This window comes from Equus asinus, chromosome 6 (genome assembly GCF_041296235.1).
Source record: "Equus asinus isolate D_3611 breed Donkey chromosome 6, EquAss-T2T_v2, whole genome shotgun sequence".
Lineage (NCBI taxonomy): Eukaryota > Metazoa > Chordata > Mammalia > Perissodactyla > Equidae > Equus > Equus asinus.
In genome coordinates this window covers 94,686,600-94,750,355 of record NC_091795.1, presented here as the reverse complement: position 1 = coordinate 94,750,355, position 63,756 = coordinate 94,686,600, and the positions used below count along the sequence as shown (strand labels likewise).

At 46.3% G+C, this 63,756-nt stretch overlaps 1 protein-coding gene across 4 annotated transcripts; it reads left to right on the top strand.

Annotated features, from left to right (window-relative positions):
- The first annotated feature begins 3,611 nt into the window (after positions 1–3,611).
- On the top strand, positions 3,612–53,759 carry GRHL1 (grainyhead like transcription factor 1). 4 transcript variants are annotated; one of them, XM_044771938.2, is made up of 16 exons: positions 3,612–3,797; positions 7,207–7,393; positions 9,843–9,913; positions 11,852–12,242; positions 13,492–13,568; positions 14,990–15,146; positions 15,335–15,446; positions 16,410–16,504; positions 34,511–34,669; positions 41,529–41,580; positions 42,943–43,082; positions 44,412–44,449; positions 47,255–47,346; positions 47,706–47,791; positions 50,860–50,924; positions 52,075–53,759. In XM_044771938.2, exons 1-16 carry the CDS (start codon positions 3,778–3,780, stop codon positions 52,187–52,189), a joined length of 1,857 nt encoding a protein of 618 aa, XP_044627873.1. In that variant the 5' UTR covers positions 3,612–3,777; the 3' UTR covers positions 52,190–53,759. The 4 variants fall into 4 exon arrangements, with proteins under 4 accessions (XP_044627873.1, XP_044627872.1, XP_070368727.1 ...); XM_044771937.2 differs by having other exon boundaries at positions 3,619–3,797; positions 41,529–41,616; XM_070512626.1 differs by lacking the exons at positions 11,852–12,242; positions 13,492–13,568 and having other exon boundaries at positions 3,619–3,797; positions 41,529–41,616.
- The last annotated feature ends 9,997 nt before the right edge of the window (positions 53,760–63,756 follow it).

The following is a 63,756-nucleotide window of genomic DNA, read 5'->3' as shown; positions in this document are numbered from 1 at the left end:
TTTAAGACTTTACTTAGCACAGGTGTATATATATCACTTTGAACACCAAATACCACCTAAAGGTTAATGCCGTTGCCATCCTGAATAACCACAGTCGTCAGTGCTCTGTAATATGCTTACCCTTATGCTAGATGATGGTGGATTCTTTAAATATGAGATATAGTTTCTGTCCCTTAAGCAACTTATAATACAGTGAAGAAAAATGGGGAGGTGGAACATTTAATATTTGTTGAGTTCCAACAGGTCTAGCATTTTTTGAGACAATTTTCACGAGACAAACCAACAAATGGAACCCTTGGTAATAGGAACGATTATCCCATATTCCCCAGTTGAGGAAACTGAGGCTCAGAGGGGAAATAACTTTCCTAGGTTGCAGAGTTGGGAGGCGAGGGTGGAGAGTCCACACTCTCCCTGCCACACCCCATTTCTCCAGAGCGGAAGGCTTTCATCTCACAATGGACACTGGCGGACGGCATGATGGCTCTGGCAAACTGGGTGGGGCAGCACCTTGGGTGTCAGGCAGGGAGGCTCTGCCATCATCTTGCCGCTTCTGTAGATATCCCTCCAACACTATTTCCTCAGGGTGAGGTCCCTGCATGTGATGAGTGCTGCAAATGGCTGGTCAGGTTATGGTTAGGTCACATGGCCAACAAACGAGCCCTTGGAGGAAGTGGACAGGGTCCCGGCCCTCCTAACCTCTAAAGAAGATGGAAACCATATCAGATGTCTTTGTGCCAGGCATTGTGGGAGATTCTTTAAGAATATTATCTTGTTTAACTCCATGAAACTTAATACTGTTTTCCTCATTTTATAGATGAGGAAACCGAGTGGCAGTGAAGTAGATTGCTTAAGGTAAAAATACCGTATGAGGCAGATCCGAGATTTGAATCCAGATCTGATCAACTTACAGTCATTCTCTCAACTCATGCAGAACTGAATTAATGAAGAAGCAGAGCAGCCGTGACGAGCGGTTTAAGGAAGGGACAGCTGAGGCACCGGGGGAGTAAATCAAACGGACTAGAAGCCACACAGCTCCAAAGATTTGCACCGTAGGAAAGGACCCCCCGTGTTATTACTGACTTAATAATTTCTTAAATTAGCTCACTTAAAAAATATAATTTATTTAAACAAGAAGCTAGTGAATATGAAAATAGAACAAGCTCCATGCTCTAGCATTGTACCTGGGGTTAGGGGGCAGAAATTGGAAACGGCAAAAGGGGACAGAAAGAAGTGTCCACGGTGGCTCATTTAGGTCCCAAAGGGCCTGGAGCACAGGCAGCAGGACGACGGCAGGAGCAGAAGAAGGACAGCTGGAGCTGAACAAAGGCTTCAGACGCCTCCATGTTGCTAAATCCTCATCTTACTAGACCTCCTGGCAGCACGTGACCCGGCTGACCACGCCCTTCTCCTTGTCTCACTTCCTTCACTTGGCTTTCCCGCCTCCATTTTCCTCCAACTCAGTGATCTCCTCTTTCCCATCTCCTCTGCTGCATCCTCTTCTTCCCAGCCTCTCGGTGTTGGAGGCTCCATGATCCAGTGTTGGTTCTGTTCTTTCTTACCCCGCCGCTGTGCAGATTCACCCCATCTCCAGGCCTTCAATACCATCTCTGTGCTGATGACCCCCAGATGTCCGTTCAGCCCAGATTTCTCCCTTGGATTCCAGACTCATATCCAACCATCTACCGAAACATCCACTTGGATCTCTACTAAAACTCTTGACCTTATGTCCAAAATGGAACTCCTGACCTCCCCAGACCATCTACGTCAGCAGTGTTCCCCATCTCAACGATGGCAAATCATTTTCAACTGAAAACCTTGTAGCTGTCCTTGCCTCTCTTTTTCTCACACTCTATAAGCAATTTTTAGTAAATCCTCTTGGTTCTACCCTCAGAATAGATCCAGAATTTGACCACTTCTCACCACTCCACTCTGCCACCCCAGGCCAAGCTGCCATTATCTTTGACCTGGTCTCCCTGCCTCCACATTTGACCCCTACCCCCCAGCAGCCATATTATTGTATGCTATGAATGAGATCACTGTCAGGGCCTTCGCCAAACCCCCCAATGCTTCTCCATCTCACCCCGTAAAACCCAAAGTCCATACAAAGGCCTGTGTCTCCCCTGGCCTCCTGCTTTGTCCTCCTCCAGCCACACTGGCGTCCTGCTGTTCACTGTCCCCACCTTCTGCAAAGCTGCGCCTCTGCCTGAACCATTCCTCCCCAATTCCTTGAAGGCCGCCCCTCCTCAAGTCTTCAAACCCAGACTCCACCCCGTGCTTCTCAGCTTCCTGCTCTGCTTTATTTTCCCCCCACAGAACTTACCTCTTTCTAATATACTATATAATTTACTTACGTTGTGTATTGTCTGTCACTCCAACTAGGATGCTGGAAGAAGGCAGGGAATTTTGTCTGTTCTGTTCACTGCTGTATCCTCAGCATCTAGAACAGAGGCTGGCATATAGTAGATCTCTCAATAAATATTTGTAGAATGAATGAGCAGACCCTGGAGGAGAAGGAAGCTTCAGCTCAGGAAGGACAATTTGGGCCAGGGGTAGGGGTGGAAATGAACAGAAGCTGGGTGGTTAAGAGGAGCGAGAGCAATACGGCTGCTGGAAGGAGCGGCAGCGGGGAGGCGCGATCGAGCCTGAGGAAGGAGCCCTGGGGGAGGGGAGTACGGGGAAGGGGTGCGTTGAAGCCCAGATGGGGGTTCTGAGAGGGCTAAGGGGTAGGCAGAGATTAGAAGTGGGAGACTGGTGGGGGTCAGCAGTGAGGTGGGGCCCAGAACGCGGGGGAGGGGGGGAGGAGGCAGGCACTTGGGACAAGGTGGCTCAGGTGACCCATGCGACCACTCTGCAGGTACCACCCTGGCTGTACGAGGGGAGATGAGGTTAGGAGACTGTAGCAGTTGTCCAGTGACTGTCACATAGTGGACAGTACGAGATGGATGAGCAGGAGGGTCTAAAGCCGGACAGCTGTCGTGGGCAAAGCGAGGCGGTAGACATCTGAGCTTTCTCGGGTAAAAGCCAGAGGCCTCCTAAGTAAGTGGACGCGGACTGAGCGGTGAGAGGGCGCACAACGAGGGCGCAGCACTTCGCAGACCCCAGGCGGGAGGGTGCCCGAGGCAGCCGAGCCGCAGACGGCGGGGCGCCCGTGAGGGGTGCGGCCACCGGTTGGGGAGACTCCATCCCTGGAGCAGCGCTGGGCTCGGGTGGGTGGGCGGCAAGGCAAGATCGTCCAGCGCCGAGGGGCGGCGCCAGGGCCCGGCCCGGCCCGCAAGTGGGCGGCCGAGGGCTGCGACCTCGCAGCAGCGCCTGGACTCAGAGCCCGGCGGCCTTCGGGTGGGCGCGCGGAGGCCCGCGCAGGGGCGGCAGGTGCGCGCCGGGAGCCGCGCGGCCACGGCAGTCTGGGCAGGGCGCCGTGCGCGCCACTCGGACGCGGCCACGCGGAGCGCGGCCACGCGGAGCGGCGGACCCCCGCCCGCGCCGCTCGGCCCCGTCGGCCCCGCCCCGGCACCCGTGCGACAGCCAATCAGGGGGCGCCGCCGGCCTCCTGGCCCCGAGGCCCCTCCCCGGACCGGCGGGCCGCCAGCCAATGGGCGGCCGAGGCCGGGTGCCCAGTGCGCGCAGCCCGCGCCGAGCCGGCTCAGAGCGAGAAAAGCGAACCCAACCCGTCGGGGCCGCCGCTCCGGACCCGCTGCCGCCGCCTCCTCCCCCCGGATCGGGTGTACTGTCCCAACCCGAAAGTCCAGTTCTGCGGCCCGGCAGCGGCGAGCGAGCGCGATGACACAGGAGTACGACAAGTGAGTGCGGCGCCGGCGCGAGAGTCCGGCCGTGCGGCCCGGGCCGCCGCTGCCCGCCGGGCCGGCCGCACCTGCTGCGAGGCCGGGCGAGGCGAGGGCGGGCGGACCGGCACACGGGAGTGCGAGGCCGGGCAGGTGGAGGGGCGCGGTGCGAGGCCAGGCGGCCGGAGATGGGGGCCCGAGGCCAAGCCAGGCAAGGGCGGCCGGGGGCGCGGGTCCGAGGCCGGGCGTGCGGGGTCCGCGCGCCCCGCCGTCCACTTGCGACTCCGCTGCGGCCTTTGCGGTCCAGCACTCCCCCCCGCCTTTGTTCCACCGAAGCCCCCTGGGGAGGCCCTTATCTTGGGAACTGGACTCCGGAGAGGAGTCCTCCCCTCTCCTGGCCTGAGCATCCTGGACGGGGGACCATCGCACGGGCGCGCGATCTCGGCGGCCCGGGTGCGCGGAGGCGGTTTCGGGCCGCCCCGCCTCGAGAGCCGCGCTCCGACGCGCGGGCACCCCGGTGCCCCCCTCCCGGGTCGCTTGTGCTCTGTGGGGCCGATGGAGCTCTTTGGGACGCGCTCTGCGTCTGAAAAGGTAGACTTCTCCAGGTAATCTCTTGTCGCACAACCGTGTCATTCGGCCGGCCTGCTGGGACTTCCGAAAGAAATTTAGGGAAAAGTTGACGTGCTCTCGTGTCCTGGCATTTTCTTTTCTCTGGTTGGCTGTGTGAGTGAGAAAATTGTTGTAGGAGTTATTTTGCCACTTGCATCATTGATGGTAATTACAGATTACTGTAATTAAAATGCTCAGAAAATATGAAGAGGTTGAAACTTGGAAATCAGGGTGATAAACTTAGAAAGTACTGTACCAACTATGCTTTTTGGAGTTTGCGATTAAAGAAATATTTTGGCAATGTAAACTTTAGGGGACACCGGGCGAGGGATATTTCTGTGTTTTCTTTGCACCTTTTCTGTAAATATAAAATTGTTCCAAAATAAAAAAATTTATTAAAAAAATAAGTAAATCGCACTAAACCAATCAGTATATTTCAGATCAGTAAATCCAGGGCGAATGCCCCTCCCCCCCAGTTTTATGATTATCTGCTAAGGATCATTTTGTTTAAGTGCTCTTTTTCTGGATGAGAATGTTAGATATTATGTCTGGCATATCTTACGTGGAATTATCTTGTGGTGTAGAATATGCAGTTATCGCTTGAAATGTATTTCAAAAGTCACCGAGAGATCCTTGATGAAGGGTTAAGACTCAGCGCAGCCAGTGATGAACCTTTGGGGACTAACAACAGCTTGACTGTCATATGAGGAAGTAGACTCCAGAAAGGCAGCTGGTTTCGTGTTTATTTCTTGACTTAGAGTTTAGATAAGGCAAATTTCCAAAGCTACAATTTTGGCCTTAGGCGCCCTTTGGAAATGTAAGACACCTTCAGAAAGCATTTGCAAAAAATATTTTATTTACTTTCTGTTGCGTATACAAATTTAGGATGGGGGTGGGAGCAGAAGGGAAGCTGAAAAACTAGCATTACGGGAATTGAATGAGCCAAGTGCTGTCATAATCTTCTGGAAGCAGCTATTACACTATTAATAATAGCTTGGCAGTACACCATTAATCACGCCAAGGTACCACTGGTTCTCTGGCTGTTATTCTCTGCTCTTGATGGTGCAGAGAATGCCCCTTGCTATGTTTCCTTATTTTTTTTAAATTTGAGATTTGTATAAACAGTCTTCATTTTTAAACAAACTGTCTGCTTTGAACAACCTATTGAGTTTGTTTTGTGTTAAAAGAGTGCACCACCTTAAGGCTTCTTTTCCTACCAAGTGTAAGCTCCTAGGACATTATGCCTAGAACATGAGTGAAAAATATTGGCTTTGAAATAAGACAGTTTTGAGTAAAGATAAGGTAAGTTGTTGGGCTCCCCCTGCCCCCAAACCCACCCTTTTTCAAAGATGTTCTCCTTTTTCTAAATCTGTATCTGTTTTTAAAAGGCCTGGGTAACTGCCAAACCCTAACCTTTGTTGATTACTTGAAAAGATAATCAGTCTTTCTGCATTCACTTTTAGAGTAGGTAGGTCACCTTTAGGCCATTTACATATTTCATTGGTGTGTTGCAATGAGAACTGATCGTTAAATGTACTTGTTAGTAGTAATTCAGAGTAGTTCTGAACATTTAAATTTTTTCTCCTTAAAAAAAACCTACATCATTTTGCTGGAGTTGGAGTTTCTCTTTATTGACTTATTAAATAATCCCAACTGAACGGTTGTTGAGACTGTTTACATTTCAAGTTTTTGGAATCAGTAGTGTTTGCTTTAATCTTTTAAATTGAATGTTCTGTGAGACTTTACTAAGATCTCCGTTGAGTTTTTGGATTTTTCCCACCAGACTACAGTGTTAAAATGAAACAGTTCTTGCCTAGTGTGGAAAACTAGTAAAGATTTTTAAAAACAGATTTCCCCACCTATTTTCTTAAAAATCTTTTTGTTCAGTGGCTTCATTTATTGTTGTAGATTCTAAGTCTTTATCTCTAAGATAAACGGTTAACTCCCATGCCAGAAAATTATGCCTCCTTATTGACTTACAATCCCCTTTGGCCACATTCCATGCTCAGTCGGCTGGTAATCAGTAGAATATTCTTTCTCGTATACCCCCAAGGATCAAACGAAGTATCCGTTTTTCTGTCCACCTTCTCCTCCTCTCCCCCTTGTTTGTAGGTAGGAAGGTTTTTAAGGCATGGCCTCAGCAGGAGAAAGAGGGGAATAACGTGTAGCAGCATGATGAGCGAACCGTATATGCTCTCTAAGAGGCACAGTGCGGATTGCACACAGTCATGCGTCACTTAACGACCGGGATACGTTCTGAGAAATGCATCGTTAGGCGATTTCATCATTATGTGAACATCAGAGAGTGTGCTTACACACACCTAGATGGTATAGCCTACTACACAGCTAGGCTGTAGGGTACTAATCTTATGGGACCGCTGTCGTGTGTGCAGTCTGACTGAAATGTCTCTGTGTGGCACATGACTGTATGTCTGAAGAGAATGAATGTTCTGTTTTGGCTTACTTTGTCCTTGTGTTTGTTTATGTAAAGTGTTTGAATAGCCTGGCATTTTGTTGGAGTGGTGCTTTTTTTCTTTCTTTTTGCCAAATAGTGTACCCTGGGTTCCACGTGTAGGTTAACTGCAGCTTCCCCGGCTGCCTAAATACCTTTTATCTTACTGGGTGACCCATTGCGCTGCGTTTAAGAGGGTTGTCTTCTGGGCTTGTCTGAATTTACTGTACTAGGGTCACTGATGAAACAATGGAATATTTTATTGTAACATCAAAGAATTGGTTGTTTGGTTCTTTAAACATTGGCTTATGATGCCTTGCAGTAGAAAAGTATGATTTTATATATGTGTTTTTAACTTCTCTGAAGCAAAAGGCCAGTGTTGGTTCTTCAGAATGAAGCCCTGTACCCCCAGCGGCGCTCCTATACTAGTGAGGATGAGGCCTGGAAGTCCTTCCTGGAGAACCCTCTCACTGCTGCCACCAAAGCCATGATGAGCATCAACGGGGATGAAGACAGCGCCGCTGCCCTGGGCTTGCTCTATGACTACTACAAGGTAGGCTTCCTGCTCTTTAAAGCCCTTAACAGCAGGCCGAAATGCACTGGATTCAGCAGCATATAAAACAGTAATTTGCTGGTAGAATGTCATGCAAGTTGCTTCTGTAGGGACTGTAAATAGTTTAATGAGTACTTTGACTGACTGTGCTTCAAAGCTGAAAATCTACAATCATAGAATCAAAGGGTTGTTTTTAAAACGTGTGAAGTAGCCAGCTGTTCTGGCTCTATCTGAAAGGTGAAGCTCCATAAAAGCAGACGGTCCATGTGTCTGACCGAGACTGAACGTTTCCCAAAGGTGGTTCTTAGTGCCATCAGGAGTGGACAGTGTTCGTTTGCCTGGGTTCCAGCTTTTACTCCTGTGCGGTCAGAGTGATTTCCTTTTCTCTAAAGGATAGTACAGAGCCTTTGATTTGATTGTAGGATTCATGAAAAAAAACCCTCGTATTTTCAAGTCTTGGACTTCGTAGTTCTAAGATCAGGATATATTTTGTTGCCTAGTTTCTAGACTTTTGGATTAGTCTTAATTAAGTATAGTCTCTCTGCGTGGGGTTTTACACGGTGTTCACATCTGGAGATGACCAGTGATCTGCGTCATCAGCATTGTCCTGCTAATACTGGCTCCCACTTGCTGATTACCTGTGTTATGCTAGGCATGATACCAGCGTGTGTGTTGTTTCTGATCCCTTTAGAAACCCTGCAAAATATGTGGCGTTATCCCAGTTTTGCAGATGAGAAAAATAAAGTTCTCAGGTCACACGGTAGTGTGTGTGTGGCGGGATCTCAGGCCTGGTCTGGGTGGTCCAGGGTTCCCCTCTTCAGCCGCTACGCTGTCTCCGGGGGTGCGCTTTGCTCGCTCGACTCACTTTGGCATTCTTTTTCCTGACCAATGGCAGATATATGGGGATGGCTCTATATGACAGTTTTCTTTTGCTGTCTTTTTGTTTTTAAAACTTCCAAACCCATAGAAAACTTAACAAGATTGTTAACTCCTGAATACTTTCACCTGTATTCACCAAGTGCCGGCCTTTTGTTACACTGGCACTGTATTCTTTCCTGAATACAAGAAATGCAGAGGGAAGAAAGCAAAGAAGATAATTTGATTATCAAAATTAGGGTGAGACCTAAACAAGAGATTTAATTATTTTCTGTTATGAGACCATGTGTCCAGCTTGTTGTGTTGGCGGGACTGAGGTAAGTTTTTTTCTTTGAAGATGAACAGAAACTTGTATAGAAACTAATGATGCTTGAAGGAACCCTTGCCTGGCAAGTGTACCATGAAGGGTTCCTTTGAAGTGGAACTTAGATCTGTTCTTCTTATGGTTTTGGTTTTTTATTGACTCCATCATTGTAGAAACTATAAGTTCCTAAGTAATTAAGAAGTTTGAAGTTACATATTTTTAACTGAAACTTTTGAGAATGGGAGAAAACTAACAAATTTAGTGCCAGAAAGATGTACTGATGTCCTGACACTCGCTGCAGTGATTGTGTGTGTGTGTGTGTATGTGTCTCCTAGGAAGTATTTGACGTCCTGGGCGGAGATGGTCCTCGTGTCAGTCCTTTAACGGTGACAGTCTTAGTGGTTCTGCAGCTCAGGCTACTGGTGATAGGTGCGGGCTTATTTTTTTTTTTAAATGAACTGACTTATTTCAGTCATTTTTACATAATCACTTTTGTAAAGCTTTAAAAGCACATTGTTAATACATGAAACAATAATTTACTTTGTCTTCAAGGGCAAAATAAGAATGTAGGAATAGAATTCCTACGTCCACAATGAAAACCAGTTTCAAACATCTTAGCGATTTGGGAGTTCCTGTTGGGAATGAGTCTCAGCTGGGTTGATGTCTACAGCACAGCCAGTAATGTTTGCCTGCTGTCACCTCCTTTGCAAAGAAGAGCAGAGTCAAAAAAGGGATAGAACAAACAGTTAGATTTGTCCTTTGTGTAATGGACAGTGTGAATCCCAGAGTATCTAAGAAGTTATCATTTGAAGCCAGCATTTGGATCTTGGAAGAGAACGTTTAACGTGGCTGATCCTTCTGGTTCTGCCTTTGATCTGAAGGGAAGGGTGTCAGAGAAGAGCAGTGAGACAGTTTAAAGAGCCCGGTTGTGTTTTCAGCAGCTTCGTCTCCCTTATGTTATGTAATCCATGGGTAAAACCAGGCCAGAGGTGTTTCTTTTAAAAGATGAAACCCAAACTCAATGACAAAGTAGATTTGTATGCCCTGGGTTTATTTAGCAGCTAAATAATTGTTGTTTTTTACGTATGACCCTGGTGCCCAGATGGTAAGCTCTTGAGGGCAGACGCTGTCTTATTCACCGTGTACCCGCAGACCTGGTGTTTGGTTGGCAGTCAGTAGATCCATGAATGGTTGAACTGACTGAATGGTAAAAGGCTGTATCTCTGCTTCACTAAGAACGAATCCTTGTCCTCTGTGTCAATATCTAAGGTTCCAAGAGAGAGAAGGTCGTCAGCTGCAAAGCCGGATGTTGAGCACCCAGAGCCGGACCACAGCAAAAGGTAATGTTTAATGTACAGCACAAAGCAGCACCCTTGAAAGATGCCACATTTCTGTGAAATAAAACCAGAGTTTGTTTCAATGCACAAGCATTAGTGGGAGAGATAGGTAAGTTGGACTCTTAATATCGCAATTCAGATTTCTTTACTGGTTTGCCTCTTAATATTATGATTCTGTTGCTCTAAGTTACCAGTTTCTTTAGACACAGTTGCGTTTTCTAGAAAACAAAAGCATTAACTTTCTCCTCCTCCAAAGGGATGTTTTAGTCATAATGTAAGTGAAGCACTTGCTCATTTGTCTTTGAGGTTCTCTTAGGAAGAATGTGGCTTAAGGCAATGGTGGGGGTCCAGTGAAAAAATTAAGTACCAATGATCTTGAATAGCCGCTTCAGTAAAACTTAATAAAGTATTTTCACCTGTATTCCAAACTCCTGTGAAGTTATTTTTGAAATATTTTAGGTTAAAACTTTTAGAAAATTAAGTTAAGGCTTGACTTTATAGCCATGAAAAAAAATTTTAAATATACCTTTTAAATTGCCTTGTGTTCTATTAGTAATAAAACATTTTTAAAGAAAGATCACTCAGAATCTTGCTATCCTGACGATTTTTTAGTTTTCCATTGGGTGTGCATGAATGTTTTATGTGGTTGTGGTTGTTTTCATGGATAGGATTCGGTGGTGTGTTTTCTTCTACTTAGTATGTTTCATAAGTATTTTCCATGTTGCTGTTTTAGTCTTTATAATTACCCTTTGGAGAAGAGTTTGTGGCTTTTATTTTTTACTTCTTAATATGGGTCTTTTTACACATAACAAAAGTAGAGCAATAATGTGAGCCCACAGGTATCGTTACCAGCTTCAACAGTTACCAGCGTAATTCCTCCCGTTTGATCTACTCTTCCCTCCTCTCTGACTTTTAAATTAATTAATTTTTTATTTTATTTATTGTTGCTGGAGAATTTTAAAGCAAAACCTAGCTATGCTTAACATTAAGGCTGTATCTAATTTTTTCTATTACAAAGCCTTAATGAACAACTTTCTAGATAGCTTTTTCCTTTTTCTCTTTCTTTAGGATAAATTCCTGGGAGTGAATTTATGGGTCAAGGTTTGAACATTTTATTGATCTTGAAATGTACAAAATTGCCAAATTGCTTTTTTCTTTAAAGGTTACCTGCCTATATGATTTGAGGGGCTTTGAAAATTCATTAATTTTACCCTAGACTAGAAATCATCTTATATTGCCCAAGATATTTATTAAACCAAAAGTAATTTTATGCAAATATATCTCCTGGCATATTGTAGTCATAGGTTTTCTTTTAGTGAAAAAGAAAGACAGATAAGCCTAAGTACTAGGGAAAGTGGGGCCAAGAGTTAATAGCCCATCCTTCTTGAACCCTCGTGTACCAGGCATTGTTAAACACATTTCAGTGTAGCAGCTCATTTCGTCCTCATCACAGCCTCGTGAGGATAGGACCATTGTTCTCCCTGTTTCATAGGAGAGCATGTAGTTACCAGGAGACGAAGTAAGCTGTGGAAGGTTGCACAGACTTTGAGCCAAGGCAGGCTGGCTCTGGAATCTGTGTTTCAACCGCCATCCTGCACTGCACCAGCTAATCCTGCTGTAGCTTCAGGATCCTAGTAAGATACGGTAACTTTATGAGGATTATTGAAAATAAAGCATCGTAGAGGAGAGTTCTGAGTTCTCCATATTTCAAATGAAATTGTACTTAATACTTTGGGATTTTACTTGACCTAGAACTATGAAATCTTTTCTTCTTTCTCTAGTAATTGTTGTCATGCCATTTTCTGTTTATTTGGTTTCTACCAGGTATGTTGTTATTGTTGCACAGAACTCAACAGCCAGTGCTATTAGCGAAATAAAAATTGTCAAAGAACTGTATTGGCATTGAGTTTGAAAACACAGTTTTGTTTTCTTTTCTTAAAGAAACAGCATACCAAATGTGACTGAGCAGTCCCTCCTTTCTGTGGGAGAAAACAGAGTGCAAGTACTGAAAAATGTGCCGTTTAACATCGTGCTTCCCCATGGCAACCAACTGGGCATTGACAAGAGAGGCCATCTCACAGCCCCTGATACAACAGTCACGGTCTCCATAGCAACGATGCCCACCCACTCCATCAAGACAGAAAGCCAGCCCCACAGCTTTGCTGTGGGCATGCCCCCGGCAGTCTATCATCCTGAGCCCACTGAGCGGGTGGTGGTTTTCGACCGGAACCTTAGTACTGACCAGTTCAGCTCCGGTGCTCAACCCCCAAATGCTCAAAGGCGGACTCCAGACTCTACCTTCTCAGAGACCTTCAAGGAAGGCGTTCAGGAGGTACAGGAAATGAAAGCATCTTCCTAGGACGGCTGTGTGTTTGTATAAGTATTGGGTTCCACCTCTTCCTTGTTATGTAAGCTTGAAACTCAGCCTGAAATGAATGGATTAGGAACAAGAGTTTTTTTTTTTTTTTTTTAAAGAGAAAAGGCCCATAGGTATAATTTGTAAACTAAACCTATAAAACCAGAAATTATTATCAAGGGCACATGGCTAATCTTACCAGCAGCTGAGTTAACAATTATGATTTCAGCTAAGTGATTTGCTGGAGAAAGAGAACCCCGTACGTAATCTTCTGTCGACAACGGATATATCCACATAGTCTGTGTTTGGCTTTTGTCCTAGACCAAAACAAACTCCTTGCAACTGATCTTAATATAAAATGATTTATCATGTGTGCGCTTGGTGTTTCTTGGTTGGTAGTATTGTCAGGGAGGCAGGTAGGATCTTGAAGACAGATGCATTCTGCGAAGTTTACACATTAACTCCCAATACTTCTGAGAGTTTTGTGGTGATGAACACGTCACTCAGGTAAAAGTTAGGGACTGAAGATGTTTGAAACTGTGGTTAATGACTCCTGGGGGAAAGGAGCACCTGTCTCTGTGCCTCCAGCCGCGATGTGGACTTGACGCTGTGTCGTCACGTGGTACACTGAGAGGACTGGCTCCTGAAAGTCTTAAGATTTTGGTTACAGATTCTGGAGTTTGAACAGGAGTGGGCTGTGTGGGAAAGATGGGAAAAGGGAATAAGGAAGTACTTTGTGGGAGTACCTACATAGATTGTCTTAATTTAATTGAGTGGCATATAAAATGGATTTTTTTTTAAGGATTGGCACCTGGGCTAACAACTGTTGGCAATCTTTTTTTTTTTTTTTTCCTGCTTTATCTCCCCAAACCCCCCTGTACACAGTTGTATATCTTAGTTGCTGGTCCTTCTGGTTGTGGGATGTGGGACGCCGCCTCAACGTGGCCTGATGAGCGGTGCCATGTCCGAACCCTGGGCTGCCTCAACAGAGCACGCAAACTTAACCACTCGGCCACGGAGCCGGCCCCTAAAATGGATTTTTTTTAATTTTAATTTTCTTTTCCTTTTTTAAGGTTTTCATAGAGTTTAAATGCTTATTTTAAAATAAATATTGAAAGAGTAGTGGGTTGCTGTAAGCCACGTACTTTTATGCTGTAGCAGACGTTGGTCTTTAGTAACCTGATAACCAGTTAAATAGTTGTGGCTTATTACGTTGATGTTTCAGGTTTTCTTCCCCTCGGATCTCAGTCTGCGGATGCCTGGCATGAATTCAGAGGACTATGTTTTTGACAGTGTTTCTGGGTAATAGTTGTCTTTTAATTTGATTCTTAGCTTTTATGACGTTTCTTTTTTGTTAACGATGTTGAAACATCAGAGGTGGCTTTCGTGGGCTCTCACCTGTGTCTGACCACAGTGACTGGTAAAAATGCTTCGCCAGAGGACAGTGGCTTCACTGCACTCAGTTTTGAACTCTGAGCTGTGTTTCCTGTCTCCTTGATTCTCGGTGTTGGTGCTTCTTGCCTTTGGTTTCCTTCTGCGACGGTGGTAGCACGGACTCTAAAGAAGAGGCCAGGGCATTAAATCAGGTCTCTGAGGGCCCTTCTGTCTCCAAAAGTGTATGATTCTGTGAGGATTTAGGAGTAACATCAGGTGGATAAAGGCTTTTATGTTCTAATTAGCTTCACTAATGATAAAATAAATGGTCAGTTTTTTCTGACCTGGCACCCTCTTCTTTTAAACTTCACAAAATTGTTCCTCACCCTGGGAATATGAATATTTTCCAAGTTAGATATGAACATATATAAACAGCTTCAGATTTTTTTAAAAGAGTCTAAAATTTCATTTTGTAATTTTGTTCTATGCATTTTCTATTGTGCTATATTTTGAGATAAAGTTTTATTTAAAAGTCTAGGACTTTATGGGAATTGAGACTTCCCTTAAAGACCTGTCTCAAGGTGCAGAAGTCACAAACTCAAATGCCTTTAGGATCTAGCATGGAGGTTGGCAAACGTTTTCTGTAAAGGAACAGATAGTAAATATTTCAGGCTTTTGAGCCACACAGCCTCTGTTGCAACTACCCAGCTCTGCCCGGCAGCACGAAAGCAGCCATGGGTCACACGTAAACTGAGGGCGTGGCTGTGTACCAATAAAACTTTACTTACAAAGATAGGTGTAATTTGCTGACCCCTGGCGTAGGAAGGTTATGAAGCAACTTTAGGGGGCTATATGTGTGGTTCCCTAAAGTAGTAGGGAATGTAGAGAATTGTGAAGTGCCCACCTAAAGACATTTAAATTACAAGCAAAACCAACACAAAGGTGCTGTGCATACCCAATTGAATTTAATCAGAGCACTGCCAGCCACGTGTTTGCACCCTTTGCTGGGGAAATATCAGATTGGCAGCAGGTCTTGTGAGATTTCCTTCCAGAGTCCTTTTCACTCATTAGTATCTTTAATATCCTAGCTTCCGAGCTTCTAATGTTAGCATTACTTACAGACTTTCTAGTAGGCATTTGGTAGTCCCACATCTGAGAGATTTGAGAATTTCTGGGTTAAGATGATGTTTATCATGGGAAAAGTAGTAAATCCTACTTATAATATGACATGGTCAGTTGGATGTCTGCTATTTGCATCCATCCACTCTGAAGCATTTCAGGATTGAGCTAAAGCATGTAGGAAGCTTCCAAGAGGGTGGATTAGAGATCTGTGACTTTTTGTTCTTTAGGAACAACTTTGAATACACCCTAGAAGCGTCCAAATCGCTCCGACAGAAGCCAGGAGACAACACTATGACCTACCTGAACAAAGGCCAGTTCTACCCCGTAACCCTGAAGGAAGTGAGCAGCAGCGAGGGGATCCACCACCCCATCAGCAAAGTTCGAGTAAGTTCTGCTCGCTTTTCTCTGGGAAAGCTGGTCAGAGCTTACTATTTCCAGGTCTGAAGCAGAGCTAAACGAAGATCTGAAATTGCAGTTTTAGGGCTTGACTGTAAAATCTGACACCTAAATAAGTTTTCCAGAAGATACTCACCCTTTAGTGTGTTTACGTTGTGATGGCTTCTCTTTCGTAGAGTGTGATCATGGTGGTTTTTGCTGAAGACAAAAGCAGAGAAGACCAGTTGAGGCACTGGAAATACTGGCATTCCCGGCAGCACACAGCTAAACAAAGATGCATTGACATAGGTAAGCAGCTCTGAAGCCCGCTTTTATTCCCAGAGGTGCGAGCGTGCAGTTGTCTAAATCCAGCTATTTTTGGCAGTGATGAGCTTCCTGCCGAAAGCATTTGAATTTTTATGCCAGCTACTGATCTGTTCCCCACACTGTCCTTGGCCTCCTGGAATCAGTGCTCTTAACATTACTTCCTTCATAAGGACATGTGCCCCATGCAGTGGCTTTCCGTATGACACTGGGGCCAGAAGCTGTATGGCCAGCTCTCATGAGACTGCCTTGCTTTTTGGTCTGCAAATTTTTTGAGGTGTAATGTCTTCTTTAAGAGCTTCTGATTATTTGGAGATGATAATAAGGTGGAGGAAAAAGACAAATCAATGAGTGAAAGAAAATACTGCTGTCAGGCAGCTGCCTAGCAGTCTTCCCCCGTTACGTGCTGAACTGCATTGCTAGGCTCCTCTGTGCGTAGACCCCGAGAGTCATCGCCGGCAGTGTAGCAGGAGACCTGTGCAAATCCGTATTTACTGAAGGAGCTTTATGAAAACTGCAGATCTTGCTGTGCATATAATTTTCGTGTAAAACCATTAGCTCTATCACAAGATGGCTCTTAATCTTAGTGTTACTTCTTTTCTTTGCCTTTTGTAATGTTCACCTTCTCGTTTTAGAAGAATTAAAAGAACTGAGTTCTAATCTTGGCTCTTGGGACGACTTTTGTGACCTTGGGACAGTTATTTAAACTTTTCAGACCTAAATACCTTAATTTTGACATAAGGGGATAAAATTAAATATACGCAAGCTTGCCTCCATTACAAAAATTCTTTTTCTTCATTTTTTGAACTTCTTTCAACCCAACAAAATGTTAATTTAACTTCTCCAGAGGTGATAATATGAAAATCTGAATCTTACTTTGAACTGCTGTAATCGCATGTTGGAACCAGAAATCACTAATTTCTTTTTGTTTTTTCATCGCTCATATAGCTGACTATAAAGAAAGCTTCAACACCATCAGCAACATTGAGGAGATTGCTTATAATGCCATTTCCTTCACCTGGGACATCAATGACGAAGCAAAGGTAGGTGATGAAGTTCAGGGACTCCTGAATTCTCAGCGATTTGAGGAGAAGTGGGAGGCACTTGATTTGACGACTGATGTTTGTTAAGGAATAAGGGGTATCAACTGGGCTAAGCAGATAGGTTGTAGCCATAAGTCATGAAGTGCGTGAAAATGGGACAGGGCTTCGGGAGAAGTGGCTCTTACCTCCCAGCTTCTTCCTGTTTATCAGAGCCAGCTGGATTCTTTACTTGCTCTCTTTTCATTCTTTCACATTTTCTGAAAGTACAGCTTCTTCCCAGATGTTACAAAACTGTCCTCCTCCCCTTAGCACCCTCTCCTTCCTCCAGAAAGGCAGTTTCGGTTGACGCAGTTGCACCTGCACAGCGCAGGAGAGCCAGCGGGGCGGCCGGCCGCTGCGGGTGGGAGCCTGCCCTGCTCGCTGTCTGCCCTCGAGCCGCGCTCCTTTCACTGGGCTTCATTTCCTCCTTTGCGAAGTGGAGTTAGTCCTGTCTCCTCCCTCCGGCAGGCGTGTTGGAAGGATGTTGAAACAATGCCTATGGAGCCATGGGAGTTCCTGCAGAAAGGCCCTTAAGGACAAGTTACCCTCAGCTTCCTGTCGTTACCTTGTAAACACAGCTCGTTTAAGGTGCTTCTCTCTGGGCTTTCACTGTGAAGAGCTGCCTGCCATTCGGATGGTCACTTGGGTGGTCCTCATTGGAGCTTTCAGTACCTTTTAGGAAAAATGAAGCATACTCTTGAGTCATATGCCCTTCCCACAGCATTCTTCCCTTTTAGGATAATCCTTCTCTTTACCAAATTACTAGAGTTCTGGTATTTTTTTTTCTTTGGATTAGTTTAAAAATGGAAGTTCAGGGAACACAATAGAAACATTAATTTTTGGACAGGTGTTAAAATGAGATGGATCTTTCGTGTTTGTTGTAATGTTAGGAATACTTTTCTCTCTCAAGGACCAGGTACAAAATGATCATCACTTTTCTGGCCTTTTCAACCTCTCTTTTTTATTTATTCAACAGAATTTAGCAATTATGGAAAAAGACTGCATTAGGCGCTAAGTATTGCACAATTTCATTTTTTACTGCATAGGATTGCTTTTAAAAATCATGACTGGATTCTTGAGAACCATGTTGAGTTTGTATCATAATTGCTTTCCTTTCCTTTCGAGGTCGTCATGTCTAAGGCACAAGTGTGTCTGTAAGACTGCGGGGTGCAGTAAACAGGGTCCACCAGTCTATTGGGAAGCTTCAGTTAGTGTAGTTGCATTCTGGTTGTCCTGCCGACCACCTGGATCCTATGCAAATGTCCTGAGGCTGCTTAGTCCAGAGTTTGGTGCTTGATTAAACAAGGAATTCACTACAGAGGAGCTACTAGGAGGAAATGTTTACTTTTCGTTTATATAATTGTCGTTACAGTTATTTTGAAATTAAATATGATAGTACGACTCTGTGTGCTAGCTGCTAACAGCAGCCTATAAGAAGAGCTGGCCCTGTGCCCTCCAGGTGCTTCTGTTCTTAAAGCAAACTTGAGAAATGCTTCCTATTTGCCATTAGGGACTAATTGGGAACTTGTGGAGGAGGTGATTGGGAGCATGAGTCCTGAGTTCACTTTCCTGGCTTACCTGTGGCCTTTGGTCAGCCCCGTAGTTCACTAGCTCAATTTTCCCTCTTTATTCCCCTAGGAAAAGAGAAAGGCTGCAGTGGCCAGTTCTCTTCTCTGTTGGCGTGTCGGCGGGATTAATAAGAGCTTGTCAGAGTGCGTGGAGATCTGGGTGGAAAGGCCCTGCATATGGGCTGGGTGCTTTGTTTGTTTGATGTGTCACTCTTTAGGGTGGGATTAATGAAAGCCAAGATGACAGTAGGGATAATGACTAGTTGTATTCTGAAGGCCTTCAGCATTTTATATTAAGGAGAAATATTGTTGGAGGCGTGTCCCAAGTAGCCTTAACAGCATTGTTAATTGATGTAGGTAAATGCAGTTTCATTTCCCCTTCCAGACCCCCAGCGTGGACTTGGTTTCTAAGCCTTCATCTGCTACTAGGTGGGGTTGTGCCATTTCTTAGTGAGGCTGCTCCCTTTTGAAGCTGATATCAGGCATCAACTTCAAGCCTGTGTTGGAATTAAGTATCTAGATATTTTGTTTTCCCTGCCCAAGTCGATGTTTTCTGTTTTTACACTTAAAGTAATTGATGCCCCGGGGCAGCTGGAGTGAACAAATGTGCATGCAGAATCCTGTGTAGATTTTTTTTTTTACTTCTTTTTCCAAAAGTATTTACCTTCTTTGCCCGCTTTCTTGTTCTAATTTAGGATACATTTGTTGATTCTTAATTCTGGTTCGTTCTCCCCCACAAACAAAAGGGTTTATTGGAGATATGTGGTATTCCCTTCTCCCCCCTGACACTTTTGTTTTTTGAGATATCTAATATGCCCTGTTGGCCATGCCAGGGTGAGTAAGACCAGAATTCTGGCCTGTGTCACCATCTGAATCTTCCCTGTAGCTTCTGCTGCTGGCTTGGGAGGTGGCTATGTTTTCAGGACATACCGGGTTGAATCTTGAATGCCTTGGCTTATGTTTGAAGTTGGGAAAATCCCTGTCCAATCCAGACTCATCTTACACGGTCCCCGTGCACACTCTGTTCATCAGCAGTGTCATACACCTGCTTGACAATGGGAAGTTGAAGAAGTTAGGGAACTTGTGAAAAAGCACTAATTTCAAAGTGTCAGGGGAGAAGGAAGTTGCTTTGAAAGCAGAAATATCTTAGAAACACTCCCCCAAGCAGTGTTCCTCTCTGCTGTGTAGACCCATTTCATTCATTTCTCTTTACTCCACACAAAAGTAGGTTTGTTTGGGCAGTCAGGCATCTTTTAGAGTCGGAAATCTCTGGACAAGTTAAAGTGCAGAATTCATTGTGAAATGTTTACAGATGTTCACATCTCATTGTGAAATAATGTAATCAGATTTCTTCCCTCCTGATGTACAGCTGAGATCAGCTGCTTGAGATAACTTTGGCAGGGAGAAGGAACAGTTACCTTTGAAACATTAAAAGCTGGCGCTCTTGTGAGGTGCTGACTTTAGAATATGTACGATGTGAGGGCCCTGGTCACTTAGGGAAGAGAGGACTAGCAAAGGAGTGGGGAGGGGGGAGGAAGAGAAACACAGACTTGGACTCTATAAAGATTTGATGCAGCGCCAGCTGCGCACCTTTCCCACTGCTGCAGGAATTCCTCACTTTATCCAGCAGGCATCTGAGTGCCTGCTGATGTCCAAGGCGCTGTGCTGGATCCAGGCGAAAACGCTAGTATTATCGTTCAGGTATATGGTGGGTTAAATAGGCTTTTGTGGGATAGCCTGAGATCCTAAATATAACATCATGATTTCTAGGGAAAAGGGTGTTTATACCACTTTACAAATGAACTTTGGAGACACAAATAATTTATAAATTGGGGTTCTCTCTTCTACTTCAGTTTCAGTATTTCCAAAACTGAGTTATTCTGGATAGGCTGCACATCTTGGCCTAGGGTTTAATTTCTTGCTTTAATTGTAAATCTAAGAGTTTACAACAACATTAAGATTTGTTTAGTGATATGAAGTAAGGGCCTCTCAAAGTCTGAAGATCTAAAATAAATAGAGGAAAAAGAAGTTAAGGAGAGAGAATTAACTTCTTTGAATGCTTGTTCTGTGCTAGGCAGTGTGCTCAGGTGCCCCCCTGTGTTCACCCTTAACAAGGCAGTGCTACCTGCTCAGTACCATGAAAAAGTACTTAGTCCTCAGATGAGTATGTGTTTGCTTGTTGGTCATCAAAGTGGGGCCACTTGATGGACAGGAATCTAGACCTTGAAATGGATACGAAGTGTTCTTGACAGGGGAGAATATTTTAAAGTGTCAGAATTCTTCCACTAGAGTAGCATTCTGGACTCACTAGTCTGAACTCCTGTGGAAGAACACTTTTGCTACCGGAAGTCATTTCTGTTGATTGTTGGATAAGTGATGTTAACTACAGAGGAGTGGACATTGTAAAGTAAAAACAGCTGTATTGGAACGGAATGAAAACTGGGCTGGCAAACTCCGGGGAGCCCTGTACGGCCGGGGAACACCGATAGGAAGGGGCATCTGTCGATGGTGTAGCAACGTATTTGATTGTTGCTAGTCAGGCAGTGTGGCAAGTAGGAAAACGGCTACAGTGCAGAGCAAAGCTCAAGATGTCTTTGATTGGCTCTGAGAGCTGTGACCTCCAGGAGTGCTAAGCAGACCTTTTAAAGATGTAAGGAACCCCAGGGATACAAAATATCTAACATGTTTTTTCCAGTAGTGACTTCTAAATCCTTATACTAGAAGGTGGACGGGAGTCAGCTACCATTCACACATTTCATTTTTTAAATATTAACAGCAAAGGCCTTCCCGTCAGACATGCACCAAGTCCTGCTGGAGTAAGCAGTGTCAGAGAAGTTAGATGTGGAGTCTCATTTTATTTTACTGTGTTGTCCATCCATGGCTTAAAACAGCCTGCAGGTGTGGGCGTTTCTCCTGTGGTGCCGCTTGGAACCTGCCTGCTTTTTCTGTCTCCACCAGACCTTGAGAAGGAAGCACTGTGTTTCAGTCTGTGATCGGATTTCTCGAAGACAGATGGAACGGCATCTTTTCCTTGATGGCATGATCTTATCTCCACGGGTGACAGAGCCAATTTCAACACACCTTTTTTCTCTTCGTGGTTCAATTCTCTTACATTTCTTCCTGCAGTGTGGTGCCTTGGCCTGTGGAGAAGGGAAAGGTGCTGTCAGACAGGACAAAATCAGAGCATCTCATTCCCTAGAGGAAAAGTCCTGTCAGTGGGAGCTCTTGGTGCTTTTACTTTTAATTATAATCTCTCAGCTCTAAGAGGGAACTTTAAGGCATTCTGAAGGCTTGTCCTTCCGAGCCAAGTGTTTTATGTGTCATGGAGAGGCTCATGTTACAAAAATAAAGAGGATTAAATAGAATGTGGAGGCCAGCCAGAGCCGAGGTGCTCTACCACGGGGCCTGTGTTTGGATGGAGCATCGGTATCTTTCCCTCTTGTCTCCTTGTCTCAGCAAAAATGCATGGAGTTCCTGGTGAGGGATTATTGAGGCCCGTGGAGCTCGTCCTGCCCGAGGGGTGTAACCTGTTCTGGTAACTGGAACCTAAGACGTTTTGTGTGTGCTTGTGGGATGCAGGTTTATGAGTTTAATAACAGTTGATTGTTTTGTCTAAGCATAATATTTGGAATTCATTGTGAGAGTAATTTCTAATTTGTTTGGACTGAGCGTATGGCTTCATTTATAGGGATTCCGATCTCGTGAGGCATCACTCAAGTGCTCCTTTAAAGTAAGGTGTTGCCACCTTGGGTCACAGTAAGCTGGGGCAGGTTTGGTTCGTTTCACAACTTTAAATTTCCAGTGTGAATGGGAGGGAGGAGGGAGAGAAGTGAGTCAGATCTCTTACTTGCAATTGCAATTAAAGGTAGGCAGGAGATTTAAAAGAAAAGTGTATACTCCCTGGCCTAAATAGCAAAAAGCAGCCAGGAAGCATTGTTGCTTTTAAAACAAAGGACGGGAGACTTTTCCAGCCCGGACAGAGGCAGGCTCCCTCGACGGCACTGGATTCTGCTAGTGTCTGTCCTTAGAACCCAAGGGAAGCTCTCGGTAGCTCTGCAGGCTTCTGAATTCACGTTCATTTGGCTCCAGGGGTTTCCTTTTATGCAGTTTAAAAATGCATATTTATCAAAATAAAAAATAAATTTTTGGGGTGCCAGAAGGGCAGTCACATTCCTTTATAGGGAATGAATAGTCTTTAGAGTTATAGTTTGATCAGAATTGGAAACGACGAGAAATTTTTCTTGGTTGGAAATTTGTGGAGAATGCCTTTAATCAGCTGATACGGAATAAGGTCTTTCCTCGGCGACTGGAAAGTTTGCTTTGAAGAAACCGTCCTCGGGCTGACTGTGGGGGAGGTTTCTCCTTGGCACGCCGTCCTCTGCTGTTTTATAGCGCAGTTTGTTGGCCTTTGGCCTGGAAGCCTTTCACGGAGTGTCCTGTAGTGTCTGGGCAGGAGTTCCGTCCAGATGCCGAATGGAACGCACTGAATCCCGGTGGGACTTCAGGCCGCAGGGAACAATAGCGCGCATTTATCGGAGCGCATGCCCGAGGGGCAGGGCCAAGTGCACCATCTTTCTCATCGGGCAGGGAGACACTTGGCAGCTGAAGAAAGCTCCGGTCTGGTGGTGGAACCTGTGTCTTGTGGAACGGGTTTGAAGCACCGTGTCTGTTTAGCCACCATTTGAGCTGTCGCTTGAATTCGTTTTCCGTTCTTCTTTTGGGGTCAGATTGTCCCCTCCCTCCACCTGCCCTGTCAGGGAACAATAAGCGTCTCTGTAGAACTTTCTCTTCTGACAACTTGTCACCTTAACCCTCCTTCTCGTAGGTCCTTCCTGGAAATTCCACCTAAAGTGGTTTTCTAAATCTGTCATTTCAGCCAGTTTTGCTCCTTGTGAGCTCACTCAGAGAGCTTTGACCCTGACCTGACATTAGTAGTAGTAACTGAATTGACCGGGAATAGAGACTTCAAGGCCTTGGAGTTCCATTTTCTTTTTACATTAGATCTTCTTTATGCAAGACTCCAAATCCTTTATTAAATATAAGCAAATCCTCTACATTAATTACTCATTTAGGGACTTTTTCTTTAGCTTTTTTTAAGGCGGAAAATATCTTCTAATTAGAAATTTGGATTGGAAGTTAGCTTGCCCACCAACTCTCCCCTCACGACCCTTGTGCGTACCTGTCCTATTCTGTACCCAGACCTGCTGGAATGTGGTCTGTGTTTGCCTTGTGTCACACCTGCATCCAGTTCTGCATATTTCAGAACAAATATTCTACTTATTTGAGACAACAGGTGCCAAACCGCTGTATCTGCCATGTGGCCTTAAGTTCACCAGGTCCTGCTTATAGGATATGACAGAGGGAAGATAGTATGCAGGTGCCTCCAGAATGTCTCTCTCTCCGTCTTTGTGTTGGTGACGTTTTCCCTGGCTCTCTGTGGCCTGTGCAGAAACTACAGCTGCCGTGTGGGCGCTGTGGGCAGGCAGCCCTGTGGCAAGAGTACGGGCGATGACTAGGTCCTTGTTTTTCCTCCAGGGAAACGCCCCACGCAGACATGAGAAGATTTCAGGTCAGTGCTCTGCTCTTCCCACATCCCCCTCCTCCCTTCCCCAGCCTTCCAGTTCTTTCTCTTTTTTCTTGATGGCCATCTGATAGTCTGAGGAATAACACAAGTACTAGTTACACATTTGAAGGCATTTAGTTCCTGCTGGTATCATTCCGTGGAGGGGTTTTTTAATCCCCTCGCATCTTCAGAGGGCGGGCAAGTGTGCCTTTCCCAGGACTATCTGACGGGTCGGCAGTGGGACTGGATTCCGCTTCTGAGTCTATGACTCAGTCTCTGATCCCTTCTTGGGCTTAATTAATTGGGAGAACTGCATGGCTGATACAGAACTCAGAGAATCACGGTTGGTCTGGCTTGGGGTTCTTTTCTTTGGTTGGGGGAAGGAATTTTGATTAGGATTAAGTGTCCGCTATACAATGTTCAGTGAACGTTCCTGTCTAATTAGACTTTAGCCAAGAATTGGACCTTAATTTCTTAGTTTAAACTCTTTCCCACTCCATTTGCTTCCACTGACATTTATAACTTGATATAAACATATTGGAAAAATGGTGCTTTTATTCTCTTGAATTAGTGCTGTTGGATTTGAGGTGAGAATAAACTACTTTATTGACCTCACATTCTAATTTCATTTGTCAGGAGGTTTCTAACTAAAAGAGCTACTTAGAAAAGTTTTAGAGTGACCTTTTTGACTGATATGGAAGAGAGTTAAATTAAAATTTGTTCTAGGGTTTCTACTTTCAATTTAGTAGGTCAGTTACATTCTAGGAATGAAATTATAGATATTATATCTGTGTTTGACTAAGTTGGGTTTTAGTACTAGAATAGGTTACAATGAGAAAGGCTCCCGGGGGCAGCTGGCTGGATGTAAGATGGCTGCGGCTGTCTCTCATGGGGCCGTGTCATCAGCTAAATCTTGTGACTTACATGAAGTCAGATAGGAACTTAGCACAGACTCCCTATTTGATGTCGAATATAAGGACCTTTAATTTCATGTGTCATGATCAAAAAAAACAACCTTCTGCTTCAGCCGTCGGAGGTCACTCTTTTCTCTGTTCTGCTTCACGGAAACATCTTTCCATCAGGTGCTCCTTCAGCTTTCTGAGCTTCCTTGCAGCGGTGTGGTTTCGAGAACATTGACTCTGGAGCAGGAGACGTGGCTCCTGGCTTGGTCTTTGTCATCTATTTACTGTGTGCCTTTTACGGTCTGTACCTTCCGAGGCTGAGCCTCAGCCACAACTGGACACTCTCTCTCTTAAGTTAAAAGGTATTGAGAAGCCAGACTCTGAACCATATGATGCTCGTGTTGAAGGTAAATGTTTGTAGGGTACACGACAAGGATAAGTGCATTGCTGGAATGTAAAATATTTTTCACTTACCAACTTTCTGAAGCATTAAGCACTTTTCTTTTTTTTTCTTCCTCCTAACAGATCTTTTCTCTTTCCTTGCTTATGTTTACCAGGCAGTTAGAACTCGAGCTATCTAATTGTGAATCATAATACACAAATGACAATATATAGTAGTGACACACGTAATCGGGCCTGCTCTCAGCTCTGTATGCTGATACTTTCCCAAAGTCTGCTCTGTGTAATCTGATTAGCAAGAGCAAAACACCATACTCCCTAGAAGAGTTTTTTTCCTGTCATTATTGACCAGTTTAACTCATATCTAACATCCTTCCAGGAAATTCTGTGAACAATAATTAATCTCTTCTAACTATGTGAAAGAATTGGCTTAAGAAGTCATGTTGCAAAGACTTTGTTAGCTGTACGTTCATTCACTCATCGAATTATTCATTGTCCTTCTCTATGTACTTTGAAGGAATGAAAAAATGATTCAAGCATAAAGCCTGTCTTCGAAAGAGATTTCACTCTCTATGCAATGATACAGGTCATACGTGAGGTTAAAAAATGCTCCTCAGATTTCCAGGGAAGAAGGGACCCAGAGAAGGCACTGTGGAAGAGAGCACTGGATGCGATTCTTTGAAAGGTTGGACCTGCAGCATAGTTTCGCAAAGGCTGTTCAATTGGACCTTTTTTCTTTTTCCTTATTTTTTCCTGTGCAGAGTAGCTGTTGAGAATTTAAGTGGAAAAGAGGCAGCTGGAACAGTTTAGTCTACAGAGTCTTTGACGTTCGAGGCCAGGCATCGTGTGGTGCAGGAGACAGCAGCTGGGCTTGGCTCCCGCACGCTTGAATCTCAGGAAGTTGTAGACGTCTCACACCTGTCCACGTGACGTGGAGCTACGAGTGAAGTGATGATGTCTTTAATTATCAGATATAAAATTGTTAGGTCCCTGCACTTTCTGTAACAGAAAGATGGTCACTATAGATAATGTCTTAAAGTATAAAAATGAATAGATCAATAGAATATTACTACGTTACGGCTCATTGTGTGGATTTATCTCTGCCCTAGAACTTGACTTAAATCTCTGTGTATGTCAGTCAGCCCCTAAATACCATCATCTTTTCCAGATTAATGGAGGGGGGTATATATATATATGTATGTGTGTAGTCAATTTAAGTATTCATTCAACAAGTTTTTATTTAATGTCCAGTATGTATAAAAAGCTGTTTGGTATTCTGGGGTCTGCAGGGTGACCTCGGAGTTCCAATCTGCTTGCAGGAAAGACGTGAACACAAATAACCTGTGACCTTGGGCAGCAAGTTACATAACCTCTAAGCCTTGGTTTCTTCATCTGGGACGTGGGGTCAGGATACTACCAATTTCAGAGGGGGTTTTGAGGGCCGAAGAGTCAGGTCCGTGGTAAGAATGCTCGGTGTAGCTCAGGTGTCAGAGCAGCGTGTAGTTTTATTGGGCTCGAGTCTAGGGATTTAGGGTCGTTCATTCAGTGAGCATGTATTTCTTATTGGCCAGGCACTGCCAGGGTGTTCTGGGAATGTAAGAGGAGTGAGACATATCCAGTTCTCAGGAGACTCAAAATCTGGTGGGGGAGGTTGCCCCTGTAGTAAGTATGGTGATGGAAAAGCACAAAGGATAGAAGTCTCCTAGAGCAGGAGCAGAGACGTCCCTCGAGGTGACGCCTGAGAGAGTCCTAAAAGGATAGTAAGACCTGGCGGATTCAGAGTCCAGATGGGCCTGTGTCCTTGACGTGTGTGAGTGCAGAGCTGAAAGTCCTGGAGCCTGACACGTGAGGCAGGCTGTCGGGGGAGGCGGCAGGGAGCAGACCCTGAAGGCCCGAGCGTGCCCCAGGAAGGAGCTGGAGCCGCCCCCGGGGGTCTGGACCAGGTATACTCGGGTGGAGTGTCATTGAGGATTTCTAGTCCTGTGTGTTCAGTTCAGTGATAAGACGGCAGAACTGTGAGCGTGCTCTGGATGCCAGTTGTTGCCAGGAGGCTTCAGTGCCGGTGTCCGTTCTGAGGGGTCGGGTCTGAGCCAGGTCAAGGCCAGGTGAGTTCTCGGGTGCTGTGCGGTCAAACATTTTGCATCCATTTGAGTAGAGGAGTATTTCTCAAAGTAGGATCTAGGTATGCATTTAGGGGTTCAGCAACTTTTTTCTCTTTTAGAAAGGATACATATATTATTCACGTTTGAGAAATACTGCTGTAGGTGGTGGAAAATATGGCTGGAAAAATAGACTGACGTCACATAAAGCATCTTGAATGCTAAGGAATTTAGTTTTTGTTACATAGATAGTGGTGAGCTATTGAAGATTTTTGAGGAAGAGCAAGTGGCTGGTTCTGCAGTGATATGTTAGATATATTAGGATTAGGCAATTGCCCAGTGTCAGCGAGGCAGTCTCTCCTCATTTCCTTACCTTATTTGTGGCCATTTTATGTTCAGAGGACCCTCTACCAGAAGTTGGAAGAAGGAAGGGTTAATTTGTGTAAATTTATATTAGCATTTTTTGTCGAGTGTTTTTGTTTATTTTTTGTTTGTTTGGGGTGGGCGCTGTTGTGTGTATTTAAAGTTTTGTGAGGATTTGAAACTTGTCAAATTAAGATTTGAGGTAATACGTAGATTTTTGTATACCCATGGTTCTGCTGTCGCTCATTACCAGCGTTTAATTCAGTACCATTTAGTAATAGCCGTTGGGAGAAATACAAAAACATGTACTAAATCCTGGAAGCAACTTAAAAAGTGAGTAACGCATAATCCCTGCCCTCAAGGGACTTAGAGTTCTTATAATCGCAGTGAGACAGTGACACAGTGTCAGAGGTGGCGTGTCCACGGTGCTCGTTTATTCCTTTCCCTGACCTGGGTGACAAGTGGAGACAGGGCTGTCTAGCTGACGTAGATGCTCATCGTCTGGCCAAAAGGGGCAGGGGGAGGGGAGGAGGAAAAAGCCACTTGTTAGAACTTGACGAGTGGCAGACGGGGTTGTAATTCTATTTGGGTGGATTCGGGAGTGCTTCTCCGAGAAGTTGTATCAGTTGGTACTAGGTCTTTACTGATCAGAGAGATGTCAGTAGAGAATGGAATAACGGTTATTTTAAAATTGAGGGGCAGAGAAAATAAAGATCCCCAAAGTATAAAAATTCCTGCAGAGGAGGAGTGAAACTAGAACGGGAGTTGGGAGCCGCAGTGGAAAGTGGGCTCCTTCCTCAGACTGCGGGGGGCCGCTGGGCTGCGCGCGTCTCTGAGCACTTCAACGCTCAGTCACCCAGACGGCGGCGCGTGCTGAGCTCCTGTGACCTCGCTGACTCAGGGGCACGTACTTCGTTACTCCGTTTTAGTTTAAAAATCACATCCCTTAAAAAGAAAACTTCATCCCTTTAAAGAAACCTAATTAAAATGAAAACTTTATCCAAACTGTCATAAGGGCGGTCCATACTGTTCATTAGTGGGTCTAGAGGTTCACGTTTTGAAATTTTTTTATTCCATTCATTGAGAAAACTGCATTATGAAAGTCGTAAGGAGATTATTTCCATCATTACATGCAAAATTCTACCCAGATCTCTCAGTGGGAAAAAAATTAGGACTATATTATTTGGACGTCAAGTTCTTGTACATGAATAGTTATCGAGTAAGTATTACTGTCACTGTGGTAAATTTTGTAAAAGGAAAAAAAGCCTTTTTGTTAGTTCATGAAAAATATCAACATAGTCGAGTACTTAAGTTAGTCAGTTTTCTCATTTAGCTTCTGACTCAACTACTTATAATTTTTGTAACTTTGATGAATTCCAGGTGCTTTCTTAACACTTTCCTTCTGTGAATTAGGTAGGTGAAAAATATTTTTATGATTTCTCCCCACAAATTAGATGCCCTTGTTAGAGCTCGCATGTCTGACTGCTCTTTAGACGAGACAGTCAGCAGGTTTTCCCGACATGGAGCCTCGGCGTGTGGTTAAAGGCCTGGAAGAGCAGGTGGGCTGGGGGTCTGTACCGTCTGTTCTCAGTTGCTGTCACTTTGCCGGCTGGGAAGTGAACCTCTGATGGCGACCTGTGTTCTGAGCCTTCTGCTTCCTTGGTCTTTCTCCTCTTCTTTTCCCCTTTGAGGAGCAGCGGTGGAGAAAGCAGCCAGCTGTGTGAGCAGCATTGTGTGGCTGCCGTGATGCTTCCTGGAAAAATCACTATAAATTAGTTCAAGATCTGATTTCTTGTTTGTTCTGTTCTTGTAAGCATTTAGAATAAAAAAAAAAAATCTATGCAAGTTAATCCTTTGATAGTGTAAATTACTTTATTTTGTTGTTTTCGTCTCATTTTCAAGCTGAGGTTTGAAAACAAAATTACGTCTTTTGAAAAGTTCTAAGTGCATGAATCCTCAGCCAAGAATGAGGAACTGTCTTAGAAAAATGGGCTGGAAACTTAAAAAGGAATCTTGCAGAGCATCTTCGACCTGTTTAGCAGTTTATTTTTGTGGTTAGTTTTTTCTTTACTAGTGATTTTGGGTGGGAACATGAGTTGCTCATCTTTTGAGACTTATGTTCCTGTTATTTGGATAAAATCAAACTTCTCCTCAAAATCAGTGCAGGGAAGTATGGAAATAGAAAAAAGGTCATCGTTTGAGTTCTTAAAGATCTTTACATCATTCTAGAGAAGAAAGGTCATGTCTCATTCAGCCTACTCTCAGACTTCAGAAATAAGTCTTTTTAAGTGTGTGCGCACTGGCACACGCGTGCACACGCATGTATTTTACAGAAGAGGAGTTAGATGTGCAATAATCCGTCTTACTTTTTACGTCTTTCCCACCCTGTGTAGGAGATATTGGAGTTTTTCTGCACTCACATTGAAGAAAATATTTCTCCGCATGGTGAAAATGGTCTGAACGTTTGTTTTATCCACCTTTGGGTGACTTGGCCTATGGTCCTGCTGGTTTGGGGGGTTACCCATTAGGTAGAACCAATCCAAAGTGTCAACGTCCTGAGGACCAGCACACGCCGGTCTTGTTGCTGCCCCAGGACCCAGAGGCAAGGCCTGCCTCGTGTTCTGCGCCTGCCCTCGCGCCTGTTCTGGGCGCTGCTGATTAAGATTGTCACACTCCTAAACAAAGATTCCTACATGCTGAGCTTCTCCCTCAAGACTTACCGTGGTCCACACTGTGAGTGTGGGTTGTGTTGATCCAGAGCGTGGTTCCATGGGTGAATGACACATTGGCGAGAAGTCCGCACTGGGTGTCTTCTCAGGAAGTCAGTGATGTGGAACATGGAAATAGTGAATTCCAAAAGGGAGATAATGCTCCCTCCTCGTGTACCAGCTGTGATGACGTAGGGATGAATTACTGTCCCGGCGGTTTAGAGAATAGCTCAGATCAGGGCGAGTCAACTGCAGCCCTCGGGCCGGCCGGCCAGCTGCCTGTTCATGTATGAAGTAAAGCTTTATTGAAACACCGGCACACCCGTTTGTTCACTTAGTGTCTGTGGCTGCTTTTGTACTGTTACTGCAGAGCTGGGTAGTTGCATGTGGCCCACAAAGGCTAAAAAGGCCCCTTTACAGAAGAAGTTACCAGACTCCTGGTTTAGAGAAACACATGAGAGAGATTCTGTGTGTCTGCATTGTACTTCCTCTTAACGTTTTTATTCTCTACTGCCTCTGCATGTTCCTTCTTTTGTAGTAACAGGAGTTAAGCATGAACTGTGCTCCAGGCAGCAGGAGCAGAAAGGGCTGGCTGAGTGTCTCTGTCCCCGGGAGCTGGCAGCTCCGTGGGGATGACACCAGATGAGCCTTGCACTGTGGTTCACAGCAACGCTTACTCCTCCCTCTGAATACACTCCATCCGCAGGCGCCAGCCCCTGTGAAGATCAAACGTTACATGAGGAATAAACATAAGAAGTAGAGTTTGATAGGTTTTTCTGGTCCCTATCTTACGAACTATGAGTTCTTGAGGATTTACACAACCTTTTTGAATAGCAAGGTGGAGCACATGCTTTAGTCTTTATCTTTCTGTTGATTAAATGAATATTCTTCTTACTTGATAGGGCTGTACCTCTGTAAAAATTTTTAATTAAAAACATCTGATGAGATGTTAGCTTAGGGCCAATCTTCCTCAAAAAAAAAAAAAAAACCCCACAAAACCTGGGGGGAAACATCTGAAGAGATACATATAAATATGTGTAAGAATATCTGAACTCCTTAAAGAAGGGGAACCATATATTGGGGCTTGTTTTAATAACCTGAGAGTTTTGGAGCCTAAGCAGAACTTTTGTTGATCCAAGTGTGTAGGTTTATAGATTAGTCCCTTGACAGAAGTGGTTTTTATCCCGGCTGATGACTAGAATTACCTGGGGAGCACCTAAGAAAAGTCCTAGTGTCTGGGTCACCCCCTCCGGCCAAGGAGAGCAGAGCCTCTCAGTGTGGCCCTGCTGTCTCCAGGAGGGCCTGACGCCCCCGGGTGATTCTAAGTGGGTCAGGCGGGTGAGGCGCTCAGGTGCCCAGGAGTGCTGGAGCTCCTGGCCCATGCTGTGGGGACCACTGCTTATACGATTCTGAATTTTATATAAGTAGTTAGGATGATTACTTTAAATGGCAGCCTTACATGATAGCTTCTGAAATAATATGATTTGTAAAAAGTTGGTTGATAAGTGCATGACACAAAATCACCGTCACTGGTACATACCGAGTAGGAATACAGGCTTCATCATCTTACGTGTAAGTGTAATCATAGGGCTCTAGAGTTAGCAGTCATCGGGAGATCCTCCAGTCAGCCCTGCAGGTGACAGTGACCCTCGCCCAGGGTCACAGCACTGAGGAGTGAGCCTGAGGCTCGTCGGTCTGCAGACCAGAGCCTTTCCCGCTGCCCACGTCGCCTCCTGCTGGAACAGAACAGAAGGCCTCTTGCCCCCTCGCCAGCCTTTGATTGAGGCTTAAACACAGTGAGCAGGTCCCCTTCAGGGCCCACATGTCCCCGTGACTGTCCTGCTTGTCCTTTCCAGGGACGCTGCTGCAACAGGCCGCGTCAGCGCTGCCCCACTTTTCTCTTGCGGGTCTTGCGCCCTCTGTGCTCGTACCCGGCCCTGGCCCAGCCTGCTCCTAGTGCGCAGCTTGTCTGCTTCTACTGGGGTGTTTGTGTGTTTATCTAGACAAGGTGGTGTTTTAATGCTCAGTCAGGAATGCCGTAAACTTTCTTTGATACATTTAGGCATCTGCCTAGTTTGGAAAGAATTGATTTAAAAAAATAGGAGAATACTGTATATAAGAAAGCAATTGCAGATAATTGTGAGTAACAGTGCAGGTTGTGTCTCCGAAGGCTCTGGGTTTATCCTGATCCTGGGATTTGGCTCCTCTGATTTCTGCTTTGAATAGAAACTTGACACTGGGAAGCGGTGGGGGGTGAGGTTTTAGGTTGGATTACCAGGAAATCCTCTTTAAAGGGAGTATCACTTTGGGTCAGAGACTTGCTGGTTGTTGAGGGTAAAGTGTGCTTTCCCTGCAGCTGCTTTGAGTTGGAGGGTGAGCCGCGTGGCCCAGAGTGAGAGAGAATAGTTCACATTTTCCATTCGGTTGTAAGGTGAAGAATACGATGGTTTGCTTACTTTATGTGCTCAGTTGTTTGCGTGGACTACTGTCTTTCTGTCTGTCTGTCTTTCATCTGTTCCACAGACTGTCTCCTTAACTCAGATTTATGGATTATGGGTGAAGTTTTTTTTAAATATATAGAAAAAGGTATAAAGTCAAAGTGCTAAGTTTCTGTAATGGATTTGAAATTCATATGTGCCTCTTTTGGCCTATATATCTAAGTATTGAAAAAATTAAAGCAATTTGCTTATTTACTGAAAATGGGTTAAATGGAAAGAAGAATCATAGAAGCCAAGATAAGGCAAGCCTCGATCAGGCACTGTGCCAAGTGGGGAATACGGACCCGACCTACACGTCCTTACGGTCCCGTCAGGGGAATAAACTAACAGAAAAATGGCAGGCCGTTCCAGGTGGTGAAGAAAAGCCGGGTGACTCGTCCAGGATAGAAAGTTGATTTGGGACAGAGGTAGCGGGTGCGGAGGGGGAGCCCTGGATCTGAGTCCCAGTCCTGTGCTTTCTGCCTTGGGGACAGTTTAGACCGTCTCTCCGGGCCTCCCCTGTAAAGGAAGGATGATACCGTCTCAGGGTTGAGGTGATGATGAGCCGTCCTGTGAGTAAAGTCAGCGCGCGGCACACGTCCTGCAGCAGTAGGCGCTCGCTGCCGTGGGCTCCACCACACGAGGCCGGTAAGTGGGACAGTCTGAGAAAGCGGGGCTCGAGCTGGCCCTTCAGAGACTGAGAGAGCAGAGAGGAGCGATGGAGGTGCAGGAGGAAGAAGGACAGGGACAGAGGTGAGGCAGGAGCGAACATTTGAAGTGTGCTCTAGGTATGGTAGGTGGAGGGCTAACGAGGGGACGAGAGGAGAGACGACTTATAAATTTGTTAATTTGGACACATTCCGGAATCAGTCTTATTTTGATGTTTTGGTCTTTTCCTACTTAGAAACAGCATGTAGACTACAGCAGAAATAAAAACCCCGTTTCAGCATTTTGCATACCTTCTAGAGAGTGTTCTTTGTCACTGTGGTTGTAAGTTTCTTTGTCCTTATCCTCTCTTCCCACTCCCTGTCTTCTCCTTCATCTTATGTTCTTATAAGTCTTTCCTCCCTTTTCTGACTTAAACTTACCCCTTTCTGGGTCTTGGTTCAGCCAGTGGCACCCACACAACCGTGGTAGATCTCTTCTTGGTTGTTAGGGCCAGGGGGTTGTTGACCCACGAGCTGGAATGAGTCCAGCTTAAAGGCTGAAATATGCCAACTTGTTTTAAAAACTGTAATTCCGGTAATATCCACTATGTGGTGCTCACGTACCAGAAATAAATTCTAAAACCTGTTGAAAGGGAGCTCAAAAACATTGTGACTCTGTGTGGAGAGGTTAAAATCCAGAATCACAAAAATAGGGGCCATTGGAGCATGTTCACCTGCTGCGCAGAGATTCGCCTGGGTTTCTCTGAGTGAGAACCTCCAGCACCGCTTTAATAATGTGCCGCGCTGGTTTCATCAGTTCCCGAATCTCAGGACGTGGGCTACTGCAGGTTTCCTGAGAGGCCGTGCAGACATCAGACAGTGTATGATAAGCTGTGAAACAGCTGCAGAGAGAAGCTGTGCTACTGGTAACATTTGAAAACGACATCAAGACAGACAGCGGACTCTTCCCCTTATGACATGGAAGAAGTATTCTGGAAAGGAAAATCGACAGGGTTCAAAGCAACCGTCTCTTTTTTCACTTTGAAGCCTGCCATTTCTGTGACCAAAGGTAGTTTTAAAGTAAACTCTTTATTATCTCTTTTTAAAAAAGGTTTTTTTAATGAGCAGCTGAGCTCTCATTTAGAGCCTGAGTAATTTCCATGATTTCAGCGTTTTCACAGGCTGTGCTGGGGTTGATCGTCGGTGCCTGATGCTTATGGAACCTTTTCTTCCCTTTGCAGGTTTTCATCTCTGTGAACTGCCTCAGCACAGATTTCTCTTCTCAGAAGGGTGTGAAGGGGTTGCCTCTGAATATTCAGATTGACACCTACAGTTACAACAACCGCAGCAACAAGCCCGTGCATCGGGCCTACTGCCAGATAAAAGTCTTCTGTGACAAGGTGAGGCGTCGGGTTGGATGGGGACCTTGGGGTAAAGCGTGCGAGAGAGGCTCTTCCTCACGGGAAAGGACCAGGGTCTTTTAATATTTGAGTTCAATATGAATGTATTGCCAGTAATATGAATAGCTTATTTTAAATTAGTGATTATTGTTTTAGCCATGCAAAGACACATTATATAGTGGGGAAAAAGAATCTCGTTTTAACTGAAGAATTAGAAGGGTCAGTAAATACCTTCTGTTGGGCGTGTCTGCTGGTCAGGCTGGTGCACCTTGGATGCCCAGTGGGCTGCGCTCAGTCCTGGGCGGCCCCTCAGCGTCCTGGGGTTTGTGGGCGGCGGCCGAGGTGTTGGAGCTCCTCTTGAGCCTTGTGTCTGAGGACTCCGTGTGGAAGACTCTTAGAGGGCTGCCCTTCGACTGGCTCACCCCCCTGCAGGCCCTCGGGTAAGTCGTGAGCCGGCTCGCTGACGCGGGAGGTGAGATCCAGGTTCTGCTCTGCAGCAGCAGGCGGGCAAGGAGAAAGTGAACGCCCAGGGGATTTCGGCGTCATTGCTTTTCTCTGGTATGACTACTTTTTTCCTGGAGAAGAGATGACCTCCTTCGGCAGGTGCAGAGCCAGGGGCTCAGCTGGATTAGATTCAGAGGGCACCGTTGGCGCACTGTGTCTTAAAGATTGGAGACAGCGGTGTCCGTGAGAACTGGGCAGTAGCCGGAGATGAGCGAGTGGTCTGTTGAACTACGATTGAAGAAGACTCTGACTTTGTCCACTCAAAACTATTGGACCATGTTTTTTTGCCAGTTTCCTTTTCATGCTGTTAAAAAACCTCTCAGTTAGTAAGGTTTTTAGAAGGTACTAGGAACCTGGAAGTGTATCTGCCATCAGAGGCCTGGTGTGCTAACTTCTGCACTAGGTACGCAGGGCACAGTCGGGCCCCAGGGGATAAGCGTGAGACCTTCCGAGTTCAGGGAGTTCCTCACCAGCCGGCAGGTCGCGTTTATCGAGCGCCTGCCGCGTGCCTGAGAACGTGCCGAGCCCTGTTAGTTTTCAGTTGTTGCTGTTAACGAATTACCACAAACCGAGTGGCTCAAAGCAACACCCACTTATTGCCTTATGGTTTTGGAGGTCAGAAGTCTGATGTGGGTCCCCGGAGCTGAAATCCAGGTGTTGGAAGGCTCAGCCTTGCTGGAGGCCCTGGCCGAGAATCCCTTTCCGAGCCTTTCCTCCTTCCCGAGGCCGCCCGCGTTCCTTGGCCCGCGGCCCCTTTCATCTTCAAAGCTGGGAGTCTCCCGATGCTGCGTCCTTCTCGGCTCTCCCACCGGCTCCTCTGCTTTTAGGAACGCGTGATCGTGCTGGGCTCACACAGACGATCTGGGACCGTCTCCTTGTTTGAAAGTCAACCGATTAGCAGCCTGAATTCCCCTTTGCTCTGTAAGCTGATGTATCCACAGGTTCTGGGGGTCGGAATGTGGACATCTTTGTGGGGCTGTTAGTCTGCCCTCCACAGTGCTTTCACAGATGCTGCATTTACAAATGACGAGGCACATCTAGTGTGGGGCAGGGATTTCTGACCCTGAGTCAATGACATTTCTTTCCTTCACACCACTTTCCTCTTTTGAACCAAAAGAAAATCTATTGGGATGTCATGTTCTTTTTCTAAAAATCTAGGGAGAAATTATGGCTTTATTGGTTCAACTTAAAAACTTTTTTCATATCTGCTGTTTCTTAAAAATTCTATTTAATAATTTTGCTTGACGTTATTTAGAATTTATAAATAAGTTCCTTTTTTGAATGCTATGAAGGTGTTTATTTTTCACAAGACGTCTGCTAACCTCAGGTCGTAAACCGAGTAGAGGCTCGCTGTGCTGTGTGCTCAGGGCCAGCTGAGAGGCCCTGCGTCGGAAACAGCACTGTGGAAAGGCTCTGATGGGCAGTTCCTGCTTCAAGGCCTTTCGTCGGTGTTGAGTGCTGTCATCTCTTAAAGCAGTGTCTCAAATTATCGATGGTGAGGGACCGTGTTTTTTATTTCTAATCTGTCGTCAGCTTATACTTCCATAAAATACAATAAAAACACAAATGAATTGCTAGAAAAAGGAACTGAAACATAAGGTAATACAAACTACAAGCCCCAGTTTTTTGTTATTTGATTTAACAGATACAAATTTCTTCTGTCTCATTGCTTTCCAAATGCTGCGTCAGTTCCTGATGGATATCTCCTGGGACCATAACAGTTCGTGGACTGATGCTGGTCCGTGGATCACACTTTGAATATTGCTGTATCGGAGGATGTGAGCATGAGTTAGCATGAACTGGAATTTACATATCAGATGGTAAAAACTGTACAAGAAATTTTGAAGAGAAGTAGTAGTATCGATTCATGCTCTTAAACAAATATGGTTTTAATACCAAGCCTTTCGAGCGAGGCTCCTGTATTGGTAGCTGGTTTAGAAATTGAAACACAGGAAAGGTTTCATGAATTGTGCAGTTATTTTCTTAATCAGCGGTGGTACAAAGTTTAGAAACCAGTTCTCTTTCTAGGCAAGTGCGTGCTAATGTATTCTGTGAAGCAGGATTCCTTTTCTTCAAAGTTGCAAGATTGAGTGTGGTTTGGGACAACACACGAGTCCCTCTTCTGGTGTAACCGCTTGCGTGCTCTCTGTGCGTCCCTATCCCATGTGAGGGGAATATGTTATCCACGGTCTTGGACAGCACGTCAGGTGTACAGGCAGCAGTCAGTCACGGTTTTTTCATTACTTGGGTGTGAGTTCTGTACAGTGGTCAAAGAAAATCACACAAAGCTGTGGTTAGAAACTAGGTGTCTGCATCTTGTGGTGCTTTGTGTGGGCTGTCGGATGCCCCCGTACCCTCAGCCTTCAGGGGTATGGCTTTCTTTGTAAGGCCACTGGAAGTATTCCTTACCTGTCTTTCCCTACTGGCTGGAGTAGAGATCTACATGGAGATGAAAGTGTTGGTCTCCTCTCCCATTTTCAGCCCTCATGGCATATAGGAGTGGTAATGAGCATTGTATAATGGCAAGGGACAGGATGAAGTGGCCAGGACAGTGGGTTGGACAGTCTCAGAGCTGTTACGGGTTGATATAAAATCCTTCATGAGAAGAAAATATGTATGTGCGGTGTGTAATTAAGTTTTAAAGTCCTGAGTCCTTCACCCACTAGAAACCTCGTGTGACCTCACGCCCACTCCTGATTCTTGTGCCTCTGGTTGTAACTGCCCTTGTCCCTTATGGTTGATCACTTCTTCTGTTCCAGGTTCGCCCCATGATGCCTCATCTCTGTGGAACATCCACCTGCCTCCTTGATTCTCTCCTTTCTGAGACTTGACTCACCTCTTACTTGGTGCCTGTCGATTAATTTCCCTCTGCTGGCTCTCTAAAACTCTCACATTTTATGAATCTGGTCTACATTTGCAGTGAGAAACCACAAATAAGACATGTTTTGGTTCCTTCAGAGGTATTTGTTGTTTTTCTCTCCTAAGAGGAAGTTGTATCAGTACTTTATTCTGAATTGCTTCACTATGTTGAATGGAATGGTTGTTTATTTCAGAAGCAGCAGCAATCTATCACTTTTTCAGAGAAAACGGGAACAGATGTTGGATCACTAACCAACGGAGATTTGGCAGCTCCTCTTTCTATGAGCTTGTGTATATCTCTGGTCCGTCCTAATAGAGAAAAATTTCAGCGACACTTACTTCCCACAGATAATGTTCTTCTTCGTCAGAGTAGATACTCGTTGTAGCTGTAGCTGGGAACAGATGCTGTGGTTGACCTCCTGGGCCATGGCCTGGTGCGATTGCCCAATATCAGTCTTTTTAGTTGTCGATTGAGAGAAAGAATCACAGCATCCTGAATGTAAAGGGTTCTCCATAACGTCGTAGGACTACCTTCAACATTTCTTGTAGTGTGTGTCTACTGGTGATGAATTCTTTCAACTTTTGAATGTCTGAAAGTCTTTATTTCATCTTCAATTTTGAAATAGGTGTAAAATTGTATTTGACATGCCAGCCCCAAAGTTATGCTCAGTCTGGTTTGGCAGCATGGGTTCACGGGTGTGGATCCTGGGTGCGGACTTACTCCACTCATCAGCCATGCTGTGGAGGCATCCCACCTGCAAAAAGTGGAGGAAGATTGGCACAGATGTTAACTCAGGGCTAATCTTCCTCAAGCAAAAAAAAGAGGAAGATTGGCAATGGATGTTAGCTCAGGGCCAATGTTCCTCACCAAAAAATAAAAATAAAAATTTGTAGTTGACTGTTTTTTTCCTTCTGTGCTTTAAAGATGTGGCTATACGGTCTTCTGGCTTATGTTGTTTCTGACAAGAAATCTCCTATCATTATCTTTGTTCTTCTGTATTTAATGTGTCTTTTTTTCCTCTGTTTCTAAGATTTTCTTTTTTAATGGTTTTGAACTTTCTGGTGTATCTCTTTATGTTTCTTGTTCTTAGAGTTTATTGGGCTTCTTGGATCTGTGGATTTATAGCTTTCATCATATTTGAAAAATCTCCAGCCATTTCTTCAAATACGATTCCTCCTTCCTCCTCCTTTGGGGACACAAATTACACATATATATGGCTGCTTGAAGCTGTCTCATAGCTCACTGATGCTCTTTTATTTTTTTAGGTTACTTATTCTCTCTGTCTTTCTTTTTGGATATGTCTATTGTTATGTCCTAATGTTCACCAGCCTTTTCCTTTGCCTTGTCTAAACTGCTATTAACCCCATCCAGTGTATTTTTCATCTCAGTGTAGTTTTTATCTCTAGAAGATCAATTTGGATCTGTTTTATATCTTTCGTGTCTCTGCTTAATGTGTTCAGTTTTTTCCACTATCTTTTTGAACGTATGTGCTACAGTTAGAATAACCGAGTCTGACTGCTGTGTCAGTGCTGGCTTGGTTTCTGTGGTTTGATAGCCTCTCGTTCAGCTGTGTTGTTCTGCTTCTCTACGTGCCTGGCAATCTTATTGGATACCAGACGTGGCGAGCACCTTGTTGGGTGCTGGGTGTATTTCCATCCTGTGCATCTTCTCGAGCTTTGTTCCGCGATCTCTTGAAATTACTCAGGAACAGGTTGACCCTTTGGATCTGACTGTGACGATTTGATGGGTGGGTCTGGAGTGGTGCTCAGTGCCAGGGTGGTTATTCTCGACTGAGGCGAAGCTGTCCCACTGTCCTGCCCACTGCCCTGTGAGTTAAGTTTTTCCGGTCTGATTGGTGGGAACAGCACTGTTTTCCCTGTGTGGGTTTCAGGCACTGTTCGCTCGTCTGTTCTGAGGGTTTCCCCCAACGTCGGGTTACTTCCTCACACCATGTACCTCCCGGCACTCTGAACATGCGAGGACGCTCTGAAGGTCTCTGGGGCTTTCTCCTGTACCTCTTCCCCCTTTGCTGCCGTGGAGTCTCTGGACTTTGAGCTCTGTCTTCTCAACCCAGGAGCCCTGCTTGAGGAATCCCTGGACGTCCCTTCCTGTGCCACACGCAGTCTGGAGGCCCTGTGAACCAGGCAGCACCAGGGGGCTCACCTCACTGGGTTCCTGCCTCTCAGGGGTCGCCACTCCTTGTTGCCTGGATGGCCAGGGCCTTAAAAATCCTCATTTCATGCTTTGTTGTTTTTTTTTAGTTTCAGGGTGGAGGGTAAATCTGGTCTGTGTTACTCCCTCTTGATGGAAGCAGAAGTCCCTTATTCTTTGTGGATGTAACTGATAAATAAGGAGGGAAATGTCCTATTTTGTAAAACTACCTATTGGGGTGTATAGTTTATCATTAAAATGAAGTTATTGTTAGACTGTTAGAAGGGACTGAGAGAGAGACAGACCAAAGCCATACAGTAATGGGTGGGAGATTGGGGATGTTGACTTGTTTTTCTATGTCAGGAAGGTGATGTTTGTGTCAGTACTACAGTTTTGTAAGCAGGTTATGTTTACCGATACGTTAGTATATTGACATCATCTGCAAGAGGCAGAAGGTGGTTTTGTATTTTGTTTTTTTAAAGGTGGTTTTATTGTATAATGGTGCCAAGATCAGTGGGATGATTTTGATTGCCTCTTTGCTATCAGGGAATTTATTCTCAGAAAAATAAGCTACCAGTTCATACTTAACTGGATAACTTGGTAAAGAAATCTGTGCTATCTGGAAATAAATGCCAGTAGATGCCAAGATGATTAACTGTTAGTTTTTTTTACACTTATTTCTTAATTTCAGGTTGTGTTTATTCCTCATATGATTCTGTATTTTTGTGGGTTCAGTTGCGAGGCTCCGCCAGTCTGTGTGCGGTTGGCATTCATTGTGCGTATGTGTCCTCTGTATAGGACTGCGAACACTCTCTCCTTTAAGTGATTGTGCACACTTCTTGTTAAATGTTTGCTTTTGTGCGTTCTAGTCGGTCGTGTCTGTCACTTAGTTGGTGGCTGGTCCTCAGGCAGAGTCCCGGCTCCGGTGACGACAGTGCCCATGTAGGAAAGTACGCTCAAAGCAGGGCCGTCCTCTGTTTTCCTTCATTAGTTTATTACTAGACAACAGGAGAAGTCGCTCGTGTCTTTGAAGGCAGTGGGGTACATTTGCGGATTTTCCTAGCTTTTCCTTTAACCTGGCCACATCCATTACTGAGGGGAATTTTGCTCTGTTTGTTTGTTTTTTTAATAAATACTGTTTTCCTGTGATTTTATATGGTTAAAAATAGTTACAAGAATAGACTTTTTAAAGGAAACTGCTATGATAAACAAGCTCCTTGAAGACAGTAAGTGATGGAGTTCTTCTCCAGAGAGCTTTTTCCCCCCACTAGTCAGGATGAGAGTTAAATATTTTAAAGAGGATCAGATAAACAGAATCCTGTCTTGTCTTCTCTTGACCTATAGGGAGCCGAGCGGAAAATCAGAGATGAAGAACGAAAACAAAGCAAAAGAAAAGGCAAGTGCACTGACCCCAGCTCCCAGCTGACCGCCTGTAAGTAGAAGCGTCTCCCCGAGCGTCTTGATCTTCCCTTTCAGGGCGCTGGCCTGACGTCCAGGCAGAGGATAGAGCAGTGGCTGTCTCTTTCCCGACTGTGAGCCGGGAGCTTTGCCTCCCTTCCCAGGCACAGAAACAGATGAGCAGCTAAACTGAGTACTTTTCTTGGGGAGCTGCAGGAAGCATTCTTGAGCTTTTCCAGAGTTCAGGCTCTTTTGGCTGTTAGTTCTAGTTCAGGATGCTGGTTCCAGTCCAGTTCCATGGCCAGTTGGACATTTCACTGGCAAAGCTTTTTTCTTTTTCTTTTTTTTAATGTGACCAATATTTATATTCACAAAATCCTGTATCTCCGAGTTAGAAGGAAAAGAAGTGCTGCTCTGTATCACAGTGTCATCCGCAGTCCGTGGCTGCGCGCGTCTGCTGTCTGAACGTTTGTCTGGCTCAGAGACGTTTGCCCGCAGCACATTCATCAGGGTTCTCCTGCTGGCGTCAGAGCACCAACTCCGGTGTCACTTCAGAGAACAGCTGACTAACCAGGAAAGCTCTCACCAAGTACTGCAGGGCCAGGTGATGGGTGAAGATGGAATAGTGATTCAAGAAACTAAAAAGTAGACAGTCACGGGCCCACCCAGTCATGTAGGAGTTAAGTTCACGTACTCTGCTTCAGCGGCCCGGGGTTCACTGGTTCAGATCCCAGGTGCGGACATGGCACTACTTATCAAGCCATGCTGTGGAGGCATCCCACAAATAAAGTAGAGGAAGATGAGCATGGATGTTAGCTCAGGGCCAGGCTTCCTCAGCAAAAAGAGGAGGATTGGCAGTAGTTACCTCAGGGCTAATCTTCCTCCAAAAATAAGAAAGAAATTAGTCCTACTTACTCTTATCCTCTCTGGTTAAGTTCTGGAGTTGAAAGTATAACGTAAATGTGTATGTTCTGAAGTTGAAGAGTATGTTGTGGTTAGCACGTAAATTGCTTAATGAGGATTCCTAAGGTGAAATTACTTGTAAATTATGTTGATACAGTTATAAGTTTTAGCCTTTCAGACAAAAACTAAACGTGCTTTGCCTCTGTTCCAAGTCTCTTCCGTCTGTGTGCGTGTCTGCGTGTGTGTAAAGATACCTTCTCCTCTGATTTTGAGAAGGTATTCGGTTGATTTTAGTGTAAACACAAACATGCGCTGATTTTCTCTTAGTCCAGTGCTGCGCCCGGTACCTGACAGAGTGCTGCAGTGTGAGCTCCTCAGACTTGAGGAGAACGCTCTGTGGCCTGTGTCCAGTCTGTGTCTCCAAGTTGTTTACTGTGATGTCCTTTTTCTTTCTCAGTTTCTGATGTTAAAGTGCCACTGCTTCCCTCTCACAAGCGGATGGACATCACGGTTTTCAAGCCCTTTGTTGATCTTGACACGCAGCCTGTCCTCTTCATCCCCGACGTGCACTTCGCTAGCCTTCAGCGGGGCGCTCACGTAGGTAACCAGGGCCCCAGGGTGGCTTCAGGGCAGCGAGGCTCGACGCTAAGGAAGTCTTCGGCGTTGTTCTTGGTAGACAGAAGCTAAAATTTAGGGAGCTTTGACCAGTGTTAAGGGTCAGCTCCATGGCACGTGCCGTTGTGATATGATGTCCTTGTGGTAAAGTGTTTAAGCATTGTTGATTTGGGAATGCAGTAACCAACCTGTCTACCGAGTTCTGTTTGTATTTATTTATTTATATCTTAGCTCATTTAAAGATGCTGGAGGGCTGGCCCCCTGCCGTGGTGGTTAGGTCCTGTGCTCTCCACTTCCATGGCCTGGGTTTGCGGGTTTGGGTCCCGGGCGCAGACCACTTGTCAAGCCACGGTGTGGCGCTGACCCACATGCAAAATAGAGGAAGACTAACACAAGTGTTAACTCAGGGCTATTCTTCCTCAAGGGGAAAAAAAAGAGGAAGATTGGCAACAGAAGTTAGCTCAGAGTAAAACCTCCTCACCAGAAAAAAAAGAAGCTAGAATAATAATTTGGAGTTTGAGACCATGATTATGTGAATTTAACTTCTATGGGTCTGGCTGGGGGGGATCGCCAGAGGAATACCTGGGGTAGGTAGCCTTAATGGCATAACGAACATTTGCAGGCTGTTTTCATGGTTTCGGTCACTGAATCATCATTGGCACACGTGCAGCCATGTCTTGACAGTTGATGCAAAATTTAACACAGTCGTGCCCTGCTTTGAGCAAAAAGCTCAGTAGAGGTGGGAACGTGAATAGAGTGGAGCGTGCTTTCCATGCCGAGCTCAAATAAGTATCAAAAAGGCGGTCCGCCGCGCACTTTGTAGACAGATTTGTTAGTTACGGACTAGTGATTTTCAGAGTTCTTGGAGGGAGCCACTGCAGTGCATTCAGGTTCTAGCGAGCAGCCTTGGCGTGAGCAGGCGTCGGCAAACCTTTTTTGTCCAGGGTAAAATAGTAAACATTTAGGCTTTCTGGGTGGTATGGTCTCTGTTGTGACTGCTCAGCTATGCCACTGTGGGGACGAACAGCCATAAACAATACACCAGGGAATGAGTGTGGCTGTGTGCCAGTAGACACTCCATCTGCATAAACGGGCATCTGGCCAGGCTTGACCCGCCAGCCGTATTTTGCCAATCCCTGAATTAGAGGAGTTCAAGATAGTTCTAAGAATCTAGTTATCGAAAAATAAGAGTAGAGGATTTTGTATTAGATTGGTCAAATTCAAAATTATTTTTGTTTTAGGAATACAACAGTTATGGTCTGAAATATTTTGAGCGTATAGTTGGAAACCAATCTATTTTTTTGGTCTTAGGTCCTTCCCATTGCCTCAGAAGAACTGGAGGGTGAGGGGTAAGATTTCTCTTTTGTTTTGTTTTAATGAATTCATTTTATTTTGAAACAATCTCAAACTTACAGAAAAATTGCAAGCATGATACAAAGAACTCGTTTTTTCCTGAGCCATTTGAGAGTAGGTTGCCGACCCAAATGATCCATCCTTCCTAAATACTTTAGTGTGTATTTCCTGCAAACGAGGACGTCCTCCTGCGTCACAAAGTCAGGGTGTTCACGCTGAGACCAGTGGTACCAGCTGGTCCTCACACCCCATTCAAGTTTTGCCAGTTGCTCCGATAACGTCCTTTGTAGCAAAAAAGGATCCAGTTCAGACTCAAAGTGTGTTTAGTTGTCATGTCTAATCCCTTCAGTCTGGAACAGTCTCTCTCTCCCTGACTTTTCTGACCTGATGCTCTTGGAGATTGTGAACCAGTTGTTTTGTTGAAGGTCCCTCAGTTGGGTCTGTCCACTGTTTCCTCGTGATCAGATTCAGGTTGTGCATCCTGGTGGAGTGTCACAGACGGAACCTGTCAGGCACACTGCGTTTGCCCCGTTGCCAATGATGTTCGCTCTGATCGCTTGATTCAGCTGCTGTCTGCCAGGCCTCTCCACTGCGCAGTTACTCTTTCTCCTTTTGTGCCACGTGCTTCGTGGGGAGGTGCTTTGTTGTTGCTAGTACTGTCGAGTGGATTCCTTCTGCCTCCCAGCGCCCCTGTGGACAGCAGCGCAGAACCCTGCCCGCTCTTTCTGCGCCCTCCTCTCCCCTCTGATGCTGTATCAGACGATGCTCTGCTGCTATTCATAGGGTTTTCCTGGCCAGTTTTTCAGAAGTGGGTGGCCAGGTCCTTCTAGTCTGTCTTAGTCTGGAAGTTCTGCTGAAACCTGTCCACCATGGGGGACCCTGCTCGTACTTAAAATACTCGTGGCATAATTTTCAGCATCACATCAACGTGCAGCCGCCCCAGTACGACAACCCACAGACTGGTGGTGTGCTTCCCTACCTGAGAAACAGCCCCAATGCGAGTGCTGAGTCTTAACTGTTAGACCACCAGGGCTGGCAGTAGGTGTTTTGTAGCTTTATAAATATCTCATTCCTCATCAAACTTTCAACTTATTCATTTATTTATTTATGTCGCTATGAACTCTATTAATAGTTTCCAATTTTGTTCAAGAAGTTGTCATCGATTACTATCATTTACTTTGTTCAGATTGTCCCAGAGGGGTCAGTGGAGTCCTTCAAGCTTGCTCCTGGATCCCTTTGACGTGCCCCCCCCACCTCCCAATTCCTTGAGTACTTCCTTGCCTTCAGGTACAGTGTGTTCCAGGCACTGTGTTTTCCCTTCTCCAGCTCTAGAATCAGCCTCTTCTCCAGGAAACCCTGGTTCCTTGTGGTGGAGAATGGGTTTTGGAATCCAGATCAGGCCCCTGGGTGCTCATGTGCACATTGAGGTGTTGCTGCTCCCTCACGTGGGCCCTGACTGCCCATACTGGCAGCCCTCCTGCTCAGGGCGCTACCACTGTGAGGGGTCGGGCACACTCTGGGCCATCGTAGCTCCCTGTTCCCTCCCCCCTCCCATGCTGACTGCGGGGCCTTCTCCCTGAAGGCTGGTCCTCAGCTGCCGCTGACCCTTCGTGCTCAGACGTGTCCTGCAGGTGCTTTCCTCCGAGGCTGCTCTGTGCCAGACGCTGAGGCTGACTGAGCATTTTCAGGCCACGACCTCTTCTTGAAGTGCTCTTTCTGCTCAAAACCAAGCACCCCCTGTTCATTTTCAGTTCCCTTACTGTCTTCTTGTTCACCTGCACTGAACGTGGAGCACCCCACAGCTTATGCCTTTGACAGCCGGTCACTCTGATCTTTTCATGTGTTTCTTCACACACACCTGTGTCCATTTCCCCCTTTTTATTTCCACTGACACTATTGCACATTTTAAATACATGTTAGCCCTTTAGAATCATATGCTATGATTGTCCCCAGAGTCCTGCGACTGGTTCTTCTGCTTGTGGTCCTGGAGTCCCCTCCAGTCTCTACCACACACTAGGATTACAGCATTCTCATCTCAAAAGACTTTCAAAGGTTTCCTAATACCTGCAACATAAAACCTAAAACGCGGAGCCAGCCTGGTGGTGTAGTGGTTAAGTTCACACGCTCCACTTCGGCGGCCTGGATTCACAGGTTTGGATCTCGGGCATGGACCTTCGCACCTCTCATCAAGCTGTGCTGTGGCAGCATCCCACATACAAAATAGAGGAAGATGGGCACAGAAGTTAGCTCAACAGCAGTCTTCCTTAAGCAAAAAGAAGAAGATTGGCAACAGATGTTAGCTCAGGGCCAATCTTCCTTACCAAAAAAAACAAAACCCCTAAAATTCCTTGGAGCCAAATGATCAAGATCTTCCACAGTAAAGCCCAGCCTGCCCTTCTTGATTTGTCTTCCTGTGGAAGATCCTGCTGCATCCTGGCTTTGCATTTTCCTGCTCAGACCACCCCCCTTTTTGACACGCCCTCTCCTTTGTTACACCTTCATAGATGTCTCGAATCCTATCTCCTCCATCAAGTTTTTCCTACAGGCAGCTTGGTGTAGTGTAAGAGCAGTGGAGGGTGTCCGGCAGGTGAGCTGAGTGGTCCCAGCTTTGCGTCACATTGCAGGAGCCCTGGTTCAGTCAGTATCTTTGCTCGGGCTTCATATTTTCATCCACAAAGTAGGGAAGCTGGACCAGGTAAACAGTGAAGATCATTTTAAAACTAAAACTCCGTGATGTACCCTAAAACTGTTTCTGCAAGTGATTGAAGTTGAAGACACTGTGTGCTTTCAATCGCCTGCAGATCTAACCTGAAGAGGGGGCCATACGGGGCAGAAGACGATTTTGCGATTCCACCACCTGCTAAGCTGGCCCGGATAGAAGAACCCAAGCGAGGTGCGTTGGTTGCATTTCCTGGTGGAGGTTTAAATTAGAAGTGAGTTCTGAATCTGTCAAAAGCATAAATTGCTCAAACACACTTGTCCGGTTTGACCTGTTTGAGTGTTCTGCCATCAGACCAGCTCCTGGTCGAGCTTGGGCTGAGCAGAGTTGAAAGAAGCCGAAGCTGTGTTCTTCAGCGTGGACTTTATGCTGGTTCACGAACCAGCTGTTCAAGAACAGCTGGTTTGCTGTTCTTGGTGTGGATGTCTCTCTCTATTTCACCCAGTACCCCGGATCTGTGTTCTCACTTTGCTCATGTGAATGAATTAGCCCCTTTTCTTCTCTTTTCCTCCTTATTGCTGGTTGGGGATTAGTGCTGCTCTACGTGCGGAAGGAGTCGGAAGAAGTCTTTGATGCCCTGATGCTCAGGACTCCATCTCTGAAAGGCTTGATGGAAGCTGTAAGTAGCATGAGCTTTGTGATCTTCTTTAAAAAAATGAGAAGAAACGTAGATCGAATTCCGTTGGAACAAACTTGACCAGACCGTCCGGATGCCTTTGTGCTGAAATCTCTGAGGCCCTTCCCAAGTCCCAGCGCCATGTGTGCCTGTGGCACAGCCTGCGTTGGTCCTGCCTCGCGTGGCCCTCGGTTGTTTGCAACCAAGTACACTGTCTCCAAGCCGGTTGTCTCCACCCGGCACGCTGGTTGGCAGGTAGTGGTCACTCAGGCATGCCTAGTCCACTGAATTGAGTGAATTTTTGCTGACCTATGAAATGGTTTAACTTTTATATGCTTGGTTAAAGGGAGGTTGCCATTTAACAAGCCATTTAGCAGCTAACAAAAATTCTTTTTAGGGGGCCTGCTCTGTGGCCGAGTGGTTCAGTTTGCACGCTCCGCTTCGGCGGCCCAGGGTTTTGCAGGTTTGGATCCTGGGCGCGGACATGGCACCACTCATCAAGCCATGCTGATGTGGCGTCCCACACAGCACAACCAGAAGGACCCACAACTAAAATATACAACTATGTACTGGGGGAGTTTGGAGAGAAGGAAAAAAAAAAGGAAGATTGGCAACAGATGTTAGCTCAGGTGTCAATCTATAAAAAAAAAAATCTTATTTTTAATCGAATAAAATCTTAAAAACTTCATGCATGAAAGCAGTGGCTCCTCGGTTTGCCTTTGAAACTCCTGATCCTGAGGAATGGCTGAACTTGTGTCAAGACCTTACGGAAAGCATATTTCAGGAAATTTAGAGGTGTGACCAATGATGACCATAAATCTTTCCTGCGGGATCTCAGCCAAGGGCGAAGCAGCAGAAAGGGCATCAGTGGGAGATGGCGTGAGAGTGCTGCACTGGTTCCCCTTTTGGCTTTGCCCCAGGGGAAAATTCAAGGAATCAGCGCTGTACCTTGATATTGATCAACCTGGGCCCCTGTAAGTCAGAGGAATCTTTGAGCTCCAAGCATGTGCATAGCTGGGCTAGAAACACGTTTCTCCTGGCTCCCCCAACAGCTGCATGTGTTGAATTCATTTAACAAATTATTTGTTAAGGGCCTGCTTTGTGCCAGGAGCTGGGCACTAGAGCTACAAGAGTAAGTGACACAGTGCCCAGTGGAGTTCAGGTTCCTGATGGGAAGACAGAGACAATAAAATAAGCAGAGAAACTAATACGTAATTTGCCAGGAGCTGGTAAATGCAGTGAAGAACAGTAACGCAGTGGAGGGGACGGGGGTCTGGGGGCCCTTGCTGAGACTGTCCAGGCAGCTCCAAGTCCACGGGCCTCTCTTACACATTCCCTCCCCTGCAGCACAGCCAGCACCAGCATTAGCACCTCTTCCTGTCATTTTTCTGCTTCCTGAGACTTCTCCTGGCTTCCTCTTTCTTACCTTGACTTCTGACAACCCTTCCTCATTTAAGAATCATGCAAACTCTTGATTATGGAGAGAGAAGAGAGTGAAAAAGATTGAGGCTTTCTGTGCCAAATCTAACTTGTTCACAGCTCATAGGGAATTCGTCACGTGTCTCAGACCCCTTGGGGCTGGGACTTCGGAATAGACGAAGTATTTTATCCAGTGATATAGAAAAGAGATGGACTTGTTTGTACAGTGGGAGCTTGGATTTGGCTTAAAATCTATATTTTTGTCAAATTGAGAGTGATCTGAAGGTTGGTCTTCTGAGGCCCCGTTCGCAGTGCTGCCTCGAGCTTTGCTCAGATAGAGGGCAGGCGGTGGCCCCGGTGTGGGGTCGTCTGGACCACGGTTCCCAGTACAGATGTGCTGTAGCCTGAATCGGCTGCTTGTCCTCAGAGTCACTCTGCCTCTCAGATGGGCTCCGTGCCCTGAAGGGAAAACATCCAAAGTTGACACTGTACTGGTTTCGCTGCCTGTGTGGGCCTCTCATTGATCATACAGAGGGGCAGGGGGCTGAGCTCAGGGCCACACCCCGTGGCTGCAGCCACCTTAGCTGGAGCCTTTGTGCTCTCTGGAGCTGTGGGTAGACCAGCTGAGCCCGGCTCTCGGTTGGTGATCAGAGACTTGGATGTTTCTCCTGGACTTGGGGATATTTAAATGTTTCTTTCCTTCCCGTAATTCTGTATCTGAAATTGACTCCTGCTTTGTGTGGGACGCGCTTTAATCCTCACAGCAGTCCTGTGGTCTGTGAGGTGAGAGTCTCACCCGACTGATGAGGGGAGGCTGAGGGTCAGAGAGGTGCCCGCTAGTGGAGGGCGAGTCAGAAGCCCTGCAGGGTAGGTGTGTCTGACTCTGAAGCAGAGCCGTCACGCGCTCGATCAGACATCAGTGACTGTGTGGATTTGTGTCGCTGCACGTTTGTCAGGACCCATGGAATGGACGTCCGCCCACAGAGTGAGCCCTGACGGCAGCTGTGGACTTCGCGTCATCGTATTGCAGGAGTGGTGGCTCATCACAAAGACGCGCCACACTAACGCGAGACGTTAGCCGCAGGGGCACTGTGGGGGTGAGAGGGGAGCAACTGTGCTTTCTCCTCCATTTTTCTAAAACTTAAAACTGCTCTTACACAGTTACAGTTTTTAAAAAATGTCTATGACCGTCTAATACACTTATGGACATCTATAACCTAGGGGGAAGTAACAAGCTCCTGATTCCACCTCCTTCCAAAGGTAGGTGACAGCCCCTCCCCAGGATGTGCACTGGGTCTCATATATACTTTTTTTTTTAAGATATTTTTAATTTTCTTTTTTCTCCCCAAAGCCCCCCGGGTACATAGTTGTATATTTTTAGTTGTGGGTCCTTCCAGTGTGGCATGTGGGATGCCTCCTCAGCATGGCTTGATGAGTGGTGTCGTGTGCGTGCCCAGGATCTGAACCAGTGAAACCCTGGCCGCCGAAGCAGAGCGTGCAAACCTAACCACTCAGCCATAGGGCTGGCCCCTCATGTATATATTTTTGAAAAACAGAAAGTTGAATGACTATACCACTGTGTTAATGTATGTTGATTGTTTGTGAAAGCCACAAAAATACCATTTTGTAATTACTTTTCTTTGTTCTTTTAGATCTCAGATAAATACGATGTTCCCCATGACAAGATTGGGAAAGTATTCAAGAAATGTAAAAAAGGGTGAGCATTGACTGACATTCTTATTGCCTCTAAATAACATTAACATTATATAACATTAATGTTATTCACATGCATTTGTGCCAGTCTAGAAACAGTTGCAGAAACACTAATGTGAGAATATATTTTTTCTTAAATTTTCCACATAAAATTGATCTACTTTTTAAAAACATCTTGTGGGAGTTTTTTTCAAGTAAAATTTTTATTTGCTCTTCGCATTCTTGGCGGCAGTGAAGTGGCTCCAAATTCCAGAGTACATTACGCAGTTTACTGAGGTTGACACCATCACTGCCCGGTATTGAGCCCCCAGCGTGGGTCAGGCACTGGGTCGGGTGCTTACCCTGTTACATCATGCTCACCCAGCCCCTGAGACGGGTATCACTGTTCATGCTTTGTCAACGAGGTAACTGAGGCACAGAGAGCCTGAGAGTCTTGTCCAAGACCAGGCAGCAGGTTAGTGCCGAGGCCGAGATTCAAGCACAGTCTGACGGCTGCAAAGCCTTTCTCCTTCCACTGCGCCTTCCTGCCTGGCTCGTTTTCAATCATAGGACAATTGCTTCTTTGTCCAGAAATCGGTATTTTTAGTTCTGTTTTACTTAAGTGTCTATGCTGTTTGGCACGAGTAAACAGGGTACAACATAAGAATTTTTTGGCTTAATTCTAAAGCAAATCCTAATTGGAATTTTCTAGATGGGGCTTGTGGGAAGGGTTGGACTCAGTAGTTGTTCAGCTAAACTTTGAAGGGAACTTGCTGGGGAAGAGAATTCGTCAGGGAGCCGTGGCTTCAGATCATGTGGAGTGTTTTATTGATACGCTTTCTAAAGCTGGACCAAGGACGGGCGCCTTTTGTGGGTTTACTCGTTTATCGAGTGAGCACTGACAAAGCTATAATAAATAAGCTGGTGTGTTTTGGTGTCACCTGCCCTGCACTGCTGTAAGGGCTTTACTTGAGTCCCTCATTTAGGCCCACAACAGTCTTAGAAGACGAGCACTATTCTTACCTTCATTTCATAGGTGAGGAAGTTGAGGCTTAAGGAGGTTTAGCTACTTTGCCTCACGTGTCCTAGCTGCTAAGTGGCAGCACTGCCTGTGGAGTCTGGGTGTGCCTCCAGACCGCGGGAATGAGCGGGTCTGTCTTGCTCCCCTCGCCCAGGATCCTGGTGAACATGGACGACAACATCGTGAAGCACTACTCCAACGAGGACACCTTCCAGCTGCAGATCGAGGAGGCGGGGCCGTCCTACAAGCTCACCCTCACCGAGATCTAGGGCGCGCTGGCCCGCCACTCCCGACGAGCCGCACGAAGCTGTGACGTGGGTCTTTGTGTTCGGCAAGCTGCGCGTGCACGGGTCAGCCACCTTCAAACGCAGGGACGTCGGTGGACGGGATTCGTTTCGAGTTGGAGATGGCCTTGCGTTTGGCAAGGAGATAGCATTGAATATATCACATTGGCGTTTTTCAGATGACAGAGAAATCCATATACCGTTATGTTTGAAATTTCTGATATAAATACTTAGGATTAAAAGTGAAAACTTTGTTCCAAGATTGAATAGACTCTCTGGGAACCTTTAGGATATCTGCTACATTATTTATAAAAATATGGGGGGATCTTCCTTGTCTCTTCACTGTCAGTGGGCCTGCTCACTAGTGCAAGTCAGAGGAAGCAGTGGGCTTGGCTTGCAGGACCTGGTGCCCGTGTCTGAACCCAGTGTGACTCTGGCTGCCGCAGGCGAGCGGGAGTGGCGTCCCGAGAGGGAAGGGTGAGCCGTTCTCCCTCAGCCTCACGTCCCTCATGAATGTTTACTCAAATAGGGCATGTTACTGAAATCTTCCTTTGCGACTTCCTTGAACATATCAACTGCCTTTCTTATGAAGAACTCACATGGGTTACAGTATGGATCAGTTAAGCTAAAGCTGCCTTGTATATAAGTGCAATACATTCTGAAGGCCTGTGTCTGTAAATGTGTACATACATGTCTTATATAAATAGATAATATATAAATATGGTGTCTGTGTACATACAGTAAAGAGATGCAGTGAAGTCTGCTGTAAAGACTTTCCCTTGACAAGCTGTGCAGCTGTTTTTGAGACGTCTCCCAGGCAGACAGAGGGCTGCTCAGCGGAGCCCTGAGACGTGAGCTCCGTGTCCTCCCAGACACGGCCGTCGTCCACACCTCCCGACGGACAGCTCTGTTTGCTCCTGAGAGTGTCGTTAGTGGTTTTCTGCACTGTTTAACAAATGAAGTAAAGGAAAACACTGCTGCAGCTCATGTCTGTTGTGTGTGCTACTGTCAGGCAGATGTGCCCAGCGGAGAGAACAAACAGTAATTGCAGCACACCCTGACTGTCATGTATCAGTCAGGTGACAGGGTTCAAGACGGGGCCCTTCCTAGTCTTCTCTTACAAGAAACGTTTTGTATTTTACCATGTTTCAGAGCCTTCACACTTCGGTTATCTCGTAAGCTAACAGTTCTAGAAAGCATTCATGAATTGATGAGACTATATTACTGTGGCAGGGAACAATTTGTATACATGTTTAAATACATAAAAATACTGAAAAGCGTAATTTCATAACATAAAATCACGGGTATCTTTAGGTTCAGGGAGCTAGAGTGGGTCGTTTGTGTAAGTCGGGTTTATAGCTACATTCTTACGTTAAAGTACTCGAATGAAGTATGTGAACTAAATTGCTGGTTTTCTAAGATAAGATATCATGGGAACGGGGCATAATAACAATATTTTGTATTTTGTTTTATGAAATTGATTTTGTCTTGTTTTTAATTGTATCATTGAAGATGTATTTTAAACCAAAGGGATTAAATTTTATATGTCTATTTCGTAACATGTCATTTCTTGTTATTCAGTTTGACTTTGTCCTTTCGTTAGTCAGTAAAGCACAATGTGAGATCTTAGAATAGTGGAGCTGAAAAGAATTTCCTTAGTGTTTTCTCCTTATTTCCCAGCATGGGTACTCAGGTGTCTGTAGCATCCTTTTTCCTTACAGGTGTCCAGTGATCTAAGTAATTGTTCAGTAAGGGAGCCCTGAATAATTTTTCAACTGTTACCAAAATTTAACCACTAAAGCTGAAAGTAAATGCTTTCAGACCTAAAATCTTAGTGTTCTTAGTTTTTAGAAGCTTAACAGAAAATCTACCAATAATAATCTTTCAGTTCATCAGAATTTCTAAGTCAAATGGTTGTCATGAGCATATTCAGGTAGTCCACGCCTAACTGTGATAGACACTGAAATACACTTCTAATGAGTACGTGATCCAGTCAATGAAGTGAACTCCCTGATAGATTTCCCGTGACACCTGTGCGTTTGTCACTCTAATCTGTGGGCCACAAGTCAGGAATCCTTAGGGGCACACTCGGCTCCTCGTCACTCGGCGGTTCTGGAGCCCAGCTCAGCACGGGGAGCCGGTGGGGTGGGGCCCACACATCCACTCCTCGGGAGCCTTTCCTGGGCTCCACCTTCACCAAGGCTCCAGGGAGCTCCTCAGCTTCCCCTTCACCCCTGCCTCCCCACGTTCCGCTGCATTTCTTTCTCCCTTTGTCACTTCCGCCTTGAACCTTGGCTTTCCCCTGGAGGCCAGGGGCTCCCCCGACCTCGCCAGTGGGTTACCCCAGGTTCCCTCTCCTAGACTCGCTGCTGCATATGGTGATCAAACCTCTTGTCTCCTTGGCCCTCTGGCGCTCAGCCCAGTGCTAGTTATGGAACATGCTCAGTAAATGATGCTGAAATGATGAAGTGACCAGTCACTTGCAAGACATTAGCTGGGAGACTATTTAGAACTTAGAAGCTCAGAAACTAGTTTGGGCTGGAACTGGACCAGCAGGCCCCAGAGTAGGAATCATCTGCGTGATGCGGCAGTGGAAGCCCCTGACAGTGCTGAAGAAAAAGTGGTCTCAAGAAGCCGACAAGACCTCGGGGGGGAGTCACGGGACAAGGTGAATGTGGGGCCTGCAAGTGAGAGAGAGGCAGGCTGGACCTTTCCTGGGTAGGACCGTGCCGCGCGCGGACATCCGAGATTCCCACTCATCCATTTACCCTGGGAAGCAAGCAGTGTATTAGTGTCATCCACGATTATCTGCTTTTCACCTGCAAATAGCGGTCACCAATGTATAGGAAATACAGGCTACCCTGTCCATAAGTGATGTCGTCAGCCTCCTGCCTCCTGCCTCCCCCAGTGCCCAAGCCCCAGGGTGGTCACAGCGTTTGTGGAATAACATCATTGGGGCACAGGTGGTTTCTTCTCTGTTCAAGGCCTTTCTGTCTCACACACACATACACACACCCCCTTGGTCCTGACCTCCATTAGCCATCACCTCCTTCACATGTTTTAGCCAAATTTTGTTTATTTTATTGTAAATGTTAAGAAATGCCAAGAAAAAAACATAAGCCATTAGAATGAATGTTGGCGCTCCATGAGAAGATTTCTCTGAGGGATAAATTTCCTACCTCCCCAGTCCCACTGCCAAGAGAGAACCATTGATAATTTCTCCATGGCTACACAAGAATCCTTCACGCAGACTCAAGCGTGTTCTTTTTAATGACTATATTAGATTCCATTACAGAGACATCGTCAGCTAATCAGTGCCCACTGATGGACATTTAGGCTAAGCTTTGGCCATTACAAACACTGCTGCAGAAAATGTGCCAGCATGTCTGTCCTTACATACTTGTCAAATTGTAGGATGAGTTCTCAGCAGAAGAATGCTATGTCAAAGAATATGTTCAGTACGTATTTTGTAGATACTGCCAAACTCCCATCCAAGGCAAACAGATTTACAGTCCTTCCCATTGAGTCTGAGAGAGCTTGTTTCCCACCATCTTACTGCTTTGATTTGTGCTTCTCTGTTCGAGTGAAGTTGACCATAACTTCATGTTCAGCAGCCGTTTGTACTTCATTTTCTGTGAACTGTGTGTTAACGTCTTTGAAAGAATCATCTGTTCATCATCCCACTTTCTCACCTCTTGGGCACTTCAGTCCAGTGCCATCCGACTTCTGTCCCTGTCGTGCCGTTTCTTGAACTCTGTACTGGACACTTGGCAGTCTCCTTTCATCCCCCCAGGATCAAATGAAAGGGGAGATATCGCCCATCGCACAGACAAGAGTCAGGCCCAGGAGAGCACACTGCTAGGAAGAGACAGAAGTACGACTGACTCCAAACCTCCGTTCTTCCCGCTGTCACCTGCTGTTTCCACTGAAAACGCTCTTCCCAAGGTCACCCATAACCTAATTGCTTATCTTTTATCTCCCTGGGGCATTTGATGTTAAAGACAACCTTTTAAATTACTTTGGCTTTAAATTACTTTCTGGCTGCTGTGTATCAGCTGGAAGGTGTGGGTTGCAAGTATCAGAAAGTCTTTAAGCTAGCTAAACAATAAAGGAAATGTACCTTGATAACTGAGGGGTCGAACGGTAGCAAAGCTTCATCCTAGAGCTTGATGTCACCAACAACCTAATTTCTTTCCTCCTTTGGGGGCTTCATCCTAGTTTCGCTCTCCTTGTGTGGTCCCAGATGATTGCCAACAGTTCCTAAAACTATGAGTCTCCTGGTTCAAGTCCAGAAGGGCAAACAGTCCCAGGTGCTGGATTGCCAGCAGAAGTCCCAGGTTTCCCTCATTGAATCCTCTAACTTCACATGTCCCGGGGGCTGAAATCTCCTCCCCTCAGGCACACAGCTTCGCAAGTAGGACTCGGGGCCTTGGGAAACTGGAAAGGGGAAGGGGGTCAGAGAAGTGTTTGCCAGGCGGCCCTCTCTGATTCTCCTATGTCTGGCCGTCCCTCTTCTGACCCCACACCTGCACCGGAAGTGTTACTGGTCCCAGGGGCCAGTCAGTGGTCTCTTCTCCATCCTCTGATTCTAATCACTTCAACACTGGCAACTCCCACATTTCTTCCTCCATCTAGAGCTCTCCCTTAAGCGCTAGATCTACCCCTCCAGGGCGTTCTCCACCAAGCACTTGGACCTAACGCATCCCAAACTAGATCCTCTTCCTTCCCAATCGTGCGTCTCCTCCCGTGGGTCCTGCTGTGGATGGTGCCCAAGCCAGAAAAGGGGGTCACCTCTGAGTCTGCCTCTCTCTCATCCCCGACATCCAGTCAGACCTTCGGGCCTGGCGTGTCTTCCCCCATTTCCCGCATCCTCTGTCTCCACTGTTGCAGTAGCTTCCCTTCCTGCCTGTAGCTGCGCCACCCCGGAGCCATTTCAACTCACAGGCTGTCTCAACTGTGGATCAGAGCATGTCAGGATAGACCACAAGCGGCTCGTCCTGACTGGCCGGCCCACGGGTCCACGGTGCCCCCCAGCATTTCCCGAGAGCATTTCCCCTGTAGAAGCCTGTTTGCAAGTCGCTGAGCACACTGGTCCTGCCCGTCATTACTCCTCTTTGCTCTCGCCCTCATCTTTCCTGTTTCCTCCAGACCTCCTCTGTTGTGGCTGGAGAAGTTCCCCTATTCTTTGTGACTCTGCTCACTCACCACCTCGAGAGCTGTCCCTGGCACTCCCCTTTCTGTGCCCCTCCTTTGTGCCTCTAAAGCATCGTGTTGTAACAGCCTGTGCGGATCCTAACTGCCCCCTCTCCACCGGCCCGCAGCGAGCAGGAGCCCTGAGGGGATGCGCTACGCCCCTTACTGGCCTCGGTGACCCTGAACCCAGCATGGTGCTGGCAGAGAGAAGGTCACCAGCAAATGCTTGTTCCCTGCTCTCAGTTGCCCTGAACAAAACCCTTGGAGTCATGGTCACCTTCCTTTTCTGTCACAGCCTGTATCAGTCTCTCAGAAAATCCTGTTGCCCCTACCTTCAAAACATATCCAGAATCCAGCCGTCTCTCACCACCTCAGCTCTCGCTTGGGTTTTTCCAGTCACCTACCTGGACTCTTTCCATCCATGGGCCCCTTCATTTTATTCTCAATCTAGCAAAAACAATGATCCTTCTAAAATGTGACTCAGGGTAAGCTACTCCTGCTCAAAACCTTGCAGTGGCTCCCTATTTCACTCAGAGGAAAAGCCAATGTCCTTATGATGTAGACGGGATCCATGCCCCTTGCCCTCCAGACCGCGCCTCTGACTACTACCCGCCTCTCTCCTTCTGCCGCTGTTCTGGCCTTCTTGCTTCTAGAGCGTGTTTTAGGTACACCATCCGCTGAAGATACTGCACGGCTATGTCCCCGAGGTTGCGTGATGCTGACAGCGCACAGATAAGAAAAGCTGCCACAACTATTGGTTTTCCATTGCTGAAGTGCATGTTGGAGATGTCTGCCCAATCTCGGTCACGTTACCAGGAAGGAAGACACGAGCTTTCTGAGCCTGGTGGGACATTATTAATAAGAAGGTGAGTGCAGGCTGAGTCTCAGGCTTGCCTTCTTGGCAAATGCTCTTTTCTCCATCTCCGTTAGGAAAGACCGTCTGAAACAGTTTGCTTTCAGCTGCAGGGCCAACATTGCGCCTTTGCTGCCAACCTCAGGGCCATGCCGACTCCCCAGCCCCGAGTTAGGGTCTAGTCTGTAGGGACCTTGGTCACCTTTCCATCCCACGGGACATCGAGTTAGTCCGCCCATTGATGATGCTGTGCCGAAAGGATCAGGGGAGCAGGAAATAGCGAATTCTCTAGACGATGTGAGTTCGTGTGAGCAGAGGGGAGAAAGCCACAAAGTCTCAGGGGCCTGCCTCAGTAAGGCTTCCAGGGGTCCCTGACGTGGGGCACGTCCAGATACCCTTGCAAGGCAAAGGCCTCCTTCCCGCTGTGCCCCCCACCAGCCCATGCCCCCAGACCTCCTTAACCTCTGTTTTTCCCATAACACTTACCACTTTCTAACCTGCCATGTATTTTACTTGATTATTACACTTATTGTTGATTTATCATTTTCCTACCTTGCTAGAATGTTCCTTCCACCAGAACAAGGGTTTTTGTCTAACTTGTTCACTAATCAGTGCCAAATGCCTACAGCAATGGCTGGGCCCTTGTAGACACTTGTGCAGATATCTCACATCAGCCACTCCAGGCCCATGCTCCACCCTTCTCTCCTCCTGGGGGTGCACCTATGTGGACCACTCAGCTGGTACAGCTCAGAAGGAGAGCTCAGGGGAGGGAGAGCGCAAGGTCAGGGATGGAAGCCCTGGCTCCTCCTACAAGCCACTTGAGCAGGCTGTTCCTGAAGCTCACTCTCTGCTCCTGTCAGGGTGGTCTCTTCCACACGAGTCTCCCTCAGGCACTGGAATGACTTCCTGGTCCCCTCAGGGGTGAGCTGCTACCTGCTGGAGGTTACAACACTGTCCCTTTAGGTCCCCCTACGTTCCATCCTGGTAAATCGTCTCTTTATAAATAACCCCGCCTTTGAATTCTGGGGTTTTGAGTGCCATGTGATTCCTGTTGAGATCCTGGTTGATACAATGATCAATAAATTTTCACTGAATGACTGAAAGAATCAACCGATCCCCTGTTTGTAAGATGAATGACTCGTTGGCAACCCGTGGAAGATCATTGGATATTCTGAATCCCGCCTGTTCCTTCTTGAATATTCTCTTGTATGTTGCTACTGAAGAGGAACTCTACCACACTCTCTTTCAAGTTATGGCATGCTGAGGAAAGCTAGAATACACCTTCTGAGAGGGAAAGGAATCTGGTGGGTGGGCGTTCTTTCAATGATCAGGAAAGAAAATTTGAGTTTCTTCCCCTGAGAGGTTGCTGACCAGTGCGCCCTGTGTTCAGGTTTAATGGATGTTCAGACACTTGAAGGGAGATCATTTCGATGCTCCGAGTGGGTTTTTCCTTCTGCTCTCTGCTCCTGTCAGTGCCGGGTTTCCTGTCACTCTCAACAGAAAATGAAGTCCAGAGCCCAGGAAACCTCCTCAGGCTGGAGTGCAACCAGCCCCTGTGTTCAGGAACCTTCCGAGGTCACACAGCGAGTCACACAGTTACATGGTGATTGTCTCTGGATTCATCACATGACCTAGTTTCCTTGCCCTACTGAAAAAAGCAAACGTTTAATTTTCAGGGAAATCTTAAATGATAAAAACTAAAATAGTTGTTTTTTACCCTCTATTCCCTTTCAGGACTTTTTCATCCTCCCCCCTTTCTTCCCTCCTTCCTTCCTTCTTTCCTATTACCATATGTCAAGACCTTAACCGCTGACCGGGGAAGCTGTTGGATGTGAAAATGCTGAAGGGTTCCAGCGGGCCTGTTACCTAGGCCGGGAGGAGAGGCGTCCCATGTAAACAACTGTCTGCAGGGTGAGGCATGACCCTTTCTGGTCCCAAAAGCTTAAGACTCAGCAGGGCGTTTATCAGGCACACAGCTCTGCCTGGGCTGCCGTAGGGAGGGTGGGAACGGAGAGTGCCAAGGGGAGCTCATATTTACCCATTGGAACAGACACAGAGCTCTCCCCACGGCAAATCTAGACAAGAACTTAAAGCCTTCACAAAAATTAACCCAAAATGGATCACAGGCCTAAACGTAAAATGCACAACTACGAAACTCCTAGAAGATAACGTAGGAGAAATCCTAGATGACCTTGGGAATGTTGATGACTTTTTAAGTCCTACCCCATATACGAGATCCATGAAAGAAAGTACTGATAGGCTAGACTTCATTAAAATTAAAAACTTCTGCTCTGGGAAAGACACTGTCAAGAGAATGAGAAGACAAGTCGCAGACTGGGAGAAAATATTTACAAAAAGTACATCCGATAAAGGACTGTTATCCAAAATACACAAGCAACTTCTAAAACTCAACAATAGGGAACAAACTACCTGATTAAGAAATAGGGCAAAGACCTTAACAGACGCCTCATCAAGGAAGATATACAGATGGCAAACAAGCATCTGAAAAGATGCTCCACATCATATGTCATCAAGGAAATGCAAAGTAAAACCTCAGTGAGATTCCACCACAAACCTATCAGAATGGCCAAAATCCAGACACTGACGACACCATACGCTGGCGCGGACGTGGAGCAACAGAAATCTCATTCATTGTTGGAGGGAATGCAAAATGGTACAGCCACTCGGAAAGACAATTTTGCAGTTTCTTACAAAACTAAACACACTCTTACCATAAGATCCAGCAATCGTGCTCCCTGGTTTATACCCAAAGGAGCTGAAAACACATGCCCACACAAAACCCGCACACAGATGTTAACACCAGTTTTCTTCAGAATTCCCAAAACTTGGGAGAACCCAGACATCCTCTGGTAGGTGATGGATAAATAAACTGGTACATCCGGACAATGGAATATTATTCAGCACTAAGAAGAAATGAGCTGTCAAGCCGGAAAAAGGCATGGAGGAACTTAAATGCATATTCATAAGTGAAAGAAGCCAACCTGAGAAGGCTGCATCCTGTACGATGCCAGCTGTGTGACGTTCTAGAAAAGGCAAAACAATGGAGACAGTGAAAAGGTCAGTGGTTGCCAGGGTTTACGGGGGAGGGTGAACAGGTGGTCACAGGGGGCTTTAGGCAGTGAAACCCTCTGTGTGATACTGTGATGGTGGACACCCGTCGTTAGACATTCGTCCAAACCCACAGAACGCACAACGCCAGGAGCGAACCCTAATGAGAACTATGGACTTTGGGTGATAATGATGTGTCACGTGGGTTCATCAGTGGTGACGAATGTCCCACTCTGGAGAGAGATGTTGATAACAGGGGGAGCTATGCATGGGTACGGGCAGGGGTATATGGGAAATCTCTGTACCTCTCTAGCCCTGTTCCTCTCAATTTTGCTGTGAACCTAAAACTGCTCTAAAAAAGTAAAGTCCTAACAAAAAAATTTTGTTCCCACACAGATGCACAGGCTTGCTCTCTTTCAAGTCTGAGGCATCTGAGGATGGGCTGAGGGCCTGCGAGAACCCAGGCTGCCCTCCACCCTGACTTGAGTATCAAACCCAAGGTCAAAGAGTGCCCCTTGGGGGGTGGCCAGGCCACTTGTCCCAGCTCCCCATCCCTGCGCAGTGTTAGGGGTGACCCTATTCCCAATGTGAGCCCTGTGGGTGGGCTCTTTGCCCAGATCTTGGGCTCAGCTGTTCAAGAAGGGTGGTCCAAGTGGACACAGCCCTCCGGACCTCCTGGGACCAGCCAGCCAGCAGTTCTGTGCAGCTCCCCAACTCCCTGCAAGCTAAATTCTCCCCTGGCCTCACCATCCCATGTCTATGTCCCACTGGATCAGACCGGGGCAGTGACTTCTTGTGCTGTGGCTGCAGATGGAGCACCAGGTGAGCCTGGCAGCCAGCACAGATGGCCCAGTTACCAGGCCCCACAGGAACTCTTCATCTGTGTGTGCACGCCGTGTGATAAGAGCAAGCAAACATCCTGCAGTCCACGTGGGCGGGAGGGCGGTGGCTCCAGAGGGCAAAGGTGCCCCAGGGACAGGGGCCCCTCTCCAGGAGGGCCCTGGGGCACAAACGGAGGAAGAGGAGGAATCGCCCTTAGGTTGCTCTCACTCGGTTCTGCCTGGCAACGCTGTGAGGTGGGAGGGCAGGGTTCATTATCTCCACTTCGCAAGGAAGCACACCGGCTCAGAGAGGCTGAGCTGCCTGCCCCACATCACACAGCAGCAGACAAGAGCCAGCCATGGCTTGGCCCTCCCCAGAGCCACACAGCGTTGGCTGTCTGAAGGCAGCAGTGTCCCTCCCACTTTCCACCCCCCTGCTGAGAGCTGACTCCCTTTTTCCATTTTTATTCTCGTGAAGTTTGTCCTCAAAGCAGGTGTGCCCAGATCAGTAGAAGTGGGTGGGACTGCTGCTCAGTCTGGACCAGCTGTTCCCTTGGAGGCCCGGCTGGCCTGCTGCTTTCCTTCAGCTCCCTCGTGCTGGGTGGGGGGTCGAGGGGCGTCTGGTGCCTCCCAGCCCTGACTCCCAAAGGCCGCCATCCGGGCAGCTCTCAGAGGGTGTGAGGGGGAGGAGGAGCGGCCCCCAGCCCTGTGGAGCTGTGCATGAGGCGTATCTCACGCTTTAGCTCTTCAGGTCCGTGGACATGGTTAAAACAACTGATTTAAAGTCTCTGTCCAGGAAGCCTGCTGACTGGGACAGTTTCTACTGATCATTTCTTTGCCTGAGTATGAGTCATACTTTTCTGTTTCTTTGCATGTCTTGTAGTTTTCTGTTGAACCTGAACATTTTAGGTAATGTAACATGGCTATTTTGGGAATCAGATTCTTCTCTTTCCCCACAGATGGTTGTTGTTGTTTGTTCAGTGACTTTTCTGGACTAATTCCGTACAGTCTGTATCGAACGTTGGGCACGGACACTGAAATCTCGGCTCAGGTAGACTAGTGGTTGGCGAATGGTCAGATGTGATTTCCTGACACACCTGGAACCGACGAGTGTTCCGGTCTTTGCTGAGGGGCTCTGGGCGGGCTGGGCGCAGCCTCGGCACTCAGCGGGGCAGCTGACAGCTCCTGCCTTAGCCCTCGCCTCCTGCTGGCCCAGAGCCCCAGGTCAGCCAGAGGCGAGGGCTCAGGGCCCCCGCAGCTCTTCCCCAAGGGGTGCACAGCTCTCTGCTGTGTCCTCCAGGCTCCCAGGAGCAATTCGGGGCCTTTCAAAGCACCTGTGGCCCTTTTGTCACCCAGCTTTTCCTTTTAGGCCTTTTGGTTGCTCTGTGTCTGCCCCAACTGCTGTCCATCTCCTCAGGCAGCCATGAAATTGGGCATCTCTTCCAGGATGTTCCTGACAAATACCCCTGGGGAAAAGGCTTTTTGCACTGGGTGGGCTCCAAGTCAGGTCAAATAAAGACAGTTTTGCAAGCAGGGTCTTCCAGGGAACCACCAGGCAGACCAAATAATGACCATTTCCTGGGAATGAGAGAGCTCCAACATGCCCTACACTCTGC

What these genes read in the sequence shown, in the direction of transcription:
- GRHL1 (XM_044771937.2), top strand. Translation starts at nt 3,778, where the DNA reads ATGACACAGGAGTACGACAA. An exon ending in ATGACACAGGAGTACGACAA is followed by an intron (nt 3,798 to 7,206) that starts GTGAGTGCGGCG and finishes ACTTCTCTGAAG; the next exon opens with CAAAAGGCCAGTGTTGGTTC. An exon ending in TGCTCTATGACTACTACAAG is followed by an intron (nt 7,394 to 9,842) that starts GTAGGCTTCCTG and finishes TCAATATCTAAG; the next exon opens with GTTCCAAGAGAGAGAAGGTC.